At 48.1% G+C, this 70344-nt stretch overlaps 3 protein-coding genes across 23 annotated transcripts in view; 2 read left to right on the top strand and 1 right to left on the bottom strand.

Moving 5' to 3' along the window:
• Positions 1-23229: 23229 nt before the first annotated feature.
• Positions 23230-24429, top strand: RHOG (ras homolog family member G). Its single transcript, XM_002927990.4, has one exon. The coding sequence runs from the start codon at positions 23264-23266 to the stop codon at positions 23837-23839; it is 576 nt and encodes a 191-aa protein (XP_002928036.1). The 5' UTR covers positions 23230-23263; the 3' UTR covers positions 23840-24429.
• On the bottom strand, positions 23621-47402 carry PGAP2 (post-GPI attachment to proteins 2). 16 transcript variants are annotated; one of them, XM_011235756.3, is made up of 7 exons: positions 47301-47402; positions 38218-38238; positions 35174-35348; positions 27197-27461; positions 26963-27069; positions 26250-26358; positions 23621-26042 (listed from the first exon to the last, which is right to left on the bottom strand). In XM_011235756.3, the coding sequence occupies exons 3-7, from the start codon at positions 35336-35338 to the stop codon at positions 25912-25914; spliced, it is 777 nt and encodes a 258-aa protein (XP_011234058.1). In that variant the 5' UTR covers positions 35339-35348; positions 38218-38238; positions 47301-47402; the 3' UTR covers positions 23621-25911. The 16 variants fall into 16 exon arrangements, 14 of the variants coding, with proteins under 14 accessions (XP_011234058.1, XP_034522335.1, XP_002928035.1 ...); XM_034666444.1 differs by lacking the exon at positions 47301-47402 and adding an exon at positions 38437-38475; XM_002927989.4 differs by lacking the exon at positions 47301-47402 and adding an exon at positions 31031-31212 and having other exon boundaries at positions 27209-27461; positions 35173-35348; positions 38218-38236.
• An 8864-nt stretch (positions 47403-56266) lies between these two features.
• Positions 56267-70344, top strand: part of NUP98 (nucleoporin 98 and 96 precursor) — a 117321-nt gene continuing 103243 nt past the window's right edge. For 2 of the 6 annotated variants that reach the window (XM_034666439.1, XM_034666438.1), the window contains exon 1: positions 56268-56509. The gene's annotated coding sequence lies outside the window, so the exon portion shown is untranslated. Of the gene's footprint in view, positions 56510-70344 lie in introns of all 6 variants that reach the window. The other 4 variants (XM_011235754.3, XM_011235753.3, XM_011235755.3 and 1 more) reach the window with 3 other exon arrangements.

Below are 70344 nucleotides of genomic sequence, written 5' to 3'. Positions count from 1 at the left end.
CCTTTAACAGGGCAGGCCCAGAGGAGATGGAAGAAATCTAAGACCTGCCTATAAGACAGGACCCAGTTTCTTCACCTATAAAAAAGGGGATAATACCACCCGCCATGCATTGTACTAGGCTATTATGAGCCTTTTATAGGAAAAATAGCTGAGTAATTGTAAAATATAAACTATAGAGAACATATAAATTGACCGGGTACGCCAAATCTGATTAGAGAAACGGCAGCTTTAAGGGCAAGTAAAACTCCTGTTTTCGAAGAATACATGGGGATGGGAAGGGCTACGAGAGTTCCTGGCTGCAGAAGAAGCTTCTCCCCAAATCCTTTAGCAGAGCCCAGTCCATAAGCCACCTCTTCGAAAAAAAATAAGTCCCTGTCTGAGTCAAAGTCCCAGACAGGCCCAAGAGGACGACCTAGAACAACGGTGCTGGGGTCTCCACGTTCCCACAAACTGTAATCATGCCTAGCACCTAGGGTCTCTCTCTGAGACTTCCCTCCCTGGGATTCAGTATTATTATGACAACAGAAACTAATTTCTGAACTGAGAGGAATCAAGGACCAAACAAGAGGCCTAAGCGATATAATCAATACAGCCAGGCCTCTGACATATGTTGTGAGGAGGGTTGTCCCCACAAGCTCAAGTCATCGGGTGGTTCTGAGGGATGCCGGAATGCCTCTTACCTTAGGCAGGTGTGTGCATGCACGCACACACACACACACACACACACACACACACTTCCTGCTAGCAAGCTAATGCCTCAAATTCAGAACTTCATCGCTTCAGCTCATGTCTAAAATATAAACCACCTCCCCCCCACAATATTCATCTTATGTCAGGCACTCATATTTTAGAGTGAGAAAAGAACATTTTACCTGCTATAAACAGGAATGTCACTGAGACAGCGGAGATGTCCCTCGGGTCTACTTCACGGTGTGATCGACATCTGCCTCCTTGACTTTCCCTTCACAGCCCTATGAAAACCCAGCTCTGAGCTACATTCCCGGGGCAAGGCGATACCATACGGAAGAACAGGATTACTCTGCGAGAAACACACATCTCCAAAATAACAGCCTAGGTGCTATGCTTGTATGTAGGGCAACCCTACTTGGAACGCAGCCCTTCTGGTACACTCAGCCCAATCAAAGCAGTTAAAAGAGAGGGTTTTCGGAGAAAGGGTCTACCATCAAAGCCAGCATCTGGATCTACCCATGAAACTTCCCAGGCACCATGACCTATGTTTCCTTTCCCTCCTATATCAATGGGTATCCACTGAGCAGTCCCCTCATAAAGAACTCAGCTATAAACTCTCCCTAATCTGCAGCCCATTGCTTTGGATAGATCACAGTGACAGGGTGAGAGAAATAGGGAAAGAAAACTGAATTCCTTCTAAGCCCTGTGTAAAACAACTGAATTTTTAAAAGTATTCTTTTCTTTTGCATTCTGCCACAGAACTCCAGGGCTCCTGATATGTGACAAGGCTCCATGAGTGCATAAAGAAAAGCAGGACAGATCAAAAATATCATAGAATTCCTACCTGCATCAGTCAGAAGAAATGGAATAAATCAACAAGTGGCCCCAGAAATTATACCATACCCACAATAAGAAAAAGCCGTGTAACTCCCTAGTGGTAAACAGTATTCAATCTAAAGAACTGCCTTGATATTTCAAATGGGATAGCTAAAAGACAGCAGATTACCTAAGGGAAGGGAGGAACTAAGTTTCCCACGCTGTTGGAACAGAAAGGCACACCTCCACACCAAGCTATAGGGCAAAAGAGTTGGCCCAGCCCTGACTTTCCCTGCCCAACCCAAGTAGCCTCAACCTCCCCTGGGCTGCCAAGTGCTGAAACTGGCCAAGAGCAATAGACTTATCATCTGCCTAGGCCGTTCTTCCAGACAAGTAGTCCTGAGAATGGGCCTTGGCTTGCTGATCTGAAAGGCCAAGCTGCCCCAAAGGCCAACCCCTTCTCACTGCCAACAAAAGACATCCTGGGGAGAGAGGGGGAAAGTTGTTGGTGAGGGACAGAGACATTAGCCATGGTTCCTGAACAGAACTCCTTGGACTACTGAGAACAGGCAGTGCCATCAACCGCACATGTAGAAACCTAAGGTTCAACCTGCCCACTCAGGCACCCCAGTTCTGGGTCAACGCTCCCAGCCCAGCCCAGTCCATGGTAAACCCTTACCTGCTGCAGTGGACTCCTCATTACTAGCCCCCGAGCCAGCTCCCGTCGCCTTCTCGCTGTGGCTATGGCTGAAGCTCTGGCCGTGGTGCAGGAGGAACCCCCAAAGGAGCCACAGGGCAACACGGGCGCGCACGTCCATGACTCCTGGTCTCAGTCAACATGCGCCTGATGTGAACACCTCGGGATCCCAGAGCAAAGCCGGGAGCCCAGAAGTGTAGCTGACAGTCCTGGAACCCCAGGCAAGATGCCCTCGAGGCGCCGCAGCTGTCCAGCCACCCGCCGGCCTGCCTCCTACGACAGCCAAAGGTCAAGTGCTCCAAGTTTGGGAGCGGGAGGAGGGCGGGTTCCTCCGGTCCAACAGTGGGTCCGCCGGAGCTGCGGCGGCCTGAGCGCCGAGTCTGCTCCAGCCGCTTCCGGAGAGTTTGGACAGGGTGTCTGTGGGGCCGCTGTCAGCTCCGCAGCGGACTACACCTCTGCGGGAGGAGGCGGACGGGCAGGATCTCCCGCGGGCACCGGAGTGGGGGAGGGAGGGAAGAGAGGGGAAGAGGGGAGCACCTGGCCTCTCCCCGCCAAGTAGCCGCGAGCAGCACAGGGAGGGCGTGCAACTCGCAAGTCCCCGCGGGCGCGGGCGGCTCCGGGATCCCAGGCCTCCTAGGCCGAGGTCAGCGCCCCCGCCCAGTCCCGTGCCCAGGCGGCTGGCAGTGCCCAGGTTCAGCAGGCGGACGCGCACTGGCCAGGCCCGGGACAGCGGCTCCCCGGCAGGCTGTCGGGCGGCGCGGGGCGGGGCGGGCCCGGGGCGGGCGGGGGCGTGCTCTGCTGCAGGCCCGCCCCGCGCCGCCCGGCCCCCAGCGAAGCCCGGCCCGCCCCAGCGCCGGGCTTATCCCGGAATAACCTGTTAGGGGCAGCCGCCGGGCGCCCCCAGCCCGCGGTAGGCTCTCCCCGACCCCGGTCCGCCCTAGAGTCTGCCAGGACCCCCCTCCCGTGCTAAGGGTCGGGTCCCGGCCTCCCCTTCCCCCACGGGAGTCTCTCCCGCTCTAACCGCCCGCGCATGGGCGGGCGCGCCCCGGACACGCAGTTGCTCAGGTAACCCAGGCCTGCGGCGACGGCGGCGGTAACTGCCCTGCCCGGATCTCCGGGCCTCAGTGCTGCTCCACTCGCCTCAGCTCTAGAGCCGGGCTAGACAGAGGCCCCCGGCACAACGATTGCTGCCCTGGGATGCCTGAAGCGACAACGGCCTGGCCGGGTTGGGCCAGGGGCACGCTCCCAACCCCCCACCTCCGGGCTGGCTCTCAGGCTCCGCCCTCCCGCTGCGCCGCGCAGCCAATCAACTTCCTCCTCTCTGCAGTTTAGGAACCTGCGCGCTTAGTCATCCGCGCGCAGCGGCCCCTGGCGGGTAAATCTGGGTGCTGCAGACAAGACTCGAGCTCCTGGGAGGCCCTGCCCCTTTGCAGAGGGGTTGGGGAGTGAAGCAAGGATCCGCCTCGGGGCAACCCATTAGGGACCGCGAGTGTTTTCAGAGGAAATGATGCCAGAAAACAAAATGAAACGTCCAAAGCACTATAGATAAAATTGCCCTACACATCCCTTAAGTCTCGGCTAAAGGACCCCATCTGCCCATCTGCTGACCGCCCCCTTCCCGCCACATTCAAGCAAAGTCGGATGCTCTCCTTGAACAGTCACAGCCCGTTTTCCCACCTGCCCCTCAAATCCCCTCCCCTTTGAGGTTTTTGTGGGTAGGGCCTGTGGCTGGTTCCTCTCTGCCTCTCACTCTCCCAGCTCTCAGTGTGGCTTGGAGGAGGTTTTACCGACTTAGAATTAATGCCCCAGTGAAGAGAGAGCCGAGCCTGGGCCTCCTTCAACAGAGCCTGCATTTCCTGTTCTCTCTGTCAGCAGATCTTCACTAGAACCTGCTCTGTGCCCTACCCTGTCCTTGGCACCGGAGGCAGGGGAGGAATTAGGCGCAGTCTCTCCTCTGACAGTGCTAAGCCAGCTAGCTACCTGTTCTGAGCAAGCCCTCTGAAGACCAGGAACATGGATTTGCCCAACAGCTGCCTGGCTTAAGGGTTAGGCTGTTGATATAAAAATACACTTCTAACGTCATCTACTACCGCTCTTCCCCACTCTCAAGCTCCAGTCACACTGGCCTTCTTTAAGTTCCTCAAACGCATTGAACCTTCACCACCCCGCCCTTGCATCTGCTGTTGCTTCTGCCTGAAATGCTCTTCCCCTCTACCTCCAGCTCCCCGTACAGCTGCTCTTTCCTTCTTCCAGATACCATTCAAGGTCTCCTCCTCAGAAACTCCCATTTCTGACCAGTGCCTCCAGTCCACAATTGGACGATACAGAGTTCTGCCTCCCTCCACTCCCATTAAGATTGAGTTTTCAGAGGTCGGGGCGGGGGGTGTCTTATTCATCTCTGAGAAAGGAGGACCCAGCCATAGGCCCTGCACATAGTAAGTGCTCAGTAAAAGCCGGTAGACATGAGTTAATTCATTTGATCACTAAAATATTTATTGAATAACAACTCTGTGCTGGGAAACTGGCCAGAACAGAAGATGAACCCCTGACCTAGGGTCTACTAGACACATGCTCTGAGTCAGGGGACTTAAGCTCAAATGGCAAAGTTGCCAGATAGATAATACAATTGAGAGAAGTAGGCGGGTAATAGGGAGTGGTGGGGACTATGGCACACTGGAGAGCAGGCAGGAAGGTGTACTCAGTATTGCTGGATCATCTTCAAGAGAAGATGGAAAGCTGAACTTTTACATGACATACCCCTTTTTTTAGTACTAGCAATTAATTTTTAAAAGTAAAAAGCCCTGGGACACCTGGGTGGCTCAATTAAGCATCTGCCTTCAGCTCAGGTCTTGATCCCAGGATCCTGGGATCAAGTCCCACATTGGGCTCCTTGCTCAGCAGGGAGACTGCTTCTCCCTCTGCCTGTGCACCTCCTGCTTATGCTCTCTCTCTCTCTCTGACAAAAAAAAAAAAAAAAAGTCTTAAAAAAAATAAATAAATAAATGTAAAATGCCCTGTATGGACCGTATAAGCACATTTGCAGTGTAAATTAATCACTCAGATTGCTAATTTGTCACTTCTGCCTAAGCCAACTTGCCTATTCACTCATTTGTCTAAGAGAACACCCTAGAAAAAAAGAAAGTAAAACATGTTTAACTTCCTTTAAACTTGACTGCATTATGTCTCTTAGCTACCACATGATTTTTTGAGGAGTATGGGTGCGTAACCCATTTGATACAAAAAGCCTCGGTCTTGAAGGCAGGAAGTGAGGGTCTGTTACCAATTCACACCAAGAACTTGAACCTGTCAAAGCATGTTGCTTTTCCTGTGAGGCGAAAATGGTGGCTGGGAACTAATAATAGAATTAGCATATGAGGTGCCTGGCTGGCTCAGTCAGTAGAGTATGCAACTCTTGATCTCTGGGTCCTGAGTTCAAGCCCCACATTGGGTGTGGAGCCTACTTAATGAAAGGAAGAAAGGAAGAAAGAAAGAGAGAGAGAGAGAGAGAAAGAAAAAAAAGGAAAGGAAAGAAAGAAAGGATTAGCATATGATCCAGCAATTCTACTTCTGAATATATACTCGAAAAAATTTAAAACAGGGTCTCAAAGAGATATTTGTACACCCATGTTCATAGCAGCATTATTCACAATAGCCAAAAGGCAGAATCTGAGTGGACAAATGAATAAACAAAATGTGGTATATACATACCGTGGAATATTATTCAGCCTTAAAAAGGAAGAAAATTCTACATGCTACAACATGGATGAACCTTGAGGATGTTATGCTAAGTAAAATAAGCTGGTCACAAAAGATAAATACTATACAATTTTACTTATATGAGGTCCCTAAAGTAGTCAAATTCAGAGAGACAGAAAAGAGGATAGTGGTTGCCAGGAGAGGATAGGGAATTGTTTAATGGATATACTTCAGAATTTCAAGATTGGTAGCAAAACAACGTGAATGTACCTAACATTACTGAAGTGTACACTTAAAAATGGTGAAGAAGGGGCACCTGGGTGGCTCAGTCGGCTAAGCATCTGCCTTTGGCTCAGGTCATGATCCCAGGGTCCTGGGATGAGCCCCCAAGGCAGTCTCCTGCTCAGCGGGGAGTCGGCTTCTCCCTCTGCCTCTGCCCCTCTCCCCCAGTTCGTGCTCGTTCTCTTCCTCTCTCTCAAAATAAATAAATAAAATCTTTTAAAAAATGGTGACGAAGATAAACTTTATGTTCTGTGTATTTTACCACAATTAAAACAAAAATAAAAATAAACGATATCTGGGAACCAAAGCCCTAGATAACAGGAGGAACATTTTGGTTCCCTCTCTCTGCCTCCAAGATCATGATTAACATCAGAAAAGCCAGTTCCCAGGGCTCCTGGGTGGCTCAGCCAGTTAAGTGTCACCTTTGGCTGAGGTCTGGATCCCAGGACCCTGGGACCGAAACCCCTTTGGGCTCCCTGCTCAGCAGGGGAGCCTGCTTCTCCCTCTCTCTCTGCTTCTCCCTCTGCTCATGCATTCTCTCTCTCTCAAATAAATAAAATCTTTAGGGGAAAAAAAAAAGCCAGTTCCCCTCTGAATCTCAGTCTCCCCAACTATAGAAAGTATAAGTACCAGATTATTAATTCAGTTGGGCTTTAATATTCTACAAAACAGGAAAATCCTGAGACCTCATGAATCTTCCTGGGTCTGAAGCCGTGACTCTCACTTCAATAGTCCTTATGTTGGGTCCTCATGTGAGTGTAGCCTCTGCAAGAACTCCTCATCACATTAGGGGTCTCAAGAGGAAAGAGAGAGCTTTTTTCCCCATCTGTCTTTTTTAGACCTATACGCCAAGACTTTACCATACACCAAGTGTATCTCTCTTCAGTTGCTCTTAGGGTCTTGCTCCCGATATTCTGCAGATATTGGTTAAATCTTGCCTCTATTCCACTCTTTTTCAGAACTTTCACATCAAACATCTTCTCTCTCCTTCATGAGAGCTCTGCTAGATAAGACAGAGGCTATATTCATTATAGATAAAGAAACTAAGGCTGAGCCCACTGCACCAAGCTCTTTCTCTGGAATTTTGTCTCTATCCTGCAAGTCTCAGCTCCAGTGAAAGAAAAGCATCCATGCCTTGACCAATGATGACAGTATAGCATGAACCAAAAGTTGTGATTAGTCAAAAAAGAAAAAGACCCAGCTCAAAAGTCACCCCTTCTTTCCTTTGCCACCTTGCGTGATTTGCCCGACTTGCCCTGTGTCTCCAGTATTCTGCTATATCTTACTTATACAACTGGATTACGATTATCTCATAAGTATCTGTCTTCCCCATTAGCTTCTGCATTCATCAGGGACTGAATTTCATTCATCTTCATACTCTCCCAGGCTAGAACTTGATCCAGTACAAAGCTGGTATTCAATAAAAGTGGGTGAATGAATGATGTGGGTTCTCTATGAACTGGCTGTCATGTCTCTAGCTGTCATTTTACTGCACCACAGGGTTTCTGGTTACCAATAGCCTTCATTTGGAAAATGACAGTATCTTCAGTAGAAGTGCAATGAACAGTCCTAAATCTACTCACAGAAGTTTAGTTTAGAATCCCTGAGTCTGGGCTGTGTTATCAGTCGCGCCCCCTGGTGTCCAAAAGTGGCAAGTACGGCCATCACTGTGAAACTGGCTGGGGTCTGGCTGTGTAGGAATGAGTAAAGAGATTTTGGCTTCTAGCAATTCTTCCCACACTAGTTTCACAAAGAAAATCACCTCCTCTTCCAAAACCAGGTGTAGGATCTTAGTGCCAATATTCATTTATTGATTTAGTATATACTGAGAACCTGTACATAACAACCCAGTTCCTATCCTCGAAGAGCTCCATTTTGGGGGGAAATCTCTATATGAACAGTAATTAGCACTTGCTGATAATATCTTGAAAGGAACTGGTACAGGGTCAGGTGAGGGAGCACAGAGGAGGAACAAGTAACTGCCTAAAGCAATCGGAGTGTGTGCAGAGGCACCAGCTGGGGGGAGGGGGAGGGGGAGGAGTTCTTGCATAGATTCACATCCAGGCACTGTTGCAGGACTGCACAAACTGTATTCTTACTGGAACACACCAGGGCTGAAGAAGGAGGAATTCCCAGAGGGGATTATGCCAAATGAGGTGGGTACCACCCAGTTTGGAGAACCCCAAAGATGCAAAGTTGTCCTGGAGGCAAACAGGGCAACTATTGTTCTGCCTGCCTGGGAGGAGGGACCCTCCTAGAAGGTAGGGCAGGTCCCTAGCCCTTCCTCCCCCCCCCCCATCTAGTTAGTTCCTCAGAGGGAATCAGGAACAATGGATCAGAGGACGCAACTCTAGAACTCTGTTTCATTTGTCACTTCCCCTGTTAGTTCTTTTGGCTATTTCCTGTCTTGCTCATCATCTTCCCATGTCATGAAATGGGACATCAGTCTCTGGGGGTAGCAATGAAGAAGAGTAATGAAGGGGAGACTCCTACTTCTCCTCCTAAGGCAGATTGAGAGAGGGAACACCAGGGAATCAAGAGGGGCCCCATCAGAGACAAAGGAAAACTCAGATTTTGGGTTAGTCTGAAGAGGCTGCGACTAAGACGGAGCAGAAGGCCCTTGTGAGCCACTGGTGAGCTATAGGAGATGGAGCTCATACAGACTAGGCTGGAGAGACCTGTTTGCAAGACACCAGCGCAGAGGTGAAATCAAGGATTTTTCCTCCTCCTTTCTGTCTCCACCCTGCTCATTTAGGGGAACCAAGTCAGGAGCATATAGAGAAATTAATGTTTGTTGTACCCTGGGCAATCTGCTAGGCGTTCTGCTTGCATTCTCTCATTTAATCCTCACAATCCCACAAAGCACTTAGTGTTGTCGTTCCCATTTTAAAATGGAACTAAATGGCTCTGTTCTATGCTCTTACAGGACATAATCACCTGTTTAAGATCCGTCTCCCTTGCTAGTTACATCAGAATAGGGACTTATCTATGTTTTCACCACTGCGTCATTAGCATGTGACATTATACCTAGCCCACAGAAGGTTTTCAATAAATACCAGTTAAAGGAATGAATGAGAGTTCATGTGACTTGTCAAAGGCCGCGATGAAAGTGATACAACTAGGATTTGAATCATGGACTGTCTGGCTTCAGAACCTGTCTATGATCTCTCTCTTTTACCCCCTACCAGGTACTTTCATACATTGTCTCTCTTCTGAATGCTCCAGCCGGTGTCCTTGCTTCTCAGCTTCTTGTCAGCACAAACAGACACCACCTACCAAGACCTCACCTATTCAGGGAAAGCAAGTGAGAGAGTAGGAAGAAGAAACAGCCCTTTGGGGCCCATGCCCTCTTCCTATACTCTTCAGCTAAGCATCTTCCTCCTCTAAGAAACCTTTGTAGACAGTCCCACCCCATTCCTGTCTCCTGTTCCTGTGGCCTTATTGGCCCATCCTATATCTGTGCCCTAAAAGTGGCTCTAAGTCACCTGGCCTCTGATGGTTCTGCACAGGTCAGTGCTTTATTACCGCGATTTTATTCCACACATGTGTACTGAAGACAAATGTGTGCTCAGGCCTGCCTGTGCCAAGCCCAGTGGGTGAACACAAAGATGAATCAGACGCAACCTCAAAGGACTTACAGTCAGTGGGAGAGACAGACATTAGGCACAGATACAATTAACTAGAGCACAAAGCAAGATGACCTAAATGGTATTAAAGAACTATGAGCAATAAGCTACACACATAAACCTTAATTACTTAATTATTATTCTAAAGAGTGTCTCATAGAAAGTCAGAGTTCAAAGGTATCATCTGATTTAACCCCTTGTTTTCCATTGGAGGAGTCTGAGACCCAGAGAAGGGTGAGGCCTAGCAAAAAGTCTCAGTAGCCAGTCTGGCTGAGCCAACACTAGACATCAGGCCCACTGAAACCCAGGCCAGGGCTCTTTCTTCTTCCTCTAGTATCTTCATAAGCAGCAGCCCCATATCCCACCAGACCATGAAATCCTCGAGATCAAGTCACTTTCTCCCACCTAAGCAAGCTGAACCAGGGCCAGGCATGCCCATGACCAAGGGCTCTGGAAATTCAGTCTGACCCAAGGCTGCCAATCCAGCCTTTTGATCTGCTGCATGTAATGTGCACCGTATTCTTACTACTATGCTTCTAAAATTGATTTTCAAATATTTTTTGCAGGAGACTTTTAAAAAATAAGCTCTTGGGGCACCTGAGTGCCTCCATGGTTGAGGCCCCACCTCTCGGCTAGCGTCATGATCTCAGGCTCTGTGCTCAGCGCAGAGTCTTCTTGGGATTGTCTGCCCCCCTCCCTCTCTCCCCTTGTGCTCTCTCTCAAATAAATAAATCAATCTTTAAAAAAATCTCTTTATCCAGAACACTAGTATATAAATCAGATAAAACCAAACTAACCAAACTAACTCTGGTTGACGGGAAGGGAGGCCAGAGCCCCACTACTTCCCTGCCTTCAAGCCCTGGGAAGGGAACTCTAGGAACTCTAGGAACTCGGCTCAAAAACCTTTGTTCTGGGACACAATTTTCAGTGGCTTCATAGAAGCAGCTTTAGTATGTAGTATGTAGTCCTCTGCTGAACCCTGTCCTTTATGGAAACTCACAATCCTTTCTTCATCCAGCCATGAGCTCCCAGTAGAGTATAAAGGGGAATCAGATTTTCCTTTTGTCTTTCCTGCTCTCCTTTTCTCCACAGAGAGTAGTCTGTCCCAAGTGTCCCAACAGACCCAAAGTCTACCTAGGAGTATCAGGACAAGCTCCCCCAGAAGGCTCGTAGAGAGAGAATTCACCTACTCAGGCATCTACCAGCCTGAATCTGACAGAGGCTCTCCTTCGTTGTCCTATACCATGTCCACTAGCTGTATGTCCTATCGAGCACATATGAAATACATCTAGACGAAATTCAGGTGTACTGTGAGTGTAAAACACATACCAGATTTCAAAGCCTTAGTACAAAAAAATAATGTAAAATATCCCATTCATTTGTGTAGTCAATAATTTTTATATCGGTTACAGATTGAATATACTATTTTGGATATATTGGGCTAAGTAAAACATGTCCTTAAAATTAATTTTACTTGTTTCTTTTTACTTTTTAAAAATGTCATCACTAGAATATTTTAAGTTACGTATGTGGCTTACATTATTTGCACTAGACAGCAGCGGGAGAGACTGTCAACCGCATGGCAGAGGTGGGGTGTGTGTGCACGTGTGTTGTGGGAGGAGGGATGATGGCAACCGGGGAGGGAGTAGTCCATTAGGGCCAAATTGTGAAAGTCTGAGTGGATTTCGCCGGGCAATCGATAAAGAAAAGAGGGCAAGGCAGAGGGAATAGAACCGGCAAAGACCCAAAGATGTGGGCAGGCATGTTGTGTTTAGGAAACTCATTCTTATAGCGTGATTTTTATAAGGCATTTGTTAAATGTTTACTTTGAGCCAGGCATTGACAGCAGCCCTTTCACATCCATTCTCATGTTATCTCCACAACTACAGGGTGGAGGAGAGGTTATCCTATTTTACCAAAGATAGAACTGAGGCTCAGAAAGGTTAACCTATTTATTCTCGAAGTGTTCTTCCTCTTTATTTGGAAAGCCTCTTGGAGACAGGGAGCCTGTCTCAAACGCCTCTCAGTTTTCCACCACAGCACCCAGCACGGAGCTGTGCACGTGGTAGGCGCGCAGAAAGTTTGTGTTGAACGAAGTTAGGATATTCTTTCTGGAGTCAGAGGTCCACGAGCAAGACCTGGGCGCAGAAGCACCAGAGGGCGCCCACGAGCCCGCCCACCCATCGGTCCCCAGGGCGCTGGCAGGATCTCGGGCCTCTGTGCGTCCCTGCAGCCCTAAGCAGTTGCTCGCCCCGACGAGAAGAGCGGGCAAGGGGAGCCCTACGTCCTGCGCCCGCCCCGCCCCCTCCCCAGAGCCCAGGCGCACGGAGCAGCCGGTTGCGGAACGACGACACGACATCCTGTTTTTGGGGCCCGCGGCTCCGCTGGCGCCTCTGCTGATCTTGTCTTTCCCCGGGTGCTGACGCCAGCTCCCCTTCCCCCAGTCTCCGTACCCTCCCCAGGGGTCTGGGGCCTTCCCACTGCTGAATCACCACCACTGCTACGCACTCCCCTGGGACTCGGGGCAGGGGTGGGGACTGCCCCAGCCGGACCCACTGTGACCAACCCCCAGCCTTGGCCAGCGCTCGATCCCGGGGGTTGACTGAGGCACCCAGCCTTGGGGCGCCTGTTCTCAGCATCTTCCCGCGGGGGTTGGTGGAGGCGAGATACGGGGAGGGGGACAAAAGACTAGCGCCCAGGCTAGGGCCTCTACTGAGGTTGGGGTGGCAAGAAGACGGGGAGGGCTGACTTTAGGAGGCCTGACTTAAGGGCCTCCGAGGCCGAGGGCTGGGGTGGGGGGGGCAGAACCCGGCGGGGGCAGGGCAGGCGCGGGGCGGCGGCGGTGGAGACCCGGGCTGGGGGCCCAGGCCCCGCGCACTTCCTGGTCGGGCCCCGCCCCGGCCNGCGGGCGGGGCGGGGAGCCGGCCACTGCGAGCGGGCGGCGGTTCTGGGAGGGTGGGTTTCTGTACCGAGGGCGGCTGCCCCGGCTCCCGGGAGCCGCGAGGGACCGCTGAGGTGGGAGGGTCTCCCGCTCCGAGGGAAAAGTCTCTGAAGTGGAAGAGCTCAGAGCTGGGACATGGGACTCAGGGGTGGGGTGACCTCAGAAGTTGGGGGGGGTTCCGAAGTGTGTGAAGGCAGGGGGCCCTCTGGGCTGGAGAAGGCGCTCTCCGGCCACTCGGGCAGTTGTGACATTTGGGAGGTTGGAGGGGGGCGGTGTCTGGCCTGCGAAGCCCTAGACTACAGAGAAAGAGCTCCCTCCCTGGAAGATCGGTGCCAATCCGGACCCACATTCGCAGGCTGCAGTCCAAGGTCGTGTGCACTCAGGGGAGGGCAGGGAGGGGGGAGCCGCGCCAGCCCCAGTCCCGCTCGCTGTATGCCTGTTTTTCTGACGCCCAACCTCTCCATCCCTGGAATGAAGCAACAGGTATTTAGTTAGCAAACATCTCTGTGCTTAGCTGACCTGGGTCTGGCCTTGCACTTTGGAGGGTAAACTGAGGAAGGAGAGGACCTGGTCTCATCCGATGACTAGAGGTGGAATGACTCTCATTCAGAGGTACTGATGGTCCCTGACAAGATGCATCACTGAGAGCAGTACTATTTTGAGAAGATAGAGAGAATAGAGCTTCTGGGGAGGCAGCAGGGGCTCTGGCTTTGAGAAATGATTGGAAGCATCTCCTACCCCCCCCATTGTTAGTCCCTGAATTCTATACATTCTCATTTCTCTTCCTCCATTCCTTCCTCAGACCCTATCCACAAACTCCATCACCCTCTTCTTGCATCCTCTGTAGTCTTTCACCTAAACACACAGTCATGCTTATGCCCTGTCCTGTCACCTGCCCTGCCCCTCTGTCTGCCTCCTGTTTCCTGCACCCTCCCCCCCTCCCTTCCCTGCCCAGCTTCTGGCTCCCAAACACATATCCACTCTCTTGCTTCTTCCACCTTCCCTCACTCCTCTTGATCCCCCCACCCGGTCTCCTTCCCTTTCAGCCATTATCTCTAGCTTTGGGCTCCAGATCTTTGGTGAGTTTGAGAGCCTTTTCAGATCTCCCTACCTCGGAGAGACAGACTACAACCTCCCATTGATAAAGATGATTAAAGGGCTGGAAAACCTCTCGATATGTATTTGCATGGTATTGTCCATGTGTCTATATCTTTATCTCTTGGAGACAAAATAACTGCCCTTAGCCTTGAGAGGGCCCAGAGCAGGGGAAGCCAGCCGAATGAAGGGAACCTGCAGTGGGTGAGGTTGTGGTTAGGCAGGAGGAAGCAGTCTATAGCAGTCAGGGTAGAGCAACACAGGAATAAGACTGGTAAGAGAGGCCGTGGGAAATCAAAATCACCCAGACCCTTGGATGCTTAACCAAGAGGCTAGGTCTGGAGGCTGGGGGTGAGCCTGAAGGCCCCTGACTCCAGTGCTTACTGGTTCCAACACCACCTGTTAGGGAGAATGGGACGAGGTAGCTAGGCGTGGTGGAAGGAAAGGGAGAGGGCAAAGGTAGGATTCTGGAGGGAAGACTATATCGCTGGTCTAACTTAGGTTTTAACTGTTTTAGTTCCAGTTCAGGAAAAGAAGAGGGATGTGAGGCAAAGGTGTCTGCTCCCTCTTCCCTGCTTCCTTACAGGATCTGCCCAGGCTGGGAACCCACGTGCCCTGGGCTGCATCAGGGCCTTCCTGACCAGGAAGCCCCCTGCTGACCCCTCTGCCTTCAGGCATCATTAATATTCCCCCTCTCATCCAGGAGCCTAACTCCCTCTGTTTCGGGAGTATCTCTCAAGTTTAACTTCAGCCTGGCCTTACTCTATAAGCTCCTGTCCCCATTCTAAAGCTCCTTCCTCAAGTCTTTGGGAAGCATGCTAGACATCCCGCCTCTCACCTCCTCAAGTCTACTGTATTCATTTCTCTCCATTAGAAGAAAAAGAGAAGTGGAGGGGAACTTTTGTGGGATTCCCAAGCACAGCTAGATTTAAGAGCTAATCCGGTTCCTCATTCTGTCCTTTTCCCTTATCATAGTTGTCCTTCTCCCATGAATTGGCCCTTCTTCTACCCGCCCGTATCTCCTACTGTCATTCTGGGAGATATAGGGCGTTCCACTCCAGGAGAAAATCCAGAACCTGCAAAAAAATTCTAGCTTAAAGAAGGATGTGCGTGCAAGGCATTTTTTCAGTATCGGGGCTCATTAAAAAACCATCCAGGAGTTCTGACTCCCCACCTGCTAAACTAGTACTTATTTTAGGAAGAAATGTGAGATTGTCACAGATCCTGGTTGGGAATCTAGGATATGGAGAGTTGTTTCTGGCCAAATGTGTTAGGTCGGATGAGGTGGCTGAGGTAAACTTTTAGGAGGTCATAGCAGGAAGATATGAGAAGTTGTTGCTGTAATGAGACAGTTGGGAAGATAATTAGAATGGGGGTAGCTGGGCAGGTGATGGGCCTGGGCCCAGAACGAAGACCCCTCCCTCCATACACAGTGTAGAGCCATTAGTGGTGAGGCGGGAAAGGGGTCTGTGAGGAGGGAAACCAAAGACAAAGCCTGGGCCACCTCCTCAGAACAGATTGGTTTTCCTGTCTAGGGTCTAGCTTCCTCTTTTGTCCTCATGTCATGGGCGGAGGACATCTCCCCAGGAGCTAGAGCTTACAGGAGAAGCTCCTCAGTTGGGTCAGGCGAGGGTGGCTGTCTGTCCAGTAGTGTCAGTTCTAGATCATGGACAGCCTAGTATTGGCTAGACATGAGAGTCAGGGAACTTGGAAGCAAAAAAGTTTCAAGCATCAACCTGATCCCTTTGGCCCGTTTCCTGAAGGAACAAAACCATTGTTGGGTCATCCTAAATGAGGCCAGAAACATGGGCCCATTCCCAGGCTGGTGTAGCAGTCCTCACCTTTTCCTTTGTGGAAGTGACATCAGGCTGGAGGTTAGGAGCCCCAGGTCCTTGTCCTGGATTTGCTCCCAAATCTGTATAACCCTGGTCAACTTTGTCTCTTGCCGCTGTTTCAACATTAACGAGTTGCCCGTTAATATTCTCAGTAGAGAATACTGAGAGCTCTAACTGTCCTTCCCCTCAGAAGCTCCTCGTAGTCGTATCCCCCACTCTGGGCGCTCCTGTCTCACGCCAGCCTTGAGCTGACAGCCTCAGTAGTCTCCAAGCATCTGTCCAGGGATGGGATATGGGGCTCCTTCCCCCAAAAGCACAAGGATTCTTACAGGTTGAGAGAAGAGAATTAGAGTACTGGGGATTATGCCAGGGGGCAGCAATATGGGGGAGTACCCTCTGCCCTGCTCCCGCTCTGCCCCACTGACAGTGGAAAATTGGTGCCGGAGTTTCCTCCCTGATGTGTTTTTCCCTTGTGGAAACCCCCTCAGAGCTGGGGCGGGGCTGAAGGGATAGGGCGGCCCTGGGTCTCTCTGTGGGTATTTTCAGGTGGGGGAGGCAGGATTGGGAGGATGGCATTTCTGTACAGCGTTGTGTGAAATGAGCAAAGGCAAAGGAAGTGCCACTTCACAGGCCTTTCATGGGGCCCCGGGACTGCTGAGCTGCTGTTAGGCGGGGAGGAGGAAGAGAGGAGGAAGCAAGTGTTGGAGCCTTCCTCTGTGCTGCCTGGTGGGGGAGGGGCAGCCTCCTTAGCTCCCCCTGCCAGAGCTGCCCTGGCCCTGGGGCGCACCCTTTGTGGAGCACCCAAGGTGCTGGGATGGTGGGAGAAGAAAGGGACTGGGACTTAGTGAAAGGGTTCCAGCCCCTCAGAGCCTTCCCGGCTACAACTGTCTTGTTTCCCCTCCTCCTAGCCCCTACCAGGTAGAGTCACCTCTCTGCCACTTACCCTGCCTGCTGTGGTACAGGATCCGCTGTAGGGGTGAAGGGTGGAGAATAGCAAGAAGCGGAGAGTTCTTCAGTATACATTTTTTTTTTTAAGGCTGGGAACTAGGCTCTCTTGGGCTCTGTCCCTGCTGATGGGGAGAAGGGGGAAGAATGAGAGAGACTAAACCCTTGGCCTGGTCCCAGCCCCACACTGACCTCATGTTTCCCCCAGCTTCCTCCTCCTGGCCCAGCTGCAGCCAGCTGCAGCCCCTTTGAGCCTTTTTGTATCACCTCTCCACCTCTCCTTCAAAACAAACAGACTTGTAGAGCTTCTGAAGCCATTTCCAATACTAACCCTGACTCTCACCTCATCCTTGACCAAGAGTCTTCTGATGTGGGGCGCCTGGGTGGCACAGCGGTTAGGCGTCTGCCTTCGGCTCAGGGCGTGATCCCAGCGTTCTGGGATCGAGCCCCACATCAGGCTCTTCCACTGTGAGCCTGCTTCTTCCTCTCCCACTCCCCCTGCTTGTGTTTCCTTTCTCGCTGGCTGTCTCTATCTCTGTTGAATAAATAAATAAAATCTTTAAAAAAAAAAAAAAAAGAGTCTTCTGATGTGACCAGTTCTTAGCCTTATCGGGATGACTTTTCCTACCCGTCTTCCTCATTACCTCTGGGCTTGCTATGCCTGCATCCTCCGTCTCACCCTTCCAGCCGAGGAGAGGGCAATCTAGCCTGTGTGTTCATTACTCTCAGTTGCACTCCACAGAGGAAGGAGGAAGTTGGTTACCCTTGTCTTATGTCTCCTGGGCATGGAGGCTCTTCCTTGTTCCCAGAATCAAAGTCTGGATTGATGGGGGAGGAGATGTGATGTCAGTCTGCAGCTTTTGCTCAGCCCTCTGCTGAGCTTCTGGAAGTAAGCAGGACGGACTTCCCTCCTCATGAGGCATCAAGTTCAGTGCGGTGAATACATAGTGCAGACAGTGCTGGGGAAGGTAAGGCAGGAGAGGGGGTTGCTGTGGTGTCCTGGAGAAGGTGGGGAACAGAATTGGACCCTGGAGGACTGGGAGGCTCTGAGGCAGGGAAGCAGAATTCTGGGAAGAGGACTCCCATGTGCAAAGACATGGGGGATGGATTGAGTTCGTTCAGTAATTTACTTACAGCCCCTGTGTGCTGTGCTCAGCCTAGGGAGACAGATCAGCTAGGACCTTGCCCTCTAGACCCTGCCCGTCTAGTGACAAGAGATAAGATTCAGATCAGCCTCCACGTGATGTAAGATAGAATGTACCTGTGAGAGAAATGGGGGCCAGATCTGGGATGGGATAAGTCATTTGGGATTTGGGTGATTTACAGAAAACTTTCCTGGAGGGAGTGGCAAGAGTACTGGGCTCTGGAGGACCAAGGTTAGAGATACACACAGGAGTAAGGAGGGGTTGGAGGATGGAAATGGGGAAGAAATGCTGGATTCCCACAGGGACCGGAAATATTGCTGTTGATGGGTTTTGGGGAAGAGTGTGTGGAGGCTGCGTGTGGCGGATCAGGGTGGCGTGGCCAGAGCTCGGGAACAGAATGCCCACAGATGGATTGTAGTTAGAATGAGTTTCAGGAAGGGCTGTAGAAGGGGAGCCCCATGCCAGGGAGGCAGGTAAGAAGGCTATTTTTAAGTTCCCATTGCCCCCACACTCTCCCATTTCTTACAGCCCCTTCCTCCCCTCCCCCACTCCCAGTTGGGACACTTCCCCTGCTCTAACGGCCACCAAGATCTGGCAATCAGGCAATCTGCTGCTTCCTTTCCCTCCCCCATTCTGGGCCTGCCTGGGCCACACCCCAAGACCAGGTCCCACTGGGTGCAGGCTGGGCTCCAGAAATCACACTCAGCAGGATTAGCTCCCCATGAACTGGGCTCCTTGCAGGAGCCTGGTCAAGCTGGTAGTGGGAGGAGAGACTTTTGCCTATTTCAGTCAAAGCTTTTGGCTGTGGGGTTATCCAGTTCTGGGCTTCTGAGGTATCTCTCCGGATCTCAGTAATGCAGGCAGAAGCAAGCCGATCAGAAGGCAGTGGCTGTACACTGTGCTTAGCTTTTCTGTGGGGGCAGTCAGGAGAAGCTCAAGCTTCAGTATTGGGGTGGGGGGATCCACAAGCTAGGAAACTTATATATGATTATTGGAGGAGAATTACACAGAGCCAAAGAAGGGTTAAAAGAGGTGGCCATGCTATGGGCTTTTGGGGCTGTCAGACTGAAGCTAGGCCTGGAGGCAGGAAGATGTGAGAGGGGTGAGGGGAGCAGCATACAGAAGAGCAAGAGGAAAAGTTCAGAAGCAAGAATGGGCCTGGCTTGTTTGCAAAGGACAGTGGAGGTCCCCCTGGACCAGGGAGTTGGAAGCTCACATTTGTAAAGTACCTACTCTGGATACATTTCTTGCACTTAATCCTTCTAACAACCTGGTAAGATTGGTACTGTTACTGAGCTCATTAAGTGGCAGAACTAGGATTTAAACCCAGGTCTATCTGACTCCAAAATCCCTACCAGATTATGAAGAACCCTGAATGCCAAGGTGAGGGACCAGGCAGGATCTGAATTAAATTCAGAATATGAAGCCAGAATAAGTCATTGTAATTTGGCTGATACTATACAGATTTGCAAACATTAACTTACTTACTAAACAAAAGCCCTTTTAAAAAAAAAAAGTCACCTGGTGTAAAAGTCACAGATGATCCCCGACCCTAAGCAGGCCAGGCCTCTGTTTGGCCTCTGCAGCACTGACTGTCCCTTCGTATGTGGCATAGGTTAGACTCCCACCTTCTAGCACGTACCCTCCGTAAATGAGCTGTGGGAACTTACTTGACCCAGCTCAGGCCATAGGATTTCAGAGAAAAGAGTTGTCCTGGGAGAGAGGATAAAAGTCCGAGCTAGACCTGAGTGGGGAGAATTGGGCTAATGCCACCGCTCAGACACCTGCCTACTCAGTGCTTTCTGCATTTTGGAATGAAAGGCAGTGCTTTTGTAACCTCTTAAACGCACAGCACAACTTACAAAGCACACATTCCCATACTCAGGGATCCTTCCTGCTGCCCTTTGAGGCAGGGAGGGCAAATATTATCCTTCCTGTTGTACAGATGAAGAAACTGAGGCTCCAGGGAGGGAAGTGGCTTACTTCTTAAGGTCTCTAAGACAGCTGGTAAGTAAGAGGTAACTTGGAGACTGTGTGACACCTTGAGGAAGATGTGGGAGTGGGACTTGGGATCACAAAACTGGGGTTATGTCCTGGCTTCCAGGCTAACTAGTTGTGTGAAGTTGGGTTACTTTAACTGCCCTGAGTTTTTTTCCTAATCTGTGAGATAGGAATATTACCAGTAGGTAGTCATAAGGATCAAATAACATCATCATGTGACCTAGAAAAGGTTGCACCACGTGAGGGTTTTTGATCAAGGGGCAGAGTCAGCAGGTGAGCCCAGAGGTCAAATTCAGGTATCTGGTGCTCCGGCTCTATACCACACTGCTTCTGTTTTGCCTGGTTTCTGGACACTACCCACTCATGATCCTTTTCCGGTGTCAGTCCCTGTTCCCTTGCCAGCCCGGAAGCTACCCCGTCCCTCCCAGCTTCTTTGAGGGCTGATTTACTGATTGCTCGTTGATAACCCCTCCCTAGGGAGCTGCCTGGAGCCTGGTATACTTTCAGTCTCTTGGGCCTTGTGACTGCCGGCCAGAGTTCCCTCCTCGCCTTCCTGCCTGGGCCAGCCCAGTGTTGGGCTTGTAGGGGAAGAGTTCCCAGTCACGCTGCCACACCCACTCCCCAGCTCTGTGTGGAACTGAAGATTTACAAGCCCAGGAGTCCTCTCAAAATGCCAGTGTCTCCCAGATAATCCTGTGGACACAAGTAATGGACCATTTCCCCCCGTCCCCAAAAAACTGGTTCCTCCTTTCCCTGGGGAAGGAGTCACAGAATACTGAGAATGAATGTGCCCCAACTTGCCCCAGTGTGCCCAGGCCTTATGCATTTCCTGACTCAGTCCCCCCACCCCCACCTGGGGGCCTTTCCTGCCCCCATCATCCTATCCTCTGCTCCTAGGTCTCTTGAGTCTCATTTCATCTACCTAGTGCCCTTGTCACAGGCATTTTTTTTCTCCCCATTTCATGGATTGGGAAACTGAGCCCCAGAGAGGGTAAGTGCCTCATGCTTGCTTGCAGTGAATCAGCACCAGAGCAGAGCCGGGGCTAAGACTTAGGTTAGGTCTCTTGACTTCCAGTCTGAGGTTCTCTCCACTGCCCTAGGGGACCCTTATTTCCTTCCCAGATCTGTTCCCAAGTTTCTCTATCCTCTCTCCTAAGATTGAACACATACTTATTCATGCAAATAAGATGGAAATATTTTTAATGCCCAGAGAGGCAACCTTACCTCCATTTCCCTCCAAGCTAGTCCCAGGGGAAGTGGGGACCTGGGAAGGAGCTGGGACCATCCCTGGGTCCTGTGCAGATCCCATACCCCCAGAATTCTGTTTCCAAAGGGGGATTCCTTCCCCCTCCCCCCATTTGATTTTTGAGGCTTCTGAATCAATGATTGAGAAGTCCAGCTCAGGGGTTCTCAGACCAGGGTATAGTTTGTATAAAGTGAAATATGGAAAATGGGCCAGCGGTGATGGTGCTTGGGTAAAAAAAAAAGGGATACTTAGAGATCTCCCTTGTGTCAAAAATAGGGCTGTCTCCTCCCAGGGAGTAGGGACCTGGTTGTGGGAGAGAGTCAGGGAAAGGAAGTCACATACCAGAAAAAGTCCCCCATGGCTGAGAGGAAGTAGCCAATGAGAGGAGGAATCTTGCCACAGCAGTATAAATAATCACAGGGTTTCCGGAAGCTGTGCTCTGTTCCAGAACTCAGAAGAGCAGTTCCTCACCCCAAAGCCCTGTGAACTGCAGAGGGGATCAGGGTGATGGCTGCAGCTGGGACTTCTCTTATACTTACCCCACTAATAATTACAGCAGCCTGTTTGGCACTTCCTGTGTGCCACACCTCATGCCACTTTCTTCATGTTCGCTCATTTCATACTCTTGCCAATTCTAACACAACAGGCAAGATCATTCCCATTTTACAGATGAGAAACTTAAGACTCAGGGAACTTAAATATGTTGCCCAAGATCAAACATGACTGGTTGGTGGAACTATGATTAGAATCCCTGGCCAGGGGGCGCCTGGGTGGCTCAGTTGTTAAACGTCTGCCTTCGGCTCAGGGCGTGATCCTGGCTTTCTGGGATCGAGCCCCACATCAGGCTCTTCCACTGGGAGCCTTCTTCTTCCTCTCCCACTCCCCCTGCTTGTGTTCCCTCTCTTGCTGGCTGTCTCTATCTCTGTCAAATAAATAAATAAAATCTTAAAAAAAAAAAAAAAAAAAAAAAGAATCCCTGGCCAGTCTGACTTCAGCATGGATTCTCAGTGATAGTGCTTTAATGGCACTGTATTCTCTATCGAAGAGTCGGGAAGCTTCCAAAATTGTTCAGAGGCACATGCCATGATCTCAGGAAAAGGACGGAACATGAAGGGGGAAATCAAATGTTTGTTTTCCTCTTCTGTCCATCCTTCTTGGCTGGGCTTGGAGGTCTACCTTACCCCAGCAGGGCCTTGAGAGAAGATGCTGATGTCTGGGAGCCACAGCCTTTGACTCATTCATCATTACATACCAGAATCCAGATCAAACCCCAAGCCCTGGCTCAGTCTCTGGGATTCTCCTGCACTGAGTTGCCAGATAGGGTTTACTGGGCTTACAAGAGTTATGAGGTCAGCTTTCCCGCCTTCTCCCCACCCCTCGGGCACCCTGGATTGCAATAGGGCAGCTGTCTCGAGAATTTTGCTCCTTATGCATCCGGTTTCTCATTGTGCCTTTTGGTTTACACTCAGTAGCCAAGATGTCAGGTTTGGAGTTAAAACATCAGTGCACTGGGCAGGGTGGGCCCTGAGTTGGTAGAAGCTCTACCCATGGCTGCATCTCAGAGTGACCTGGGACAGCTACTGTGTGCCAGAACCCCTCTCCAGTCTACTCAGTGGGAGGGGTCCCCATCTGGTAGAGGATCTGGTAGATACCTTACTTAGGTACCTCACTTTTTGTGTCTCTACTGCCTGGAGGGAAAAAAAAAAAAGTAGCTAATACTGATTGAATACTTATTAGGACCCAAGGTACTGTTCTAAATGCCTTAGATGTTTAATTTACATAATCCTCACAACAACCCAATGAGGTGGGTATTATTTTATGCTCATTTTACAGATAAGAATGGGGAGGCATACAGAGGTTAAGTAATTTGTCCGGGGTCACACAGGTAGGAAATAGAAGAACCGGGATTTGACCCTACTCAGTCTGGTACCAGAACATTTGCTTCCCATAATCCATTACATGTTATACTGCCGTCGTCCTCACGCCTGAGCATCTTGGCTGGGTCTCAAGGCCTCTCTGTCATTGTGTCTCTCTCTCACTCTGAGATCTGTCTTCATGGGATTGCAGGATAGTGTCAGGTTAAGAGAACAGGAGCTGGTTTCGCTCTGTGAGTTCCCATTCTTTCTCCCCAGTGGGTGAAGGCCTCCCTAACCATGCATGTCCCTTTAATCTGTCCGTAGGTCACTGCATCCGGAGGGGCCCGGAAGGGGAAGGAGGCCTTGCCTCCACCGTAGCAGCTGCACGCACGATGCAGAGTATAAAGTGTGTGGTGGTGGGCGATGGGGCCGTGGGCAAGACGTGCCTGCTCATCTGCTACACCACCAATGCCTTCCCCAAGGAGTACATCCCCACGGTGTTCGACAACTACAGCGCCCAGAGCGCGGTGGATGGGCGCACCGTGAACCTGAACCTGTGGGACACAGCGGGCCAGGAGGAGTACGACCGGCTGCGCACGCTCTCCTACCCTCAGACCAACGTCTTTGTCATCTGTTTCTCCATCGCCAGTCCGCCCTCCTACGAGAACGTGCGGCACAAGTGGCATCCGGAGGTGTGCCACCACTGCCCCGACGTGCCCATCCTCCTGGTGGGCACCAAGAAGGACCTGAGAGCCCAGCCTGACACCCTACGGCGCCTTAAGGAGCAGGGCCAGGCGCCCATCACACCGCAGCAGGGCCAGGCCCTGGCCAAGCAGATCCATGCTGTGCGCTACCTCGAGTGCTCGGCCCTGCAGCAGGACGGCGTCAAGGAAGTATTTGCTGAGGCTGTCCGGGCTGTGCTCAACCCCACGCCCATCAAGCGTGGGCGGTCCTGTGTCCTCTTGTGACCCTGGCACTCGGCTTGGAGGCTGCCCCTGCCCCCCCACCAGTTGTGCCTTGGCGCCTTGTCTGCCCCCAGCTGTGCCTTAAGGACTAATTCTGGCACCCCTTGCCAGGGGGCTCCCTGAAGGCCCTTTTCTCTGAATGCCTGTTTCTCCTTAATGCGGCCCACAGGGAAAGGGGCTTTGGGCCCTACCCCACTCTGCTTGGGAACAGCAGGTATTCCCGAGAGCTCACCCAGGCCAAGGTTGGACCCCTCCGCAAGAAGCCAACCCAAGTGCCCTGCCCCCATCTCCCCTACTGACCAGTTGATCCAGCTTTCCACACAGATGTTGCTGCCTATTGTGGTGCCTTCTCTCAGGTTAGGAGCTCTCGGCTGTCCCTAACCTCTCCCTCGCTGCTCTTTGAATTGCTTCCCCCTCAAGATGCTCTCTCCCATTCCCAAAGGAGCCACAGAATCCTGAGAAGATGAATGTGCCCTAACCTACCCCCATGTGCCCAGGCCTTATGCATCTGCTGACTGACTCAGCCCCCCCTTCCCCAGGCTCCTGGGGGCCTTGCCTACCCCCATCAGCATCAATAAAACCTGTCTCCAGTGGCCCTGGCTCCTCCCTGCGTGCTAGGCATTGGGGGTTGGGCAGGGGATGGGCATGGGCTAGGGCTCCCCAGAGACTGGGAGCCTTTTGTTTCCTGTAAAAGGGGACAGGAGACAATAGGCTTCATTGTGGTCCCCCACCCCCCAATTTCCCTAACAAAGCTCTGAGCTCCCTTGGAGGGGCCAGTCTTAACTGGGGCCCAGCCACAGATTCTGTAGTTGACTGGATGCAAAGCCTAAGGAAAAAACTCTCATCTAAGGCTCAGAAAGGGAGAAGCTAAGAGCCACGGGCCTTCAGGCAGGTGCACACAGTCATGGATTTGAGAGCTGTTCCCTTACACCCCCCCAAGGAGGTAGGTCTTTACCGACAGAGCTGGGGCTGGAAAAGTCTTTGCCTCAACCCAAGACTCCCAGTTATCCCAGCTACCCAGCCTAGAGTCATTACAGGGATAGCTCAGTCACTTCTACACACCAAAACTGGGGCTTAGACCAGCCTTAGGAGACTCCAGGCCTAAGGTGAGAAGCCGCTTGGAATCATATGCTGCCATGGACTTCATCCTGGAGTCTGTCCCTCACCTCAGTGCCGTGAAACAAAGGTGAGCAAGCCTAGCCCAGGCTGGTGGGGGGGGGGATTTATTTGAAATAAAATGTACAACCCAAAGAGGTCAGGGCATGGGGCAGTAGGGAGGATAGGGGGACACCAAAGAGCCCATTTTGGGGCAGGAATCTGACTCTGACTCCACCCCACACCTTTGCCAAGGAGGAAGAGTCTGTGAGCCAGAGATTTCAGCAGGGAAGGAAGACAGGTGTAGTGCCAGTGCTTCTTCTGGAGCAGGTCACCCTCCAGGTGCAGACCACCACCTCCACAAGGCAGTGTCAGGACCACTGGCCAAGCCCGTGCCCATCCTACAGCCCTCCTACCCCCATCTCCCACACGGACACCCTCGAGGCTTGGATAGGGAAGTGTACACACTAATGGGGGGTGAAGTCAGGGCTAGAACACCTAAGCAAACTTAGCAGGGGACAGTGGCCCTAGGCCTGGGTGTGCGCAGGAGATGATCAGACACGTCAGTCAAGTGAATGACCCAGTGGAGAGATGGCTGTGGTTCTCAGGTAGCAGCCACTGCTCAGTGGTCCCTGACCTCAGCAAGAGGTGGCTACGTAAAGGCCAAGAACCGACGGTGGTTATGAACCTCAGGACTTTTTTTAGCACCAGATGGTGGAGCTCTCCTGCCAGCTCAGCCTCTTGGGGCCTCTCAGGGTGATGCTGCATGAAGGTTCCTGTGCCTTCAAGGGTGGGTGAGGGAAAGGAGAAGCCAGCAGGGCCGCCGGAAGCCCTGTCCTATGCCCTTCCTCCTTTCTCCCCCCCCCACTCCGCTTCAGCAGGGCCCACAGAGGACACAGGGTGGGGAAGGCCAGGGTGTAGTGTCTTGTTTCTAGTTTCTGGGCAGTGGACCGCCTCCTTCCTAGCAGAAGAGAAAGGGTTTAGAATCGCTTTTCCTCAGGCTGGGAGGTAATGAGCAGCTCCTTGTTCCCGAAGTCCCACCAGGCCGTCATGTGGAACGCCATGTTGGTTAGGACAACAGTGTACTCCAGGATGGCAAAAATGGTGTACACTGTCGTGAGAACACAAGAACAGGGCATGGTGAGCCTTCTGCCCCCCACCCCCCGGGGCCTCTTTCTAAATCACCACCACCACACCTCTACACAGGGGACACAGTGGCAGCAAGCCCCCAAGACCACTGCCGTATCACACACTACAGAAAACATGACAACTGTCCCTTAGCCACTGTGACCACCTATGGATCCCAGCCTGGCCTCACCTCCAGCCTCACAATACATGTTGTGCCGAAAGTAGACAGCCAGCGCCGTGAAGAAGGAGATGAAGTTGATGATGAAAAGCCGCTGTTTCCAGTTGTAGGACTTGCGGTCCTAGGGGACAGGCTATCTGATCACTCTGTAGCCTACTGGATGTGTGGCCAGCCTCCCCTCTTGGCCCCAGTTCCTAAGGGCTGTGTCTTACCTCCCTTGGTTATGGAAGGGGGCACAGGCAAGGGCAGCAGGAATGATGGGCATGGTCACCTCCCTGCATTTGGGAGTATAATGAGGCCAAAGAGCAGAGATGTCCCTGCCCCTCCCACTTCAGCAGGCTGGAATATCAAAGTCACTTGGAGTCCCCCACCAACCCAACGCCTCCACATACCGTGGGGAGAAGTGTGTGTGCGTGTGTGTGTGTGTTGGGGGGAGGGGCACTGGAGCTATTACAGACCACAGACCCCTGACACAGTTCCTAACCCACAGCAGCCTGGGGGCTGTCCCTCATTCTACCCCCGCTTGGAGCCTCCGTCTCTTCTATTTTCCAGTCTCCCGTACTATCCGAACACAGCCCTAGATTCTGACCGATCGATCACCCTCCGCCCGCCCCCAAGTCCCAGCCCCAGCCCGGATTCCCAGGTCACCGTTACCCGCATCCTGAGGACAGGCGTCCCTGACTTTCCTCTGGGCCGCTTGGAGCCCCACTAGGGCTAGACCGTACCTCCTGACTTACTGTGTGCTTCTTGGTCAGCCGCCAGAGAATGCAGGTGAGCAGCATGTGGCCGAGGGAGGAGGCGATGAACACAATGAAAGCATTTTCGTGGATGGCTGGAGGGAGAGAGGGAGGTCGGGAGCACGCTCCGCAGGGCCCATCCGAACCCCTCCGGCGCAGGTCCAAGGGAGGGTGGGTGCGGGACGACCCTCCCCAACCCTTCCCTGCTCCTCCTTCCCTCACGTGGGCACCCACTGAAGTCCTCGGAAGAGGAGACGTAGGTGAGCACAAGCAGCGCGAGGTTCTCCACGACGTTGAGGCCGAAGTTGAGGCGGCAAAGCGGGCGGTAGCCGGGACACGGGGACGCGCAGCTGAGGTAGTGGTTCCAGTAGGCGAAGGCCACCAGGAAGCGCGGCGCCGAGTGCAGGCCGATGCAGAAGCGCCACACGTAGCGCTGGGGCACCTCCCCGCCGATGGCCGAGCTCACCGAAGGCAGGTAATTGGGCACCTAGAGAGTTGTGACCCGTCTGGCGGCCGGCCTCCGCTGGCCCCACCCACCTGGAGATGCTTCTCTCCAGCCATCAAAATCCCCCTGGCCCTCGGAAGACTCCACAGCAACCCCTCCCATTCCAGGAAGTCCTCCTGCAGGCGCCCCCAGAGCTCTCCTGGGAGACGTCCCCTGCCACGTCCCAGCCCCCAGGGTGCTTGTTCTCATTCCCCAGGCAGCCCGGGCTGTGTGTAGGGACTTGATGGAACCTGTACGTGGCTGCGGAAGCTGGAAGCAGATTGGGATGCTTTCTGAGCCCGTAGCACAGAGCTGTGCCTTTGCTAGGGCCTGGTGGGAGGTTCCATGAGCCCAGGACCTAGATACAGCCTTGAGGACAGACCACCCGAGCTTCCTTGGGACAGTGCTGGATTCCCTGGGCAGCTGAGTTGTTCTTCTGACTGCTCCCAGCTTCACTTATTCTTCTGGGTAGATGTGCCAGGGTGGTAAAGGGTACTGTGAGATCCTGGGGGGAGCTTGGTCAGAAGGGTACCCCCACCCTGATCATGCTTAAGTGGGTGCTCTTAACCTGGGATAATCCAAGAAAATGACCCAATTCTTGTGCATCTCTCCCATTCATCTCTCTCAAAGGCTGGAATTCCTCAATCCTTAAGGAACTGGAGCACTATTCTTTAAAGTGGAGGAAGCAGGAGGAGGTAACACACAGAGCTATGAGGATTGGTGTGTTGTTTGCATGAAAGAGTGAGAGGATGCGGGATGAACGAACAACGGTATAGACGCTGACAGGAGAGCCAGGGCTAGGAGGACGACCTCTCTGACTCCAGGGCCTAGAGCAGTGCTTCTACCTTCACTGAGCACCTAACTCACTAGGGATTGTGTGAGAATGTAGCCAGTCTGGAATGTGGGAATCTGCATTTCTAAAGGATTCCAGGACCAGAAGCTACCTGTCTGTTGCACACAGTCTCTGTGGACTGTGTTTAGACTTTCAGCAAGAGCCAGAGCAGTGCCGGAGCCCAGTGACCCAGCGAGGGAACGGCCCTGCTGTGACTAGAGCAGGGCCAGTCTTCAGAGATGCGGTCCTGGAAGATCCTTCCTTTCTCTTAATGGGGATGCTGACGGGGTCTCCATCGAGGCTGGGAAGGTAGGCAGTGATGGAGGCAGCTCACAGAGCAGGGCTCGGCCTGGGGGATCACCAGCCAGGGGCTTCAAAGCCTTCACAGACAAGGAGGTAGATTCCCCTCAGCACTATCAGAGGAAGCTAAGTGCGGGGCTCTTGGAGACAGGGTGCTGCCCTCGTGGCGATGGCGTGAGGTACCGTAGCTTGAGACCAGGCTCAGATACTCACTCCAAGTTGTCAGTAAAGAGGTAGCATGAAGGCTTTAGAGCCACACAAACCCAGGTCCGCATCCCATCTCTGCCCTTCTTAGCTGAGTGACCTTGAGCAGGTCACTTCACCTTTCAGAGCTTCCATTTCCTCATTGGCAAAATAGGGATACTACCACCTACCTTGCAGGATGATTGCAAATATTAAATATAATGTATGCAGAGTGTCTGCAGTGTTCAGCACACAATGGCTACGGTGATGGCTTTCAGAAGACCGACTTCCCTGAAAAGTCTGCAAATAGCTGGTGAGCTATGTGGTTCTTGAACATGGGAAGACTGCATACGAGCGAGAGGTGAGAATCGTATCTTCGCCAGAGACTTCTGAGACCTCCAAGCCTCCTTACTGTTCTGCCCCTCTGAGTTAGGTCCTCTAAGTAAGGTTAGTAAGAGTGTTGCCTCCACCTCCTAGAATATTCATTCTGAAAACTCCTGCCCCAACTCCAGCTACTTTAAGGGGAGCAGAACCAGCATGAGCTTTTTTTTTCCCCCCACCATGAGCTTCTAAAGCTTGGCTCAGAGAGCCCAGAGCCCTAACTGATGCTGGGAAACAGGTAAAGGGTAGAGATGGCAAAGAGCTGGGGGGACACCACAGGAGGAAGGGAGATTTAGAGCCCTGTGGCTACTCGTGCCATCCTCATAAGCTCCTCTCAGATTAGGGGTGGAGGCAGGATGCTGAGAGCAGGCCTTTCCTCTTATCTCTCTCTCTCTCTCTCTTTCTCTCATGCATACAACACACACACGCACACACACACACGCATGCATAATCAGGTATAGATATTCACATAAGTCCCCCCATCCCAAGCACACACCCTAAATCTCCCCAGGAGTCCAGAGCTAAGGGTACTGAGATAGGAACATAACCACTTTTCCCCAAGAACAGAAACCCTCCACTGGCATGGAAGATGTGGCTCAGTGGATCTGTGGCAAGGCAGTAGATCAGAAATTCACGTGGTAAAAAGGGTGAGGGTCCAAAAAATTCCCTACCATAGAATCTAAGATTTCACCATTAGAGATTTATTCCTTTGATAAAGTCCCCCAAAGTTATGGATGACTTTTCTGTCTAGTGCCCCCATCCCTTGCCAACTGGACACAACTCTCATCCCTATCAATTCAACCTGCTACCCTTCTCTGGACTCCATCTCCACCTCTCTAGCCTCATAATCCCTATTTTAGCTCTGGTCTCCCCAGTAGTGTGAACTACTACACTTGCCTCTTCACTGATCTCCCTATTTTTGCCCCCTGCCCTTACAACTGTTCTCTACTCAGGAGCCAAATGGTCTTCTAAAGCATAAAATCTGATCATGTCCCTTTCCTGCTTAAAATTGTTCCAAAGCTCACCACTGCCCTCTGGATAAAATCAAAAGTTGTCAGCCTGGCATTCACAAAATCTTTCTTCACCCCCATAGCTGCAATGCCCCCTGCTTCAAGATGGTAGTCTTCTCCAACATCCAGGCTAGATTAAGTGCTTGCTCTGGGCCCCATGATCCCTGTGCTCCCCTTTACCAAGGTGCCTCCCATCTCACTGTGCCTGACCGTCTGTGTCTAGGACTGTCTCTTGTAGGATGAGACGCTAATGGTAAGTCAATGTTGAGTTCCATGCCCCTGACCCAGAACCTCTACCCCTGGGCCCTCAGGAAAGGCCTGGTGGACTGCTCATGGAGGCAGGAAGTCCACCTAGGTTTCTAGCTAACAGAGCCCTGAGTGGACGCAGGTTGTGGGGACCAAGGCCGCCAGAGGGAGAAACCAAACTAGAATATTCCAGGGCAGGGCTGGGGGTCCTCTCAGGCCGGGCCCCCAGTCTGGGCTAAAGCCACCTATGACCTCTCCTGGCTCTTGGCTGCATCTAACTCTCCAGTCCTGGCTTCCTTCCCAGTCTGGTCTTTCTTCAGCCTCCTCCTCCCTCTCATGACCTCTCTTGCCTATTCCCCTCCCTTCCCTTCCCCTCTCCCCCCTGCTCCCTGGCACTCTCTGTAATCTTCTACCCTCAGAGGACTGTGACTCCACTCTCACTGAGTCTCTCCCCACAAATTCCCCCTCAACCCTGACGTGCCCCCCACCATCCTTTCATCTCCTTCCCCTCTCTCTGACCCTCCGCCTTCTCTCCTACTCTCTGATTCCACTCTTATGGCCATCTCCCAACTGGGCCCTGACCTGGCCCTGACCCAGGTGCGGGGGAGCATGGCACTCACCCCACAGTCAGTGGCCACCGTGTACTCAAAGTGGAACACCAGGGACCAGATGATGCAGAAGAAGAAGCCGAACACGGGGAAAGTTATGACCCACCAGATCATGGCCGTGAAGCGGAGCCGGAACACAGTCCCATCTGGGTCCAAGGGCTGGGAGGCTGCAGAAAACATCCTGTAGGGAGTGGTGCCCAAGCAGGGTGAGGACATGACTTGGGGCCCGGTGGGACACCTGGGCCTCAGGAAGTGAGGCCTTCTCCAGAGCTGGCTCCTCTGGGTAGAGGAGAGAGCCAGAGTAGAAAGAATGTAAGGGGAGAAGGAAAGCGGTGCAGAGACCAGCAGGTGTAGAGAGAGATGGGGTGGGAGCCACCGAGTCAGGCAAGGTCAGCTCTTAGCAATCCCTGTGGCACGATGGCCTGCAGGTCCACCTCTTGAAGAATCTGGAGAATAGAGGCTCCCCTGGCCTGGACATGGGGAGTTCTGCTGGGCCACCTCATTCTCAAGACTCTCATACCCACTCAGAAGGGTCAGAAGTAGAAAAGTTGTTATTTCTGTTCCATAGAAGGGGAGAACTATGCCAGGATCAAACATTAGGCCTAAGGTCTCGGCCACCTGACAGCCTTATGCTCCCAAGCCAAGGCTTTCTTCAGGCCAAATAACCGAGATAAAGGACCCTTGGCTCGGACTCAGCCCTCCCACTGACCCCGTCTGACCACATTCCTGCTCTTCACCCAAGTTCAACTAGGAACAGCGGGAGTGCCCAGAACATTTCACCAGGGACCACAGGCTGCCAACCAGCCCACCCCCAGGCTCAGAAAGATCCAAGCCTCAGGCCAGCAGTACTGTCATCTCAAGATACCAGGGTCCCTGCAGAGGCCCAGACCTCCATCTCCTTCCTCTCTGAAAAGACTATGTCACCCAATCCAAAGGTTATGGGAATCTGAGGGTCACAGGAATCTTCTCCACTCACCTTGAGCCTGTGTGCTGGGCCAGACCCAGCAAGGACAGACCCAGACCAAGGGAGCTGAACTTCTTCCATTCTCCTCTCCCTCTGGGCAGAGAACTCCCTCCTCCCACCTCCCATTGCCCCAACCACCATGACTTGCAAGCTGGGTTCCCTTCTGGGGGACAGACAGAAATGGCTTTGTATTAAAAGGCCTAGGACCAAACCTCCCTTGGGACTCATACCTCCCTCTGTTAAGGGAACCCCAGTCCACTAGTCCATCTAGTCAGGGAAATGGGGGAGGGGGCGCGCACTGGGCAACACTCACACTGGGTGCGGACGGATCCGGGGCTTGGGTTGAGACTTCTAGCCAGACTGAGACTGTTCTAAGACTGGAGGGTCCCACCCCTACCTCCCCAGGGCCTGCCCTCCCGCCCACAGAGCCCAGATCTCCACGCCTGCCCAAGCACACAGCCCTCCCAGGACCAACAAAGCCATATCATAAACCCTGGAACACTCTGCCAAGATAAGAGTGATCGTGGCCAAGGTCAGCCTACGGTAGCTTCCTTGCCAGGGATGGGTGTAGGGACGTTTCCGAGGGCTGTATCCTGGGATACAGGCAGGTTTCTGGGAAGGGAAAGGGAGAAAGCAGAATAGGACTTCACCCCTTTTTGCTGGAGCCAGAGTATGTCTGTTGGGCCTCATTGGAGAGCTAGCTAATCTTATGACAATAGATTCAGAATGCAAAAGAGATCTAGACGGGCCTGAATATGAGGTTATCAGTGCCCAGCCTGCTGTGCAGAAACAGCTAACATCAGCTCAAGATGCCCTCACAGGGGTCTAAGCCAGTAACAGGAACGCAACGGTACTGCTTTTGCCTCTACTGCCCAGGCCATATGAAGTCCTATGCCCACATCAGGGCCTCATATGGAGAGAACAGTGACTAACTGGGCCAAGTCTAGGGGTGCATGTCCTGTGAGGGTTGCCTGAAAAAACTGGAGCTATGCTACGCAGTAAGAGTAAACTCAGGGACCCCCCATTACTGCCATCCCATCTCTGTAGGACTGGCTTGATGCCAGGAGGAGAAAGTAGCTCTCAGGCTCCCAAAGCAGAACCAGTGCAAAAGCAGAGATTCACCAGAAAGAGAACATATGCTTGCTACAAGAGAGCTTGCTGATCGTTAGTTACTAGGCCTCCTTGGAATAGGCTGCCTGGAGAGGAAGGAGGCCCCCATCACTGGGGATATGCAAGCAAAGGCCAAGTCATCTAATTATAGATGCATTAGACTAAGGTTACTTCTTTTATCCCTAGGGTTGGCCATTCCTAGAATACTCTAGGTGAGAAATTCAGAGCAGACATCTACCTGGACTGCCCCTAGGTGGCTCTAACATAGTCATCCCAGGGAGTGGGGACAAAATCACCCCCGGGGTCACTGAGCTCAGTCCTGCCCCCGACTGGCCAGGTACCTGTGCCACTGTGCCTATGCCCTAGCTCCCTAACTAGTGTGCCAAGAACGGGTATAGGTATGTCAGGTATGCTGAGTTACTGATCCCATTAGCCCTCAGGAGCCAGCCACGAGGGGCAGAGCAAACAGCCTACTCCATTTAACTCCATATGCCGTACAAATATTATAATCTTCTGTATGGACTATGACCACATGGTACCAGGCCTTCTTTTTCCCAGGGCACTGGGCGGTGGGGAGACGGAGTGTCCTATTTATTTATTCAACAAATTCTTTCTGATTCAGCTGTAGTGCTCACCTTGAAGGAGCTCCCGGGCTGGTGGGAAACAGAGACACAAATAAGATGTGCTAGAACTGTAGGAAAGATAAAACAGGGAACTCCCAGGGGAGGGAGTGATTAAGTTTGCCCCCAAGGAGGCTAGGGAAGACTCTTTAAAGGGGGGGACACTTGAGAAGGGTTTTGCAAGATACAAAGGAGTTGACCAGGGTGGGAGAAACATTTGAGGCATTACTTGAGGTGAAAACTAGGTTGTGAAAGGGCATTGGTTGGACCTCTCTGATCCGCCCCCCTCCCAGATCACCTGGCCACGCCCTTTTCTTCTAGTTCTGTTCTTTAGGATAGCTCCCAGCCCTGGGTCTCATCAGACTGGCTGCCCACAGCTCAAGGCCAACATCTATCCATTGACGAATCAAGGAGAGGGAAAACTTCAAGTCATATGAACAAAAGAAGTAGGCCCTACTCCCTACTGCCAGCCAGACCCCAGTTCTAGTCATAGCCCTATTTCTGGAGCGGATGATCTTTATAGGGAGACAGGAAGCTGAGCTGAGTGGGGGCCTGGAGCTCTCTCTGATGCTACTCCAAGGGTCCATGTCCAGGCCCTGCCTCTTCTCCCCCTACAGCCTCTAAGCTCTTCTTCTCCTGCCCTGCCTTCCTTCTGCCCCTCACCCTTCACATTTCCCAAACCACCTTCCTATTCTTCCTCTCTCTGGAGCTCTACACTAGCCCTGAGAAGGAAGATGGGAATTATCAACTCCATTTTAGATATGGGGAAGCTGAGGCTCAGTCTCTGTGTCTCAGGAAAAACAGAGTCAAATGGATGAGCTAGGAGTGTAACAGAGGTCAACACAGGTCTCACCCTCTTTACTCTGATATACTACAGAGAAAACTCACATCTTTCCTCCTGGTCCGGCATGCCCTATCCCAGTCTAGAGGGTGCATGGCTGCCTATGGGAACATAGCCCATATAAACATCTGGAACACGTACATACACACATCATCAGGCCCCCATCCAGACGCGCACAGATACGGTCTCTCCCACACACATACAGTCATGTTGCTCACAGTCACACACACGCATACATAATCACGTTCCCACAGAGACGGGCACAGCCTACAGTGCCACACTCCAGAGCCTTCTAGCTCAGGCCTGTTCTTTCTCCATCCCTCACAAAACCCTGGGGCTCCTGAATCTGCCCCACTATGAAGTAAGGATTGGGTTCTGGGTCCTGGAGCTGCCCAACTTCAGTGACTCCAGGCCCTAGTGACCTCCATGCACAGTGGCAAGAAGGATAATTCCTGAGACCTTGATTTGCAGGCACCCTAACCCCCAGCAGCCCAATTTGTTTGATGGACCCCACTGGAGAGCTCACTAATTCTGTTACAATAGAATCAGGATCCAAAAAAGATCCAATTGGGCCTGAAGATAAGATATCATTCCCCGACCCCTCCCTTTGCAAGCCCTACCCCACAGTGTGTGGCCGTAGTCTCCTTGAAGTGGAAGAGCAGGGACCAGAGGATGCAGAAGAGGAAGGCGACAAGTGGACAGCAGACTGTGACCAGCGCCACCAGGGTGAAGCGAAGCCGGACCAAGGTCCCATCCCGGTCCAGCGGCACTGGAACCTGGTACATCTTGTCAGACCTGGGGATGAAGTAATGTGCTGTCAAGACCCAAGGCAGCAAGGCTGGGACTCGGTGGCAAAGCCAGCCCTTGTGCTCAGTCCTCAGTTTAGCTGTGCTATGGGGTGAAGAGTCTAAGAAGAAAGCCATCTAGCCCCTAAGCTTGGACAGCTCCTGCCCTGAAGATGACTGACTCAGAATCCCAAGAGAATATTCATCCTATATTTCAGAGGAAAGACAACCAACCCAATCTGTGCTAAAATGAAGCTTGAAAAGATTGGGAGAACTTCTCCCTTAGCTGGCTTAGCTTCTCCCTTAGCTTACTACAGGAGACCAGTTAAACTGGTCTCTCTTGTTTCAGGAACCAACCCTAAAACCTCCCAGTGGACAATGGCCCACCTCCTCCCACAGGCCTTTGAGCATCCAGGCTTCAGGGCCTCCCATCAGCTCTCCCTGCTTCACCCACTGGCCCAGGGCCTTCTGTACCTTCAGTCCCTTCCCGGGCTCTGTGTGCCTACCCCACAGCGCACAGCAGCAAGGACTCCATGGAAGCCAATAGAGCCCTGACCCCCTGCTCGTCCCCGCCTGCCACCTCACATGCTCTGAGGGTGAAAGGCTTTGCAGAATCAGGCCTAGTGCTAGCCTGGGCTTGCTGTTTGCTGGAAAGAGCTGCCTTGTCAGCTTCTGGAGGCTTCCCAGTACCCATGGGGCCTGTCCATCCCCGTCCAGAGATGAAGTAAAGGCTCCGGACGACTGTGACCCCCCCCCCTCAGATGAGGATAGGAAGGTCAGGAACTATAATAACTAAGTACACACCAACAATCCCAGCCTCCCTCAGTGCATAGAAGGCGAAATTGAGGCCCAGAGACGAGCAAGAACCTGCTCAGGGTCACACAACAATTTGAAGGAAGAGCCAGCAGTGGGGGGATGTGGGGCCCACAGGGTCACAAACCACAACCCTCGCCTTCTTTGACCCCCTCCTCTATGGGCAGAAAGGTCAGATTAGGTGAGATTAGGAGGGGGAAGAGAGAAGGGGTCCCTGTCCATAAGAAAAAGAAAGGTAAATCAAATCCTTATAGATGAGTCAGTGAGCCCTGTCCCCACTGCAAAGACAGAGAAACCAAGATGCAGAGAGAGAAAGGTCCTTCCTCAAAGCCTGACGCTGAGCCTGAGGGAGAGCCATCCTTGGAACTTAGGCTTCTTGGGGCCAAACTAGGGCTAGCTCCAGATTCATGAAGAACCCGCCCTTCTGGACTCAAAGTTCTTGTCAGATCAAGCTCTTCCTGGTCTCACCCTCAGGGAGCACCTCCCGGCATTCCAGAACCAGGTGAATACGCCTCTGTGTTCTCCTCTATCTTCCCCCACCCGTCTCTCTGCCAGGCCCAATTATGCAGCCTGCTCCAGTTGCCCAAGCTCCTTTCTCCCTTCAGGGGGCCAGGGATCTCCCAGGGGAGTTGGAAGTGGCTCTGGTGACCGCCCAGATCAAACACATTTCTTGGGTCATCCCCAAATGGACGGTAAGTCCCCGGAGGCCCTAGAAGGGGGTCAACTTCCCCACCCAGTCCAAACCCTGATTCTGTGCTTGTAGCAGCACTAGCCCCCCTCCCTGAAGCTAGCAGCTCTAGATCCCTCAGGAACCACTGAGATGCCCAAACTGAAGACCAGATCCTCAGGGAATGAACAGGCAGGGGGGTGGATAAAGAGGTTGGAGGAATGGTCTGTTCCACAGCTTGGAGGTATGCCCAGCTTCTCTTTTAGCTGTGTGACCTTGGACAAGTCATCTAACCACTCTGGGCCTTTTCCCACAGCTGTGCAACATGAAGATCATGTGGTTTAGATTACCAATAAGGCCATTCCAGCATGGCCATTTTATGCCTCCGGGCCTCAGGACAGGGAGCTCACTACCTGAAGAGCAGCTGTTCAGTCCCAGTCAGCATTTAACTTCTTCACAGGGGCTACTTAGCTGGATACCACTTTCTTAGGAGTCCCCCCACCTTATCTCCAAAGGTCCCAGAGATTTTCTCAGCCTCCAGCAGGAATCCATACTTACCGGCCACCTTCTGAGTATGAGGCACTCTGATTAGCACTTAATACACTTGATATACATTGTTTCTCGTAACCCTCACGATAATTCTATGAGGCAGGCCCTGTAGTCTGTGTATTTCCATTTTTAAGTAGAGGCTCAGGGAGGTTTAAAACACTTGCCCAAGGTCACCGGCTAATAACTGGCAGAGGTGAGATTTGAAATTACTTTATGGGGTTCCAGGGCCCCACACACACCTCCATCCCCGGCACCTAAAGAGAAATCCCAACCAGCAGTCCCTGTGAAGTGAAGGGAGAGCTCAACCAATGCACACTGAGCACCATGTGGGGGAGCAGAGGGGGAGAAGGGTTAGTTCAGAAGCGGGACAGCAGCAGATCCTGGGCAAGCAAGCACCAGCACCGTCAGAGCTTGGGGCTGGGCCGTGAGGAGGCCGGACCGCGTGGCGGAGCTCCCCCAAGTGGGGTTGCCCGGCAGTCCGGCACACCCATCCCCATACTCACCCAGGATGTAGCGGCGAGGAGGCCGCGCCAGCGCAGGCCGGGCGCTGGGGGAACCCGGGGGGAGCCCAGGCCCGGCCTGGGGCAAGAGGCGGGGGGGCGGGCTGGAGCGGGAACGGCGGGGGCGGGGCCAGCGCGCTTGGGGAGGAAACTGCGCCCAGATCCTCCGTTGGCCCCTCCCCGCTTCTGCGGACCTAGACCCTTGGCTCTCCCGCCTTGATCGGGCGTCTCCTGGTGCCTTGCATCTCCAGTTCTGGTCTGCCCCACTAATTCCCGCTGCGTGGGGGTAGCCTGAAGAGTCCTGGACCCCTGGGTTTGACAACGTTGGATAAGCCACCTTGTCACCTTACCTCTCAGCTGTGTTCCATCACCTGTTGAAAGAACATAAAATTAATTCAACAGGGCCCCGAATTCTCTCATTTCCTAACCTCAGTCCCTGCCCACGCCCCCATTCTAGCCGAGTTATCCAGCCTCAACCTTCTGAAACATTACAACAGTTTTGCCCCAGCCTCAGCGCCCCTCCCCCTAACTTTGCTCCCCAGAGCAGTTTCGAGCAAAGGGAAGAGCACCTTAGGAGAGATCAGTGAGGCCCACCGCAAAAGCTCTGGGCCAGAGCTGTTCCCGCTCTTGATCAGGAGAGGGCGCCCTCTCCGGTCCGACATAACAGAGCAAGGCTCTCCTTTCCCCTCCCTGCCCTGGGTCTCTCCCCCCAAGAGACGGTTGATCCCCAGAAACCAGCCCCCAGGGATCCCTCTCCACTCTGACTGACCCACAAAGGAAACTGAGGAGGATTCTTGGGGTTGTCAGAGCACCTGCAGGGGGTGAAGGACCTCTGAGCTAGACGTGGTTACCATCACATTTCCCTATTTAAATCCCCACAGTAATAATTAGAACATTTTGAGCACCCTCTGTCTTCCACGGACTTTACTTTTTATGCATTATCCCACTGAATCCTCATAAAAACCCCATGAAGTAAATACTATTAATATCCCCGTTTTACCAACGGAAAAACAAAAAGGTATGTCACCTATTCACACAGTTATAAATGCCAGCACCAGGATTGGGGTCTGGCACCTGAGGCTGTTCTCTTAATTCCTATATGGTTGACCCTGGAAGAATAGGAGTTTGAACAACACAGGTCCACTTACATGTGGATTTTTTTTTTTGATACAGCACAGTATTGTAAATATATTTTCTCTTCCTTATGACTTTCTTTTAAAAATATATATATATTTTTAAAGTAGGCTCCACACCCAACATGGGGCTCAAACTCAAGACCCCAAGATCAAGAGTCACATGCTCTACCGACTGCACCAGCTGGGCACCCCTCTCTTCTTTATGATTTTCTTAATAACGGTTCTTTTCTCTAGCTTACTTTATTGTAAGAATACAGATTATGAAACATATACAAAATATGTGTTAATTGACAGCTTGTTATCAGTAAGGCTTCCGTCAACAGTAGGCTATTTGTAGTTAAGTTGTGCAGGAGTCAAAAGTTATACATGGGTTTTTGACTGTGCCAGAGTTCAGCAACCCTCACCCCTGTGTTGTGCAAGAGTCAACTGTATAGGGGCATCTGGGTATCTCAGTCGGTTGGGCATCTGCCTTCGGCTCAGGTCATGGTCTCAGGGTCCTGGGATCTGGCCCCGCATTGGGCTCTCTGCTCAGTGAGGAGTCTGTTTCTCCCTCTCACCCCCCCCCCCCGCTCTCCCTCTCTTGTTCTCTCAAATAAATGAATAAAATCTTAAAAAAAAAAAAAAGGTCAACTGTATAATATTAACTCCACAAGGTAGCTATAATCACCACGTTGCAGGTGGGGATACAGAGACTCAGATTTGATGAACTTACTAGAGCTCTTTTTCATGCATTCACTCTTGTTCATTCATGCAGCCTAGGCCCTCTCTGGAGGAGGGATGCCTTTTTTTTTAGATTTTATTTATTTATTTGTCAGAGGCAGGGCGCACATGCAGGGGGAGTGGCAGGCAGGGGGAGAGGAAGAAGCAGGCTCCCTACTGAGCGGGACTCGATCCCAGGACCCTGGGGATCATGACCTGAGCCAAAGGCAGATGCTTAACCAACTGAACCACCCAGGCATCCCTGGAGGGGCAATGCCTTATTCTAAAAACTTTTTTTGTTGACCTTGAACTCTCCTCCACCCTGTCCTTTAAGGTCCCAGGACAAATGAACAATTAGCAAAACTTTACTGAAAGAACTACCTCCTTTTAGTTACATTAACTAGATGTAGGTTTCCTATCTTAGGTCTTCGTGTCATCCCTTTTTGTTTAGCTCCAACCCACAGATGCCTACTCCTGGCCTTTATTCCCTGTCTTGACACCTCGTCTGTTCCTTTGGCTCTAAATACCATTCCCTGAGGCTGGGTCCCTTCTCTCTGCCTCTAGACTACTCGAGGTGCATTAATCTTGCCTTTAATTCTTTGGTTACTGGAGCAATTCACCATACAGTCCTGAATCTCGGTTTCCTCATCTGTAAGATGGTTTTAGGAATATCCACAGCACACAGTTGCTGTGAGAATTAAAAGACATAAAATAGCAGTGTGCCAGGCATGCAGAAGATAGTCACTACATCATGGCTCCTAAGACCTGATGTGGAAGCTACAGCCTGAACACATCCTGACTGAGCCTTTTCTGAACCGCATGACCGCAGCTGTCACTGACCCTCTCTGTATCTGCCATTTCGAAACCCTATCACCTACCTTGATTTATGTAAGGAAAAGTAGAAGAGAAGAATCAGTTCTTACTAGGTGCGAGGAACTTTCTATACACTTTCTAATTTGATCCTTTTAATAATCCGGTGAGATAAACTTGAGGGAATCTATTGTACAAAGAAGTTGAACAAACATCTGAGCCTCCAGTTTCGCCTTCATTCGGCAGGCACTCAGTGTTCGCCAAATGGGCATTTGCCCATCGTCCAAGTAGTTGCTGCTGCTGTTGAAGCCTTCCAACGTCTCCTGTCCTCCTGGTTGGTTTTGCCTGGTGCCTGGATATACCCCAGGGAGGGCTGTGCCTGAGACAGCACCACCACTTTCCAGTTTTGGCCACCATCACTGCTCCGCTCACCCTGTATACACACACACACACACACACACACACACACACACACACACACCAGATACCTAAAGCTGATCAACCATTTATTTACAGGGACGTTCCAGCTCCCAGTAGCACAGGGATGATGTAGAGGTGGGATGTGGTTGTCAAAGAAAGCTGCCTAGAAAGATCTCCTTCACTGGCCTCCTTGCCCTTCTAGCTCTTCATCATCCTCCACTTACAGCCACATTGGCTTTTCTTAAAACACAGATCTGATCATGTGCCTGCTTGCTGCAAACTGTTTAGTAATTCCCTATGGCTTTTAGGCTCAAGAGCAAATTCCTTAGTGTGGTATTCATCATCCTTCATAATCTGGTCAACCTCTACTCTAGCAAACACGTATCTTACATTCTAGCTATACTCACTTCTTCTATGAGCTTTGTGCAACTTCCTCCTTTCTCCCTAAGCACCATGATTCACCCACCTCCCCACTCCAAAGGAAGCATTAGAAGTCCATCACACCTTTATTAGCACTGACCGCAATGTAGTGAAATCGTTTGTTACGTTGTTTGTTTCCTCCACCTTCCTGACAGCTCACTGAAGGATGGAACCCTCACCCATTCTATTTATTTCTGAATCTCTCAGCTTAGGCCAGGGACAGACACAGTAGGAGCCCAGAAAATATTTATTGGGTTGATTTACTTGAACTGGGTTTTGAAGGATGGGCAGGATTTAGATGTATCAAGCACAGATTTAGGAACTGTAAGAAAAGTCTTGGAGGAAAGACTACTGTTGTAGGGGGTAGAGGCAGAATGAGCATGGCTGGGGTAGGTAAAGAGGGAAGGACACAGTGCTAAAGACATCCAGTTACAGGCCAAACTCTGCTCCTGCCTCCTGGGTAGCCTCAGGAAAGTCTTCCAAAGTTGAGGTGGAATTGTTCTTTGTTCTTCCTAGAAATCTTTTTCACTGCAGAGACATCCTTCTTGGATGGCTTTGAACCACCTACCCCAAGCTCACCCATCTTGCCCTAGGCCCATTCTCCTTCAAATCGTAATAATCTTCACTGTTTATTTTGTTCTTCATTGTTTCTTTGGCTCCCCATCACTTCTAGGAAGAAGTTCCAGTTAGCACCCCTGGATATACTGAGCTCTTTCCTGGTCCTACATCTTTGTTCTTTCTGTTCACTTGGCCTGGGATGTTTCTTTTCTTTTCTTTTTTTTTTTCTTTAAAGATTTTATTTATTTATTTGACAGAGAGATAGCCAGCGAGAGAGGGAACACCAAGTAGGGGGAGTGGGAGAGGAAGAAGCAGGCTCACAGCGGAGAAGCCTGATGTGGGACTCGATCCCAGAACGCCGGGATCACGCCCTGAGCGGAAGGCAGACGCTTAACCGCTGTGCCACCCAGGCGCCCCTGGCCTGGGATGTTTCTTTTTCTCCATCTCAGCAATCTGTACTTTACCTGTAACGGTATTAATTAGCGTCATGCTTAGGAATGTATGTGGTAACTTCTAGGGAGATGACTAAAATAAGAAGAGAATTTAATTTCTAAATTGGTACAGGAGGAAAAATGAAATAATCCAAAAGAATGTTAAGAAAGCAGAGATTTAGGGGCGCTGGGTGGCACAGCGGTTAAGCGTCTGCCTTCGGCTCAGGGTGGGATCCCGGCGTTATGGGATCGAGCCCCACATCGGGCTCCTCTGCTATGAGCCTGCTTCTTCCTCTCCCACTCCCCCTGCTTGTGTTCCCTCTCTCGCTGGCTGTCTCTATCTCTGTCAAATAAATAAATAAAATCTTAAAAAAAAAAAAAAGAAAGCAGAGATTTAACTGGAAAATAAGCAATTGAAAAGATGGTCAACATCATTAGTCATTAGGGAAATGTTTATGAAAACCACTTTGAGATGTCACTTCATAGCCCCTAGGATGGCTATCATAAGAACAACAATAATAATAATAATGTGAAAATAGCAAGTGATGGCAAGGATGTGGAGAAATTGTAACCCTCATCTACTATTAGGAGGAATGTAAAATAGTGCAGCCGCAGCCACTTTGGGGAACAGTCTGGCAGCTCCTCAAAAAGTTAAACATAGAGTTACTATAGGACCCCATAAATCCACTTCTAGGTATAAACACGAGAAAAATGAAAACATATGTCCACAAAAAACTCATACACAAGTGTCATACAGCATTATTCATAGTAGCCACAAGGTAGAAACTCAATTGTCATTCAACTTTTGAATGTATACATGAAATATGGCTTATCCATAAAATGGAATGAAGTACTGATAAGTGCTACAACATGGATGAACCTTGAAAACATTACATTAAATGAAAGAAGTCAGACACAAAGGCCACATTTGTATGATTCCATTTATAGGAAATGTCCAGATAGGCAAATTCATTGAGACAGAGTAGATTAGTAGTTGCCAGGGACTGGGGGAAGGGGGAGATGGGGAACGACTGCTAATGGTCTGGGGTTTCTTTCTTGGCGTTATGAAAACCTTCTGGAATTAGATAGTAGTGATAGTTGCCCAACTTTATGAATATAGTCGACTCTTGAACAATACAGGTATTAGGGGTGCTATCCCCCCCCCAGTCCAAAATCCAAGTATAACTTTTGAGTCCCCAAAACCTTAACTCCTAAGAGCCTACTGTTGACTAGAAGCCTTACTGATAACATTAAACGATAGATTAACGCATATTTTGTATGTCATATGTATTATATACTGTATTCTTACAATAAAATAAGCTGGAGAAAAGAATACAGTTATTAAGAAAATCATAAAGAAGAGAAAATACATTTACAGTACTGTACTGTATTTATTGAAAAGAATTCTCTTATAAGTGGACCTACCCAGGGGTGCCTGGGTGGCTCAGTCGGTTGAGTGTCTGACTCAGGTCATGATCTCAGGGTCCTGAGTTGGAGCCCTGTGTCAGGCTCGCTGCTCAGCAGGGAGTTTACTTGAGATTCTCTCCCTCTGCCCCTCCCACCGCTCATGCTCTTTCTCTCTCTCTAAAATAAATAAATAAATAAATAAAAAAAAGAAGTGGACCTGCTCAGTTCAAATCCATGTTTTTCAAGAGTCAACTATACTAAAACCCTCTGAATTGTATACTTTAAATGGGTAAATATATTATGTGAGTTATATCTCAATTTTATCTTTAAAAAATTTTTTTAAGATTTTATTTTATTTATTTGACAGAGAGAGAGAGAGAGAGGGCACAAGCAGGAGGAGCAGCAGAGGGAGAGGGAGAAGCAGGCTTCCTGCTGAGCAAGGAGCTCTATGTGGGGCTTGATCCCACATGACCTGAGCCTAAGGCAGACGCTTAACCAACTGAGCCACTCGGGTGCCCCTGTATCTCAATTTTTAAAAAATCTGGCAGGACTGGGCCTCAAAAAAAAATGGAAGTTATTATTACGAAAGAACCAAAATGAAAAAAAAGAATAAAGGAAAGAAACAGAACAGGCAGGACAAATAGAAAATGTTAGATAAAATCCTGAATATGCCAGTAAATTCTTTAAATGCTGTAGTTCAAAGTCAAATGTATCCACTCAAGATTTATGTAAATCTAATTATATGCTATTTATAAATATCATCCTTCTTTATCAAGCTGTAGGAAAAGAGGAAAGATATTAATATTTATCGGGTGCTTACTGTGTATCAAACATGTGCCCAGTTCTTTGCAAATTCCTTTATTTGACCTTTAGAACCGCCTTACAACATGGGAATTTTTGTGCCCATTTTATAGACAAGGAAGCTGGGTCATAGGACAGTTAAATAATTTGTGCAGGGTCTAAAAAGTAGTGAGACTGGTTCTTGAACTTAGCTGTTTAATTCCAATTCTGCCACTCTTTTCTTTTCTTTTTTTTTTTTAGATTTATTTATTTGACAGAGAGAGACACAATGAGAGAGGGAACACAAGCAGGGGGAGTGGGAGAGGGAGAAGCAGGCTTCCCACCCAGCAGGGAGCCTGAAGTGAGGCTCAATCCCGGAACGCTGGGATCACAGCCTGATCTGAAGGCAGACACTTAACAACTGAGCCACCCAGGCGCCCCTCTGCTACTCTTTCCAATGCACCACATAAGAAATCTAGACCATCACTCTGAAAGGAAGTCTCTTGCCTTTCCCTGATTCTGTGGTCCTTATGGGTCCTGTCTCCTCCCTGAGCACCAATGCTTCAAAGCTGCATAGGGGAGTTCTCAGAGTACGTATGTGAAAGACTGAGGGTTCCTAGGACAGAGCTACACTTTCCTTTGCTTTGTCTCTCTTGGCCAGAGCAGAGTGTTGAGTTGTGGACCTCTCTGGGCTCCTTTTCTTTATAGGGGAAGAAGGAAGATGGTGATAATCAAAGGGGTGTTATGAGATTTAGGCAGAATAAGAGTATGTTGTCCACAAAGTCCTTCCTAGGGCAGAAGTACCTGGGAACGACAAGCTTGTGGGCCACATGCCTACCAGAGAACTTAATGAGAGGTCCACCTATGTAGAAATCACCAGAGTTATAGGAAATTTCTCCTTGTGGCACCCCTCATCCAATGTCTCTCCCTCCAGTCTTCCCACAAGTATGCACTATTTAAGGATCCCAGTTCCTATGTGCCTGCTAGTACTTTGGACTGACTATATTTACTTACCCACTCAAAACATACTTCTGAGCCCCATTTCTATGTCAGAATCAATGTCTTAGAATATTTAGAACGGGAATTCCTTGATATTTATTTATTTATTTATATTTTGAGACAGTGTGCATGCATGCACGTGAGCCAGGGGAAGGGGAAGGACAGAGGGAGAGAGAGAATGTCAAGCAGGTTGTACGTTCAGTGTGGAGCCTGATGCAGGACTCGATCTCACAACCCTGAGATCATGACCTGAGCTGAAATCAAGAGTTGAAAGCTTAAATGACTGAGCTACCCAGGCGCCCCAGAAATTCCTTGATATTTTTAAAAAATAGGAAAACTATCATTTATTGAGGGCTCACTGTATACTGGGTACCATCCTAAATGCTTTATCTCATTTCTCTCAACAACCCTGAAATTACAGTTGTTACCCTCATTTTATAGACAAGGAATCTGAGGTTCAGGTGTTAAGAAATTTGCCCAAGTTCACACAGCTAATAAATGGTTGGGCTCAGATTGAAACCCAGGGTTCACTGACTCAAAAGACTCACACTTGTACTGCTATTGTACTTAGGACTAAACAATTCACTCATTCATGGGTCAAACATTTAATGTGGACCTATACTGTGTGCCTGGCTTTAGGGACACCAGAATAAATAAGTAGCGGAGAGGCTTGATCATAGTTGGGTTTCAGGACTGGAGGGTGAGAAATCAGTTTCAGTACAGCAGTGAGGAAGCGACAGTAAACTATCCAGGGGGGAGCTAATGACTTTCTAATGGAGAACACAGGCAAGGGAGGGTGGAGGAAAGGAAGGGATGTTTGGATGCAGAAGTGGGGGGAAAGTGGCTGGAATCAGATGTTTAAACTAGCTTTACTATTTGACCATCCATATATATTTTTTCCTTTGAGCATCTACTGAGCACAATGTACCAGATTTCTCCTATCCATTATCTTATTTCATCTTTACAACCATTCCACTTTTTGACAGATTAGTCAATTATTTCTAATCCCTTGCTACCACCCAACACTCAGAGGGATTTAAGTTCATCTACTTTCGGGCAGAGCCCATTTCAGTTTTGTATTGATGTTCCAGGAGAAGGTGGCGGTGGAGAGGTAGCTAGAATAGATTCTGCTTTCTGAGCACAGTCCCTGCTATTCTGGGTGGGACCCTCAGTCCCTAGGTCTAGTTTCTAGAACATGCTCAACCTTCTTCCCCTGTAATATCAAGTGGGGGAGGGCAGGGAAGAAAACCAAATGAGTAAAACGCAGCTCTGACCTCTAAGAGCCTGGGCACAGAAGACAGAAAAATAAATAACAGGTTACAAAGTGACAAGGCTGTTAACAGAACTTTGCCCAAGCATTAGCCCAACTCTCTGAGAGAGATTTGGGAACGTATCCCAGAGAAGGTGGGAGCATTTGAACCAGGCCTTTAAGAACAAATAGGAGTTCCTAAAGTGCAGGTGGTTAAGAAGTTCCAAGGATCCTCATTTGTAACATATCCTGTGCTGAGCCATTTCCTTAGGGCACGCTTATAGCGTCTATTCTAGGGATTCAGAGATGGAAAGGTTGTGATGGGGCCAGCATGGGTTGGGAAACTAGGAGGCCAGGTTTTGGGGCCTCAGAGCAGCTGCAGTCCAAGCTACTCAGAGACAGAGACCTCCCAGGACAGCCCTCCAGCTCCGCACGTGGTCTGGCCAGGAAGTGCGGGCAGGACTACGGGAAAGCCTTCCCATCACCGCCCGCGGACTGGGGCAAGGAAAGGGTAGAATAGTTACCATGCCATCCTGGAGCCTCCCTTCTGATTGGCCCGAGTTTCAGCAGCCCGACTGTCTCGGCACCAAGACAGGGGGCGGAGCCTCGGTATAGCGTCACCACCCTTCTCCCACACCCCGCCCAGTGAACCCCAATGCAGCCACTCACAAGCCCACTTCGAGGGGGCCCTGTATGACATCACGACTCTCCCCCAGCCAATCGCGGCAGAGAGGGGCGGAACCCCCATGTCCCTCCCACCGCCCTTCCCCTTTCCTCTCCGTAACTCCTCAGGTCCCTCCTCTTCCCCCTCTCCCCTTCTCCCAAAAACCGCCCTCACGTTCGCTTTCAAAAGACTCCTTGCCCAATGACTAACAGGGCGGGCTTAGAGTGGCGGTGGTGTCTGCCAATGTGCAGACAGCGAGGGCGGAGCGCCCGGAGCGAGCCTCTGACGGCGGGCGGCGTGTGACGCAGTCGGGCCCTCTGCGCGCTGCGCCCGAAGCGGCGGTCGGTGGCGGTGGTGGTAGCGGCGGCGACGGTTTCGTGGCGGCCGCGCGCTGCTCTCTGAGCGGCGGGTGGCGGACGAGCCTAGGCCTTCACTCCTGACACTTCCCTTCCACCGCCGCACGGCGGTAAGTCGGGAACCCGGGCGGTGGCGGCCCCGGACCAACAGGCTCCTCCTCCCCGCAGGGCGGGCGGGTGCGCGGGGCGTCCCAGGCCCTCCGCGCGGAAGTCTCGCGCCCCGGCGCGCACCTTCTGCCTTGAGGGAGGGGGCGGGGCCCGCCAACCTGCGGCCCCGAGGCCGGGCTCTTCGGGCGCTGGGAGGGAATGGAGATCGGTGGAGTCTGGGCCCCGGGGTCTCCCGTTGCAGCCTACGCGGAGGGAGCGTCCATGTATCTGGTGGTACTCATTCATTTGCCCGGCGGTGATTAGGTGGGCGGGCCCTTTGCGGGGGCAGCGTCTTAGGACTCTGAAGAGGGTCTCCCCAGCACTTCCTTGACCGTCGTGCTGGATGGGCTTTAATTTGCCTTTGGCGTCTCCATGGGGGAAATTTGCAGCCCGAGGTTGAGGGTGGGTGGCTCGGGAGTTTGTTAGCTTTTTAAAATAATATCTGAGAATTAAGGTCGGTTTAGTGTTGTAAAAGGTTATTTTCTGTCCTCTCACGCGTTCCATGTAAAACTAGATGAGGAGAAAGACGAGATTTCTGGATTATTATAGCCTTAGAGACCTTAGAATAAGGTTAAGCCAATCCCCTTACCGTCCATCACGTGCAAGTTTTATAGATGGAGAAACTGAGGTCCAGAGAAGGGACAGGTTTAGCCAGTACCCGATCTGACTCAGTCTAGAAATTTTTCTTCTGTATCATTCTCCCTGGGTGTTCCAGCCTCCCATTATTGAAAGTTCCCTTTGGGGGTCGCGGGGGGGCATTCGGTAGTTAGAAGCAGTCTTTCCGATCTGGTTGCTACCACCTCTGTTTGTGTAAGGCAGAAGCTTCATTTGCGATACCCTAACCTAAACCATGAGAATTAAAAAGTTGGTTAAAAAATGTCAGTGGTGTAAATGTATTGGAAACGAATCGATAAGACTACATGTCTGGCTAATTTCCAATTCCAAATCTGAAATTTTTATTTGTGTCAGCTGCTGGGGGACTCAGAAGAAATAATCCAATTAATGACTCATAACTGTATTGGAATAGAAAGCAGGAAATACAGACAAGACTTAGAAAGATAGGCATGGGTAATTTTGTGGTTCTTGTACCTTGAAACTTCTGGCTCCTTTGGTACAGAATTCAAAGTATTGTACTAGGATAAGGTGAGAAAATGAAACTGTTTGGAAGAAGAAACTAACGGGAAGAAAGAAAAGAGAGTGATCATTCCTTGTGACAGTCTTATAAATTCAGAAAGAAGTGCTTGTTAACTGGGTGACATGATATGTTTACTTGGTGGAAGAGGTTAGGATATTTGAAAAACAAAACCAGAACTTGGACAAATTGGAGGAACTGGGAAATACTTTGATAGAATTATTATTTCACTCTTCATAAAGATTTGAGGGAGTTGAAGTAAAAGTTGCGACTTTGGTCTGTTCACACTGGTCAGATGGTCACTTTGTTCTTGTTTAGATGACAAAGCAAAACCTGAAAACTAGTGTGTAAGAGCAGAAGAGTACAGTAGTCTAAACACAGAGATGTGAACAGAGTATATTTTCTGTGACATTTTCTCAGTTCAAGCATCACCCTCTTCTGGGAAGCCTTTCCTGGCATTCTGTCTCCTGCAAGCTTCCATAACACTTATTTGATACTTCTATTTATAGCACAAATCATTTTGTATTTTAGCTGTTTATCTTATTAGACTGTGGTAAAATATATTTGTCTTATCTTTTTTTTTTTTAAAGATGTATTTTTTTATTTTGGAGAGAGGGAAGGAGGGAGGGTGAGAGAGAGAGTCCAAGCAGACTCCCCACTGGTGCAGAGCCTTGTGGGGCTCAATCCCAAAACCCTGAGATGATTACCTGAGCCGAAATCAAGAGTTGGATGCTTAACTGACTGAGCCAACCAGGCGCCCCTGTCTTATCTTTGTATTCGGGTTGCTTGGCACATAGTAGGCATTCAGTGTTTATTTGAAGGAATAAACAAATATGGAACCGCTAAACCTAAAAATAGTCTATTAAGAGACTGGGTGTATGTGTGCTCCTGAAATATGGCGGCTAGATAAGAGGACTTGTACCGTTCATACATTACATGGTAGTTTGGTACCTGACTTTATTTGTATCTACTAGCTCCTAGATAGCTAAGAGCAAATAGAACTTTTACGGAACCAAATTCACGGCCTGGAAGAAATTGGGTATATTATTTTATTGTGATATTTTTATTGCGGCAATTAACCTAGGAAGTAGGGGATAGTAGTTGTGATGTTTGATTTCTAACAGAGTGCACATCTGTAATTTTGCAATTTGTCGAAAGGTTAAGGGACTGAGAAATTTTTGGAGATTTAACAATATAAGTGGTAGAGGTAAGGTGTGCAAACAGCGTTTCTTGACAATTTGGTGCATTTCTTTGGGTTTGGAACTGAACCTGAGTATTTGACGTAGCAAGTCTCTAGAGAAGATTTTTCGGCCTTTGTACTGCTTATGTTTTGGGCCAGATAATTCTTTTTGTCTGGGAGCAAAGTTTTGTATTGTAGGGTGTTCAGAGTTCCCCACATCTACCTATTAGATATTCATAACACCTCCTCCCCAAGTTGTAACGATTAGGAAGGTCTCCAAACATCGTCACATGTCCACTGGGAGGCAGAATTGCCCTGATAAAGAGATCACTGCTTTTGAGAAATCATTACCAATATTTCAATAAAATCATACCTTTATCTTTCCTGGTGTATGCTTATAAAGTCAGCTAATAAATTGCATCTTTTTTTTTAAGATTTAATTAATTTATTTATTTGACAGAGAAGGAGGGGGAGAGCAAGCACAGGCAGGGGGAGCAGCAGGCAGAGAGAAAATCAGGCTCTCTGCTGAGCAAGGAGCCCGATGTGAGGCCCTGGGGCTCGATCCCGGGACCCTGAGATCAGGACCCAAGCCAAAGGCAGCCGCCTAACCGACTGAGCCACCCACGTGCCCCTGTTAATTGCACCTTGTTAAAAGTGTCTTTGAAAGAGGCGCCTGGGTAGCGCAGTCGTTAAGCGTCTGCCTTAGGCTCAGGGCGTGATCCCCGCGTTTCGGGATCGAGTCCCACATCGGGCTCCTCCAACTGGGAGCCTGCTTCTTCCTCTCCCACTCCCCCTGCTTGTGTTCCCTCTCTTGCTGGCTGTCTCTCTGTCACATAAATAAATAAAATCTTAAAAAAAAAAGTGTCCTTGAAAAACCCTTTAAGTTGTCAAAATCTGGTATCAGGAAGCTGAAAAGCTAAGAGTCCTAGAGTCTCTATATTTCTGTGGTAGCATCCCTTTCTCTAGGATAGAAATCAAGGTCTTGTTTGAAAGGGGATAGGCCATTAGGAAAATAAAGCAATATCTATTTCTCTTTTTGTGGAAGAGGGCAAAAAGAGCTTGTAGTTGAATTGATGTAATTAAATGTGGTGCCGTGGGATTCCATTATCTTTCCATTTCACTGATAGAGTTACATGCATTGATCGGAAGTCTTGTCCCATTGTACTGACACTGAGAATTGTCATATTGAAGAGTTTGTACTTAATTCAGCGTGATTGCAGTTTTGTAGTAGAGAAATAAAAGTTATTAAAATATAGCTCTAATTATCTAAGTCTGATACTAAAAGTGAGTGTAAGCTGGTGCGTAGTGGGGTAATTTGGAAGATGTGAAACTGGAGTCTGGCAGACGAATTAGAGGGAGGCTATAGCAAGTCTAGTATAGCAGTTTTCAAAATTTGAGGTCTTTGGACTCCTTTGTACTTTCAAAAATTACTGAAGATTCCAGGCAGCTTTTGTTAACGTGGGTTATATCTACTCATATTTACTATACTAGAAATTAAAGTTTTAAAAGTTATATTGACTTAAAAATAATAAACTCATTTGTTAATGTAACAATTTTATGAAAAATTACTAAAGAATTTAGTGACGGGTGGTGGCGTTTTACACGTTTGTAAATCTCTTTGATGTCTGGCATAGTAGATCACTGGANGCCTTACTGATAACATTAAACGATAGATTAACGCATATTTTGTATGTCATATGTATTATATACTGTATTCTTACAATAAAATAAGCTGGAGAAAAGAATACAGTTATTAAGAAAATCATAAAGAAGAGAAAATACATTTACAGTACTGTACTGTATTTATTGAAAAGAATTCTCTTATAAGTGGACCTACCCAGGGGTGCCTGGGTGGCTCAGTCGGTTGAGTGTCTGACTCAGGTCATGATCTCAGGGTCCTGAGTTGGAGCCCTGTGTCAGGCTCGCTGCTCAGCAGGGAGTTTACTTGAGATTCTCTCCCTCTGCCCCTCCCACCGCTCATGCTCTTTCTCTCTCTCTAAAATAAATAAATAAATAAATAAATCTTTTTTTTTTTTTAAAGATTTTATTTTTTTATTTTTTATTTTTTATTTATTTTTTTTTAAAGATTTTTTATTTATTTATTAGAGATAGAGACAGCCAGCGAGAGAGGGAACACAAGCAGGGGGAGTGGGAGAGGAAGAAGCAGGCTCATAGCAGAGGAGCCTGATGTGGGGCTCGAACCCATAACGCCGGGATCACGCCCTGAGCCGAAGGCAGACGCTTAACCGCTGTGCCACCCAGGCGCCCCATAAATAAATAAATCTTAAAAAAAAAAAAAAAAAAGAAGTGGACCTGCTCAGTTCAAATCCATGTTTTTCAAGAGTCAACTATACTAAAACCCTCTGAATTGTATACTTTAAATGGGTAAATATATTATGTGAGTTATATCTCAATTTTATCTTTAAAAAATTTTTTTAAGATTTTATTTTATTTATTTGACAGAGAGAGAGAGAGAGAGGGCACAAGCAGGAGGAGCAGCAGAGGGAGAGGGAGAAGCAGGCTTCCTGCTGAGCAAGGAGCTCTATGTGGGGCTTGATCCCACATGACCTGAGCCTAAGGCAGACGCTTAACCAACTGAGCCACTCGGGTGCCCCTGTATCTCAATTTTTAAAAAATCTGGCAGGACTGGGCCTCAAAAAAAAATGGAAGTTATTATTACGAAAGAACCAAAATGAAAAAAAAGAATAAAGGAAAGAAACAGAACAGGCAGGACAAATAGAAAATGTTAGATAAAATCCTGAATATGCCAGTAAATTCTTTAAATGCTGTAGTTCAAAGTCAAATGTATCCACTCAAGATTTATGTAAATCTAATTATATGCTATTTATAAATATCATCCTTCTTTATCAAGCTGTAGGAAAAGAGGAAAGATATTAATATTTATCGGGTGCTTACTGTGTATCAAACATGTGCCCAGTTCTTTGCAAATTCCTTTATTTGACCTTTAGAACCGCCTTACAACATGGGAATTTTTGTGCCCATTTTATAGACAAGGAAGCTGGGTCATAGGACAGTTAAATAATTTGTGCAGGGTCTAAAAAGTAGTGAGACTGGTTCTTGAACTTAGCTGTTTAATTCCAATTCTGCCACTCTTTTCTTTTCTTTTTTTTTTTTAGATTTATTTATTTGACAGAGAGAGACACAATGAGAGAGGGAACACAAGCAGGGGGAGTGGGAGAGGGAGAAGCAGGCTTCCCACCCAGCAGGGAGCCTGAAGTGAGGCTCAATCCCGGAACGCTGGGATCACAGCCTGATCTGAAGGCAGACACTTAACAACTGAGCCACCCAGGCGCCCCTCTGCTACTCTTTCCAATGCACCACATAAGAAATCTAGACCATCACTCTGAAAGGAAGTCTCTTGCCTTTCCCTGATTCTGTGGTCCTTATGGGTCCTGTCTCCTCCCTGAGCACCAATGCTTCAAAGCTGCATAGGGGAGTTCTCAGAGTACGTATGTGAAAGACTGAGGGTTCCTAGGACAGAGCTACACTTTCCTTTGCTTTGTCTCTCTTGGCCAGAGCAGAGTGTTGAGTTGTGGACCTCTCTGGGCTCCTTTTCTTTATAGGGGAAGAAGGAAGATGGTGATAATCAAAGGGGTGTTATGAGATTTAGGCAGAATAAGAGTATGTTGTCCACAAAGTCCTTCCTAGGGCAGAAGTACCTGGGAACGACAAGCTTGTGGGCCACATGCCTACCAGAGAACTTAATGAGAGGTCCACCTATGTAGAAATCACCAGAGTTATAGGAAATTTCTCCTTGTGGCACCCCTCATCCAATGTCTCTCCCTCCAGTCTTCCCACAAGTATGCACTATTTAAGGATCCCAGTTCCTATGTGCCTGCTAGTACTTTGGACTGACTATATTTACTTACCCACTCAAAACATACTTCTGAGCCCCATTTCTATGTCAGAATCAATGTCTTAGAATATTTAGAACGGGAATTCCTTGATATTTATTTATTTATTTATATTTTGAGACAGTGTGCATGCATGCACGTGAGCCAGGGGAAGGGGAAGGACAGAGGGAGAGAGAGAATGTCAAGCAGGTTGTACGTTCAGTGTGGAGCCTGATGCAGGACTCGATCTCACAACCCTGAGATCATGACCTGAGCTGAAATCAAGAGTTGAAAGCTTAAATGACTGAGCTACCCAGGCGCCCCAGAAATTCCTTGATATTTTTAAAAAATAGGAAAACTATCATTTATTGAGGGCTCACTGTATACTGGGTACCATCCTAAATGCTTTATCTCATTTCTCTCAACAACCCTGAAATTACAGTTGTTACCCTCATTTTATAGACAAGGAATCTGAGGTTCAGGTGTTAAGAAATTTGCCCAAGTTCACACAGCTAATAAATGGTTGGGCTCAGATTGAAACCCAGGGTTCACTGACTCAAAAGACTCACACTTGTACTGCTATTGTACTTAGGACTAAACAATTCACTCATTCATGGGTCAAACATTTAATGTGGACCTATACTGTGTGCCTGGCTTTAGGGACACCAGAATAAATAAGTAGCGGAGAGGCTTGATCATAGTTGGGTTTCAGGACTGGAGGGTGAGAAATCAGTTTCAGTACAGCAGTGAGGAAGCGACAGTAAACTATCCAGGGGGGAGCTAATGACTTTCTAATGGAGAACACAGGCAAGGGAGGGTGGAGGAAAGGAAGGGATGTTTGGATGCAGAAGTGGGGGGAAAGTGGCTGGAATCAGATGTTTAAACTAGCTTTACTATTTGACCATCCATATATATTTTTTCCTTTGAGCATCTACTGAGCACAATGTACCAGATTTCTCCTATCCATTATCTTATTTCATCTTTACAACCATTCCACTTTTTGACAGATTAGTCAATTATTTCTAATCCCTTGCTACCACCCAACACTCAGAGGGATTTAAGTTCATCTACTTTCGGGCAGAGCCCATTTCAGTTTTGTATTGATGTTCCAGGAGAAGGTGGCGGTGGAGAGGTAGCTAGAATAGATTCTGCTTTCTGAGCACAGTCCCTGCTATTCTGGGTGGGACCCTCAGTCCCTAGGTCTAGTTTCTAGAACATGCTCAACCTTCTTCCCCTGTAATATCAAGTGGGGGAGGGCAGGGAAGAAAACCAAATGAGTAAAACGCAGCTCTGACCTCTAAGAGCCTGGGCACAGAAGACAGAAAAATAAATAACAGGTTACAAAGTGACAAGGCTGTTAACAGAACTTTGCCCAAGCATTAGCCCAACTCTCTGAGAGAGATTTGGGAACGTATCCCAGAGAAGGTGGGAGCATTTGAACCAGGCCTTTAAGAACAAATAGGAGTTCCTAAAGTGCAGGTGGTTAAGAAGTTCCAAGGATCCTCATTTGTAACATATCCTGTGCTGAGCCATTTCCTTAGGGCACGCTTATAGCGTCTATTCTAGGGATTCAGAGATGGAAAGGTTGTGATGGGGCCAGCATGGGTTGGGAAACTAGGAGGCCAGGTTTTGGGGCCTCAGAGCAGCTGCAGTCCAAGCTACTCAGAGACAGAGACCTCCCAGGACAGCCCTCCAGCTCCGCACGTGGTCTGGCCAGGAAGTGCGGGCAGGACTACGGGAAAGCCTTCCCATCACCGCCCGCGGACTGGGGCAAGGAAAGGGTAGAATAGTTACCATGCCATCCTGGAGCCTCCCTTCTGATTGGCCCGAGTTTCAGCAGCCCGACTGTCTCGGCACCAAGACAGGGGGCGGAGCCTCGGTATAGCGTCACCACCCTTCTCCCACACCCCGCCCAGTGAACCCCAATGCAGCCACTCACAAGCCCACTTCGAGGGGGCCCTGTATGACATCACGACTCTCCCCCAGCCAATCGCGGCAGAGAGGGGCGGAACCCCCATGTCCCTCCCACCGCCCTTCCCCTTTCCTCTCCGTAACTCCTCAGGTCCCTCCTCTTCCCCCTCTCCCCTTCTCCCAAAAACCGCCCTCACGTTCGCTTTCAAAAGACTCCTTGCCCAATGACTAACAGGGCGGGCTTAGAGTGGCGGTGGTGTCTGCCAATGTGCAGACAGCGAGGGCGGAGCGCCCGGAGCGAGCCTCTGACGGCGGGCGGCGTGTGACGCAGTCGGGCCCTCTGCGCGCTGCGCCCGAAGCGGCGGTCGGTGGCGGTGGTGGTAGCGGCGGCGACGGTTTCGTGGCGGCCGCGCGCTGCTCTCTGAGCGGCGGGTGGCGGACGAGCCTAGGCCTTCACTCCTGACACTTCCCTTCCACCGCCGCACGGCGGTAAGTCGGGAACCCGGGCGGTGGCGGCCCCGGACCAACAGGCTCCTCCTCCCCGCAGGGCGGGCGGGTGCGCGGGGCGTCCCAGGCCCTCCGCGCGGAAGTCTCGCGCCCCGGCGCGCACCTTCTGCCTTGAGGGAGGGGGCGGGGCCCGCCAACCTGCGGCCCCGAGGCCGGGCTCTTCGGGCGCTGGGAGGGAATGGAGATCGGTGGAGTCTGGGCCCCGGGGTCTCCCGTTGCAGCCTACGCGGAGGGAGCGTCCATGTATCTGGTGGTACTCATTCATTTGCCCGGCGGTGATTAGGTGGGCGGGCCCTTTGCGGGGGCAGCGTCTTAGGACTCTGAAGAGGGTCTCCCCAGCACTTCCTTGACCGTCGTGCTGGATGGGCTTTAATTTGCCTTTGGCGTCTCCATGGGGGAAATTTGCAGCCCGAGGTTGAGGGTGGGTGGCTCGGGAGTTTGTTAGCTTTTTAAAATAATATCTGAGAATTAAGGTCGGTTTAGTGTTGTAAAAGGTTATTTTCTGTCCTCTCACGCGTTCCATGTAAAACTAGATGAGGAGAAAGACGAGATTTCTGGATTATTATAGCCTTAGAGACCTTAGAATAAGGTTAAGCCAATCCCCTTACCGTCCATCACGTGCAAGTTTTATAGATGGAGAAACTGAGGTCCAGAGAAGGGACAGGTTTAGCCAGTACCCGATCTGACTCAGTCTAGAAATTTTTCTTCTGTATCATTCTCCCTGGGTGTTCCAGCCTCCCATTATTGAAAGTTCCCTTTGGGGGTCGCGGGGGGGCATTCGGTAGTTAGAAGCAGTCTTTCCGATCTGGTTGCTACCACCTCTGTTTGTGTAAGGCAGAAGCTTCATTTGCGATACCCTAACCTAAACCATGAGAATTAAAAAGTTGGTTAAAAAATGTCAGTGGTGTAAATGTATTGGAAACGAATCGATAAGACTACATGTCTGGCTAATTTCCAATTCCAAATCTGAAATTTTTATTTGTGTCAGCTGCTGGGGGACTCAGAAGAAATAATCCAATTAATGACTCATAACTGTATTGGAATAGAAAGCAGGAAATACAGACAAGACTTAGAAAGATAGGCATGGGTAATTTTGTGGTTCTTGTACCTTGAAACTTCTGGCTCCTTTGGTACAGAATTCAAAGTATTGTACTAGGATAAGGTGAGAAAATGAAACTGTTTGGAAGAAGAAACTAACGGGAAGAAAGAAAAGAGAGTGATCATTCCTTGTGACAGTCTTATAAATTCAGAAAGAAGTGCTTGTTAACTGGGTGACATGATATGTTTACTTGGTGGAAGAGGTTAGGATATTTGAAAAACAAAACCAGAACTTGGACAAATTGGAGGAACTGGGAAATACTTTGATAGAATTATTATTTCACTCTTCATAAAGATTTGAGGGAGTTGAAGTAAAAGTTGCGACTTTGGTCTGTTCACACTGGTCAGATGGTCACTTTGTTCTTGTTTAGATGACAAAGCAAAACCTGAAAACTAGTGTGTAAGAGCAGAAGAGTACAGTAGTCTAAACACAGAGATGTGAACAGAGTATATTTTCTGTGACATTTTCTCAGTTCAAGCATCACCCTCTTCTGGGAAGCCTTTCCTGGCATTCTGTCTCCTGCAAGCTTCCATAACACTTATTTGATACTTCTATTTATAGCACAAATCATTTTGTATTTTAGCTGTTTATCTTATTAGACTGTGGTAAAATATATTTGTCTTATCTTTTTTTTTTTTAAAGATGTATTTTTTTATTTTGGAGAGAGGGAAGGAGGGAGGGTGAGAGAGAGAGTCCAAGCAGACTCCCCACTGGTGCAGAGCCTTGTGGGGCTCAATCCCAAAACCCTGAGATGATTACCTGAGCCGAAATCAAGAGTTGGATGCTTAACTGACTGAGCCAACCAGGCGCCCCTGTCTTATCTTTGTATTCGGGTTGCTTGGCACATAGTAGGCATTCAGTGTTTATTTGAAGGAATAAACAAATATGGAACCGCTAAACCTAAAAATAGTCTATTAAGAGACTGGGTGTATGTGTGCTCCTGAAATATGGCGGCTAGATAAGAGGACTTGTACCGTTCATACATTACATGGTAGTTTGGTACCTGACTTTATTTGTATCTACTAGCTCCTAGATAGCTAAGAGCAAATAGAACTTTTACGGAACCAAATTCACGGCCTGGAAGAAATTGGGTATATTATTTTATTGTGATATTTTTATTGCGGCAATTAACCTAGGAAGTAGGGGATAGTAGTTGTGATGTTTGATTTCTAACAGAGTGCACATCTGTAATTTTGCAATTTGTCGAAAGGTTAAGGGACTGAGAAATTTTTGGAGATTTAACAATATAAGTGGTAGAGGTAAGGTGTGCAAACAGCGTTTCTTGACAATTTGGTGCATTTCTTTGGGTTTGGAACTGAACCTGAGTATTTGACGTAGCAAGTCTCTAGAGAAGATTTTTCGGCCTTTGTACTGCTTATGTTTTGGGCCAGATAATTCTTTTTGTCTGGGAGCAAAGTTTTGTATTGTAGGGTGTTCAGAGTTCCCCACATCTACCTATTAGATATTCATAACACCTCCTCCCCAAGTTGTAACGATTAGGAAGGTCTCCAAACATCGTCACATGTCCACTGGGAGGCAGAATTGCCCTGATAAAGAGATCACTGCTTTTGAGAAATCATTACCAATATTTCAATAAAATCATACCTTTATCTTTCCTGGTGTATGCTTATAAAGTCAGCTAATAAATTGCATCTTTTTTTTTAAGATTTAATTAATTTATTTATTTGACAGAGAAGGAGGGGGAGAGCAAGCACAGGCAGGGGGAGCAGCAGGCAGAGAGAAAATCAGGCTCTCTGCTGAGCAAGGAGCCCGATGTGAGGCCCTGGGGCTCGATCCCGGGACCCTGAGATCAGGACCCAAGCCAAAGGCAGCCGCCTAACCGACTGAGCCACCCACGTGCCCCTGTTAATTGCACCTTGTTAAAAGTGTCTTTGAAAGAGGCGCCTGGGTAGCGCAGTCGTTAAGCGTCTGCCTTAGGCTCAGGGCGTGATCCCCGCGTTTCGGGATCGAGTCCCACATCGGGCTCCTCCAACTGGGAGCCTGCTTCTTCCTCTCCCACTCCCCCTGCTTGTGTTCCCTCTCTTGCTGGCTGTCTCTCTGTCACATAAATAAATAAAATCTTAAAAAAAAAAGTGTCCTTGAAAAACCCTTTAAGTTGTCAAAATCTGGTATCAGGAAGCTGAAAAGCTAAGAGTCCTAGAGTCTCTATATTTCTGTGGTAGCATCCCTTTCTCTAGGATAGAAATCAAGGTCTTGTTTGAAAGGGGATAGGCCATTAGGAAAATAAAGCAATATCTATTTCTCTTTTTGTGGAAGAGGGCAAAAAGAGCTTGTAGTTGAATTGATGTAATTAAATGTGGTGCCGTGGGATTCCATTATCTTTCCATTTCACTGATAGAGTTACATGCATTGATCGGAAGTCTTGTCCCATTGTACTGACACTGAGAATTGTCATATTGAAGAGTTTGTACTTAATTCAGCGTGATTGCAGGTTTGTAGTAGAGAAATAAAAGTTATTAAAATATAGCTCTAATTATCTAAGTCTGATACTAAAAGTGAGTGTAAGCTGGTGCGTAGTGGGGTAATTTGGAAGATGTGAAACTGGAGTCTGGCAGACGAATTAGAGGGAGGCTATAGCAAGTCTAGTATAGCAGTTTTCAAAATTTGAGGTCTTTGGACTCCTTTGTACTTTCAAAAATTACTGAAGATTCCAGGCAGCTTTTGTTAACGTGGGTTATATCTACTCATATTTACTATACTAGAAATTAAAGTTTTAAAAGTTATATTGACTTAAAAATAATAAACTCATTTGTTAATGTAACAATTTTATGAAAAATTACTAAAGAATTTAGTGACGGGTGGTGGCGTTTTACACGTTTGTAAATCTCTTTGATGTCTGGCATAGTAGATCACTGGATTTGCAGATCTTTTGCATTCACAGTTGATCAGTTGTTTTCGTTGAAGTACGTGAAGAAAATCCCAGCCTCTTACAGATCAGTAGATGGAAAAGAGGAATGTTTTAATAACCTTTTCAGATAATGATAGGTATTCTCCTTTGACACAACACGTTTCTAAAGATTTGTTGCGATATGGAATCTGAAGCCATATTATTATTATTATTTTTTAAGATTTTATTTATTTGAGAGAGGGCGAGCACTCGGGCACATGCACAGAGCTTGAGGGATGGAGGGGTAGAGAGAGAAGCAGATCTCCTAATGATCAGGGAGCTGGATACGGAACTGGATCCCAGGACTCTGGGATCATGACCTGAGCTGAAGCAGACACTAACTGAATGAGCCACCCAGGTGCCCTGAAGCCGTATTATTGAACTTTGTACATTGTTACGTTAAAATTCATTATTTGTACAGTGTTACGTTAAAATTCATTGGTTTGTCTTGCACTTTGAATGGATATTTACTCATGCATGATCTTATGACATCATGCACTGGTCATTTAGAAATCATTGGTTCACTGGGTTATGTAGCTCTTCCAAATGTTGACAAATTTAATTATACAGTTGTTAACATTTCCACCCATCTCATCAGATAAGTCTTTTAAGAATGAGCTCATAGTGGCAGACACAATTCTAATTTTCATTTCAATCTGAATAACCATCATTTGTCATTTATTCTCTGAAGTAAAAATGGTGTTCCATGAAAAATTAGCTGGTTCAGCTTTCTACTCAGGTAGTCACAGAGTATTTTTCTTTGAGGTAGCCCTTGTATTTCCATATACAGATGTGCTCTTGAGTATTTCCCATTTCATCTCAAAGACGAATCACAGAATATTAAAAAAAGGGTGTACTGAAACGTCAAGAATTAATACAATTGGTAATTTTTACAGCTTCATCAAAGGCATTCAAGTGAAAGTGTATTTTTTGTGTGTGCTGTGTTGCAGTGAAGAATTCAGTGACTGTTGTATAGTTTGGGTCATTGTCCTGATTCATGCTCAGGCTCCAGCAGTTTTATACACCATTGCTTTTGCACGCCAGTGCTGAGGTTAGTACAGTTTATAAAAAAAAAAAAGGTAAATAATGTCTTAGTATTGTTATGAAAATAGTTTTGACTTCATGGATACCCTGGAAGAGGTCCCAAGGACTTTTAGGGGCCTTCAGACCTCACTTTCAGAATCACTAATCTAGGAAGGACAGCGATTATTCACATTGGTTCCTGCAGCCCTAAGCTTCTTTGAAAGCACTCCGCTGCACGTATTTCTCTTTACTTCAGCCAGAGCAGCTTCTGCTTAGGTCTGTTTTATGTATTGGGTTCCATAGCTAAAAATATTTGAAAACCACTAATCAAGGGAAGAAAGAATTGACTGAATTAGGACTCTTGTTCAGGAAGGAAACGGTTGATTCTCCATGAATGCGTGTTGCACTCACTCATCACTTCATACCTTATTTATTTCCACATGCTCCTTTGACATAGAGACTTCTGGTATTATACACCTAACCTTTCTTGGTGAATTAAGCTTCTTAGGAAGTAGGTGAATGGATTTGTAGATTAAAAGTGACTTGTTGGGAATGAGACTAGGGATGTGAGATAGTGGAAGAGAGTATGAATGATCTGAGTGACCTCAGTGGTGTGTGGAGTGTGTTTGTTTTTGTTGTTTACAGTGGTATTTTATGGTTGTATTAAATGTCCAGTAGAGGACACTGAAGTATTGGGAAATCATTTTATGTATGGTATTCAAGCTAGGAATTGAGCCGTCAAGGCTTAGAGCGAGGGGAAATTAATTTACGTTTTTCAGACTAAAAATATTTTAAAAATATTTGTTGAAAAGGTAAACAAAAACCTTTTGGGTGTAGAGATTACTTTAAAAAATTAAAAATCTTTAAAAACAAACAAACCAACCTGCTTTTGAGGAGCTGTAGTTTGAGACATCTTGGTCCTTCCGTGAAGGGTGGATAATCCCTATTCAGTTGTAGACATAGAGGTCCAAGAGGTTGAATATCATGACAAGTACAGTTACACAGTAGCAAATGGCAGGGTTTTTTGAATTCCTTTTTTAACTTTTTATTTTGAGTTAATTTTAGATTTACAGAGAATTGCAAAGATAGTAAGCAGTGGAGAGTTTTAAATACAGATTTGTCTTACTCCAAAGCTGATGTACTCTTTTCACTACTTCTGTTTGTCAAATGAAGGTTATGTTAAGGGGATGAAAATGCTACTCAGCACTGTGAGGAAAGGAGCTCTATTAGATAATATAGATTATTTTAAATTAATTTACACCCTAATAGAAGAAATCGAGCAAAATCCAGATGCTTTTTACTAGAGCAGCAAACAGCTCATACACTCAAGTGGCAGGTATGACAACAAATATATTGCATAACTAAAAGCAGCTGGGAGGCATTAGTTTACATAATCAGGTTTGGAAAGGGGGAGGGGATGGGGATGTGTTTTTATACTGATAAAAGTCTGAAGGGTCTAATCTGAGACTGTGGAATAGGTGAGGCTTGAACAGCAATTTTTATTTTTTATGTTTATTTATTTTTTTATTTTAAGTAATCTCTACATCCACTGCAGGGCTCGAACTCCCAACCCCGAGATCAAGAGTCGCATGTTCTACCCACTGACCCAGCCAGGCGCCTCAGCAATTTTTTTTTCTTTTTTTAAAGATTTTATTTACTATTGGGGCCTCTGCGTGGTTCAGTCAGTTAAGCGTCTGCCTTCAACTCAGGTTGTGATTCCAGGGTCCTGGGATTGAGCCCCACGTCAGGCTCCCTGCTCACAGGGAACCTGCTTCTCCCTCTCCTCCTGCTCATGCTCTCTTGTTATCTCCCCCTCTCTCAAATAAATAAATAAATAAAATCTTTAAAAAATAATAAATAAAATATATATTTTTTAAGATTTCATTTATTTATTTGACAGGGAGAAGTAGGGAGCCCGATGCATGGCTTGATCCCAGGACCCTAGGGTCATGCCGTGAGCCAAAGGCAGACACTTAACTGAGTGAGCCATCCAGGTGCCCCAAGATTTTATTTTTTTATGTAATTGCTACACCCACCTTGGAGCTCAGACTTAAAACTCCAAGATGTAAGAGTCACACACTCCACCAATGAGCCAGCCAGGTGCCCCTGAATAGCAGTTTTTAGAAAGAAAAAGTGAGGGGCACCTGGGTATCCCAGCTTAGCAGGGAGCCTGCTTCTCCTTCTCCCTCTGCTGCTCTCCCTGCTTGTGCTCTCTCACTCTTTCTGTCAAATTAATAAAAACTCTTTAAACAAAAGAAAAAGGGACATAGTTTTTAGAGAGAAAAGCGAATGTTCTAACAAAGCGAATGGCTTGATCTGGGATTGATCATAGGAAGGATACAGTAAAACAAGAGGATAGTGGGTGGTTTTGCTGGGATGTGATATTAGGTGATTAAGACTAAGCTAATTTCTTGGAATTCTACCTAACTCTTCCATCCCTCTTCTATTCAAGGGAAAAATCAGCAGTTATTTTTCCATTTGGTTTAACTGTGGATGATAATTCCTGCCTATTCTAGTATTTTTGCGAAGATTAGATGAGAGGATATGAAAAAGTACTTTGTAAACTGTGAAGTACTAGTTCATTCATCTAACAATTATTTATTGTTTTTGCTCTTTACTGAGTTTGATACAAAGGAACACAGTGAAGTGGAGAGGAAAAATTACTTCCTGCTTAAGTAACTTTCTGTTGTCAGAGAGCAGCAAGCTTGCTTAGTCATTCAGATAGCCCTTAAAGTTGGCAATTGCTGGGTTGTTACCATGTTTCAGTGTCTGTCCACTACTTTTCTGGAAGAAAACTAAGGTTTGTCATCGTTCCCAGAGTTCACAAAGTGCACAAAAGTTGGAAGTATATCAGTTTATTAAGCTTCATTTGGGATAGTGGGGGAATACTGGACTACTGATGTTTGTTATTAAGGCTACCTCTTTCTTGTATCTGACCTTTTTTTGTTTTTGTTTTAAGATTTTATCCATTTGAGAGAGTGAGATTGTGCAAGGTAGGGGGAGGGGCAAAGGGAGAGGGAAAAGCAGACTCCCTGGTGAGCTGGAATTCGGTTGCAGGGCTCCATCCCAGGATCCCAAGATCATGGCCCTCATGGCCCGAGCCAAAGTCAGGTACTCACTCAACTGACTGAGCCACCCAGGTGGCCCCTCTTGTATCTGACAGTCTGAATTACTAATTAGAAGATCATGCGCAGGGGCACCTGGGTGACTCAGTGGGTTAAGCACCTGACTCTTGGATATGATCTCAGTTTAGGTCTTGACCTCAGGGTGGTGAGTTTAAGCCATATTGGGCTCCATGCTGGGTGTGGAGCCTACTTAAAAAGAAGATCAGCACAAAGAACAAAGTAAATTATTTAAGGGCATTGTCTCTTTCTGTATAGGATATTTTGTTTTAATTTTTTCTTTCTAAATATGTCTTACCAAAAAAAAAAAAATTGCAGTGAGTATAAGTACATCCGTCCATAAAGAAAGTGGTTAATCTTTGCAGGAAAGTTCATCTAGGACACATAGATTGTCATCCCTTAAGAGTGAGCAGTTACCTTTCTGATGATTAGAACTGTCCTGTTTGCCAGAGAAGTGTCTTTCCCCTCCCTGATAGTGCTGGATTAATACTGCCAAGTTTTGGTTTTATAGCTTCCTTATTTATAGTGAATGCAAAGTCATTTTTCCCTTTAGTTTAGTCAGTGTTCTTTCTCTAGGAGCTCTAGGCTCTATATGCACAGCTAATAGTCAAAAGTAGCTTTGTGATCATGCTCAATTTCACCATTTGTAAAATAGGGATCAAAATACCTACCTCTTTGGATTCTTGGGAGGTTTATATGAGATAATTTGTAAAATATACTTAGGCTAGTGCCTGGGATGTAGTAAGAATTCAAATGTTAGCTAGTATTTCGGTTTGGGCCAGGTTAATATATTTAAAAAGATAAATACTTGAATGTATGATATGCCTTTGAACTTGAATGGATTTAGAAGTTCCACACTTAGCAATCTCTAGGATTATTTCCCCCCTCTTTTTTTTTTTTTTTTTTTTTTTAAGAGAGAGGGAGAGATTGCTAGCGTGAGTGGGGAAGGGGCAGAGGGAGAGAGAATCTTGAGCAGGCCCAACACAGAGCCCGACGCAGGCCCAGTCTCTCAACCCGAAGGTCATGACCTGAGCCAAAATCAAGAGTCACACGCTCTACCAACTGAGCTAGCCAGGCACCCCTACTTTTTTTTTTTTTTTTTTTAATGGAAGAATAGAGTTAGTCCAGATTCTCTGCATCCTCTAGATCTTTTTTGTTGTTTTGTTGCTGGTAATAGAAGAAATAAACATGATGGAAAAGTTTGGGTCCTCTGAATTCTTTGTCCCATATATCATTTACCTTCCTTTCTCCAGAGGCAACCACTTTCATGTATTTTTTCTAGTCTCCCTCTTTACTCTTACTATGTATATACATATCCGTAAATAAGAGTGTATTGTCTTTTCTATTTTAGATAATCTGCCAAATGTATCTTTTTGCAATTTGCTTTTTTTCATTAAACATCTTTTACTTGAAATAACTCTCTAGGGTAACTTTGTCCAAATGTTCTGGTGGTGTCCTATTCTTGATACCATATCCTGGGTACATAAGTAGCAGAGTGCTCTGGTTTACTTCTTTAGTTGGATAATTTAAGGTTAATGATATCTACCTAATGAACTGGTAAGTACATTTGTTATATACTTATCATATGAGGGAAGCTGGGTTTTGGTGGTAAAATACAAGGCCAGATAGGGTAGGTACACAAATACCCATTCTTACCTGTGTACCTTATTTATCCTGGTGGTCATTTACTCTCTTGTCTTTCTAGTCTTCCAAGGACCAGTTCACATTCTAAATCCCCACAAATTTTTCGTCATATTTCCCGCTAACATTCTGACCTAATTTTGACTTCCTGTTGTGCTTCCTGGCACTTACTGCTCTTCCAGTTTTAAACATGTGGATCCTAGCTCTGATTATATCAGAAGGTACAAACTCAAAATCTGTTGGGGCCAGGCAGCTGATGGAAATGAGTGATGCTGGGTGGGTATTGTGGCACATTGGAGATTACATTTTACCAAAGGGCAGGGGGGCGGGGAACAGTTGCTACTAAACTCCAGACTATTACTGAATGATTACAGTCCCTAGTTGGCTTAATCATTAGGTTTTTTATGAGAGGCCCAAAAATCTGTTTTTGTGACATAGCCCTGTTTTAAGTGTTATCAGCTAGTTTGTGATAATATATACACATACATAAACATTTCTACATACATGCATAAATATATATGTGAAATATACCATATATATAACAGACCAAGCAACTGTTTGCTGCTTCTATCCAGCTATTTTGTGATCTCTTTCTTTTTACAACCTCTTAATTAAATGACAGATTCTACCAAGAACCTCCCCTTACATGGTTTCCTTTTGTTCTGAGATTTCATCACACTTGATTTATGTTAGAAGTTACTTTTTTTTTTTTAAGATTTTATTTATTTATTTGACAGAGAGATAGCCAGCGAGAGAGGGAACACAAGCAGGGGGAGTGGGAGAGGAAGAAGCAGGCTCCCAGTGGAGCAGGGAAGCCCGATGCGGGCTCGATCCCAGAACCCCGGGATCACGCCCTGAGCGGAAGATAGACGCTTAACGACTGAGCCACCCAGGCGCCCCTGAAGTTACTTTTATAATAACTTGATCATACAGCCTTTGTTTAAAAAACACATTAGTGGTTATTGTCATTAGTTTAGAAAATGAATACACTTGACCAACAAGGGTTTGAACTGCACATGTCCACTTACATGTGGAATTGTTTTAATAAATATGATACAGTAGAATAAATGTATTTTCTCTTCTTTATGACCTCCTTTTTTTTTTTTTTTAAAGATTTTATTTATTTATTTATTTGACAGAGATAGAGACAGCCAGCGAGAGAGGGAACACAAGCAGGGGGAGTGGGAGAGGAAGAAGCAGGCTTTCAGTGGAGAAGCCTGATGTGGGGCTCGATCCCAGAACACTGGGATCATGCCCTGAGCCAAAGGCAGACGCTTAACGACTAAGCCACCCAGGCGCCCCATCTTTATGACCTTCTTAATAACATTTCTGTAGCTCACTTTACTGTAATAATGCAGTACATAATGTACGTAACATACAAAATATGTGTTAATCAGCTGTTTATGTTATTGGTAAGGTTTCTAGTCAACAGTGGATTATTAGGTACTTAAGTTTTGGGGGCACCAGAAGTTCTAATACCTGCTGCATTGTTTAAAGGTCAACTGTATATGTTTCAGGCCCTTTATTAGTTTCTGGGATCGTAAACAAATGATACTGTCTCTATCCTGGAGAAGTTCATTGTGTATTGCGGAGGGTTGGAGGTTTCAAAGGTTGAGTGCCTTGGGAAGCAGACTCTGAATTAGAGATAGTTTTGCATGAGTCTTATTACAGAGTGCTTTGGGATCACCACCTTGGGAGAGAAGAGGAATGGGCTGAGGGAGAAATTGAGTTCTGATATTATCTTAAGGAAGGGCTCAGCCAATCCCATGGAGAATGTGAAGCTGGGAACAGCCTTTAGAATTAGTTTAAGTAGGAAGGAGTGAAGGGGCCTGATTTTGCATATGGGCTATCCTAGGAAGGGGATATGACACTGGGTAAGGCACCTCTTCGGTGAAGGCAGTTCTGAAGAGGATCAACAGCTGAGGGTTATCTTTTGGTAGTACTTTTCAGCAGCTGGGACTACAAATCCTTCTCTCTTAAAGGTAGATTTGTGTAGTTGGTATTATCACAGTGTCCACCATAAAAAATCAGAGTCAAGATGATTACTTATAAACAAGTCATCATGTGCTATGTAAGCTTAGAGGAATGACTGACTAATTGCTAGAGAGAGTTATGAAAGCTTATGGAAGGGATGACATTTGAGCTTAAGCTAGGTTTTTGTTTTTTTGTTTTTTTTTTTAAGATTTTATTTGACAGAGAACACACGTGCACAAATGAGCAGGAAGGAGCAGAGGGAGAGGGAAAGAATCTCAGTCAGACTCTGCACTGAGTGTGGAGCCCGAGGCAGTGCTCGATTTCATGACCCTGAGATTAGGAGCGGAACCAAAATCAAGAGAGATGCTCAACTGACTGAACCATCCAGGCACCCCTTGAACTAGGTTTTGAAGAATGAATTAGTAGGGTTAGAAGGGGAAAGTGTAGAGAATGGGGCATTTTTCATTGAGTCACTGACATTTCATAGCATAGTCAAGAAAATGATCTGTTTGAAGGGCAAAGGATTAACTGTATTAGCCATTCTTTAATTTCTAGGAATTATGATAAAAATCATGAGGCTGTTTCCAAAATCTTGGTTTGTTTCCATGGTAATATTTAAAAAAAAAAACCACTTAAATCCCAGTATGATCAGCCTTGAGACTAAGCCAAGCTCATCATGGCCAGAACCCCAAAAGGATAGGCTGAGCTTGCGTGAGAAGCTTTTTTTCCAGGAGTCCAAATTGAACTTGGTCCTTGGCATTGTCCCTTGTTCTTGGGTCTGGAACAGATGAAATGAATTTCCTTAATACTAAACGTGTTCTTGTTTGTTGCTTAGTATGTTCCCTCCTAGGATTGAGGGTGTCCATGGGAAGTCAGAAGATAGATTAAACTGGGGCTCTACCACTTATTACTTCTTTGACCCTGGGAAACTTGATAAACACTTGATCCTATTTTCTCATCCTTAAAATACAGGTAGTGATGTATAATACCATCATTTTAGAATTGTTGAGATAATGTTTAAGAGCTTATGAACTGTTAAGTGTTTCCTAGGATATTTTATTACTACTTAAAATCCCTTTGTGAAATATGTGTGATGTTACGTTTTTGTTAGGATAAGATTTTATTTTATTTTATTTTTTTAAAGATTTTATTTATTTATTTAACAGAGATAGAGACAGCCAGCGAGAGAGGGAACACAAGCAGGGGGAGTGGGAGAGGAAGAAGCAGGCTCACCGCAGAGGAGCCGACGTGGGGCTCGATCCCAGAACGCCGGGATCACGCCCTGAGCCGAAGGCAGACGCTTAACCGCTGTGCCACCCAGGCGCCCCAGGATAAGATTTTAAAACTTTTTAAATTTTTTTAAAGATTTTATTTATTTGAGAAAGTGAGTGAGAGAGAATGAAAGAGGGAGAGACCACGAGTTGGGGAGGAGCAAAGGGAAAGGGACAAGCAGACTCCGTGATGAGCACGGAGCCTGATGGAGGGCTTGATCTCACAACCCTGAGATCATGACTTGAGCCAAAATCAAGAGTCAGACACTTAACCAACTGAGCCACCCAGGTGCTCCGGGATAAGGTTTTTTTTTTTTTTTTTAAAGACTTATTTATGTATCTTAGTCTGTGCCCCAGAGAGAGCACGGGGAGGAGCAGAGGGAGAGGGAGAGAGAGAGAATCTAAAGCTGACTCCCCACTGACTGGGGAGCCTATCGTGGGCCTTGATCTTACGACCCAGGAGATCATGACCTGAGCTGAAATCAAGAGTTGAATGCTCGGGGCGCCTGGGTGGCACAGCGGTTAAGCGTCTGCCTTCGGCTCAGGGCGTGATCCCGGTGTTATGGGGTCGAGCCCCACATCAGGCTCCTCTGCTATGAGCCTGCTTCTTCCTCTCCCACTCCCCCTGCTGGTGTTCCCTCTTGCTGGCTGTCTCTATCTCTGTCGAATAAATAAATAAAATCTTAAAAAAAAAAAAAGTTGAATGCTCAATTGACTGAGCCATCCAGGCGCCCCTGTTAGGATAAGAATATTAAAAAGCAAATTTTGATTGTTAGGAG

Source organism: Ailuropoda melanoleuca, chromosome 8 (genome assembly GCF_002007445.2).
Source record: "Ailuropoda melanoleuca isolate Jingjing chromosome 8, ASM200744v2, whole genome shotgun sequence".
Lineage (NCBI taxonomy): Eukaryota > Metazoa > Chordata > Mammalia > Carnivora > Ursidae > Ailuropoda > Ailuropoda melanoleuca.
This window is presented reverse-complemented; position numbering and strand designations above follow the sequence as displayed.

Bases quoted from the DNA above. Each gene is read 5' to 3' on its own strand.
- RHOG (XM_002927990.4), top strand. From the start codon at position 23,264: ATGCAGAGTATAAAGTGTGTGGTGGTGGGCGATGGGGCCGTGGGCAAG.
- PGAP2 (XM_002927989.4), bottom strand. From the start codon at position 35,338: ATGTACCAGGTTCCAGTGCCGCTGGACCGGGATGGGACCTTGGTCCGG. The intron at 31,213-35,172 runs TAGGGCTTGCAA...CCTGCTTGGGCA, and splicing joins TACGGCCACACACTGTGGGG to CCACTCCCTACAGGATGTTT. The intron at 26,359-26,962 runs GTACGGTCTAGC...CCTGTCCCCTAG, and splicing joins AGCACACAGTAAGTCAGGAG to GACCGCAAGTCCTACAACTG.